Source organism: Micropterus salmoides, unplaced genomic scaffold (assembly GCF_014851395.1).
Source record: "Micropterus salmoides isolate LMB-PRFRI ecotype aquatic unplaced genomic scaffold, ASM1485139v1 Ms_hic_scaffold_1, whole genome shotgun sequence".
NCBI lineage: Eukaryota > Metazoa > Chordata > Actinopteri > Centrarchiformes > Centrarchidae > Micropterus > Micropterus salmoides.
The window spans coordinates 8,652,997-8,709,772 of record NW_024040040.1 but is presented as its reverse complement, the minus strand read 5'-3'; the positions used below and the strand labels follow the sequence as shown (position 1 = coordinate 8,709,772).

The window sequence follows — 56,776 nt, the reverse complement described above, 5'->3', positions numbered from 1 at the left end:
ATGTAAAGTAAAGGTGAATCATTTGATTCACCTTTACTGCTCTCATAGCTTAGTTTTCTCATGGTAGTAGGGAGTTGTTTTCTCAGCTGTAGATTAGCTGACAGAAAGTTGGAGACTGCTGGTGAACATAATGGAGTATTTAGCAGCTAAAGAGACAGATATTCCCCTAAGGAGTTGGTAGAAAGCAACACTAGAAGCTAAAAGACAGTCAAAATTGGACTTATATGCATCAGGTGGACACAAACACGACACCTGGATGTGTAAATAAGCAACTGTTAACTACTAACACATTTGCTTTATCAACTTAAAAAGTGATATGTCAGATTGTATTCACAGCTTCTTTCCACGCCAGCTTCTTTAACTTTTCATGTAGTGCCGTCATGAGCCAACATTTCTATTTGTCCAAAAATCTATTTTATGACCACAAACATGCAAAACTAATGACATTGCCATCAACCATACATGCACTTTGTGTTGCTAATTAGAAAATGTTGCTTAATTAAGCCTGTAAGTATTCCCACTGTAAACATCTTAGCATGCTGACATTAGCATTTAGCTCAAAGTACCGCTGTAGGTACTTTAAAGAGGCCATATTATGCTCATTTTCAGGTTCAAAATCTTATTTAGGGGTTGTATCAGAACAGGTTTACATGGTTTCATTTTCAAAAAACACCATATTTTTTGTCATACTGCACATTGCTGCAGCTCCTCTTTTCACCCTGTGTGTTGAACACTTGGTTTTAGCCATGGAGTGAAGCATCTCAACTCTACAAGATCTTGTTTGAGACTTGTAGATGCGCAGTTCCTTATTAAGGATTACTAGCCAATCAGAAGCGGAGTAGGGTGGGTCATGAGAAGCTGGTAAACACAGCTTTGGTTCAGCTGTATATCCCCTTACCAGCTGAGCAACATGGATGGGAGCAAGAGTTTCAGAGTGGTGAGGTATTAATTTGTAACAAATGTATCTTTCATCCATAAAGTTTTAACTGAGCTCTGTCTCTACATCACAGTAACAACTGTCCACTGACTGCCTGGAGGGTAGCTAGTGTTTGGAAGGGAGAGGAGCGGCAGCAGGCGGATGTCTCGTTACTGTGTGCTGCAGCAGCTGAGTATTTTTCCACCGGTGTTTTTGAGGGCGTGTCAGACTAGCCGCTTGGCGAGCATTATCACTGCGCATTTAGCTGCATAATTTTTGTCTTCTTTTGATTTACAAAAGAAACTAACCACTCAAGTTTCCTAACATAGAATTAAGACGTAAATAATAAAATTCTGTATCACACGATCTGCCTTTTACTTTAAAAGCCTTCATTTTGACACCGTATCTGCATCATGAATCTTTTAAAAGCTTGAAAGCTTAAAAAAATAAGTGACAAACTCTTGATGGCTTCCACCACTGCTATTTTTTCCAATTTGACAAAATTTTCTTCATTTTCTTGCCGGTAATTTCTCGTTCTAATTTGTCTCTCTTGTTACTTGTGCCAACACATTAAGTGAGATTAGGGAATGTTACTTCATTCATCATTTTACAGTCACTTGAACAACTGCGTTTTTTTCTGAGTTTTCAGATAGGTTAAGGCATGTGTAAGAGTGATGTCCTTTGTCTCCCAATACTGCCAAAATTGGGGGACAAAAATATATTGTGTTCTTTTTAAAACAACTGTACATTTCCATGAATGTGATTAAAACACTTTTTTAACATCCATCTCAGTTTAAAGGAGGTTCATCAGTTGCGTTGGTGGAGCGGGGTAATTTGAGCCTGTGGGGAAGTTCAGCCACCCCTTGTTTCTTGGCAACCATAGACCAAATTGGTTATATGAATACACAGTTTTGAAGGGTTAATCATTTTACTCACCCTGTGGTGGAGAGAGGCCCATGGAATAAGTGATAAGCACATTTAAGATAAAAAAAACTGTTTTTTGCCATTCAAATTGATGAAAGGATTTTTTTATGTTCAAGAAGTCTTGATTCTTGTGTCTGAACAATTACAGACAGGTGTCTGAACAATTACAGACAGGTTTGAAATCTTACGCATGTGTTAGTGCTTTAGGAAGTTACAATATGAGGCTATACTGTTCACACGACATTACTCTTAAACTGCTGGATGACACAATTTTGTTAAAATGGATGGGGTAATTTGAGCAAAAAGACCTGGGGAAAGTTGAGCCAGGTATTTTACTGTTATTTTACAATACATTCTTATGCATCACCAAAATTATATGACATTATGCATTTTAGACCAGAAACCATCATGTCATGTTTCTATAAATGGAAGACAGACAGGCTTGAACTCCCCTTGTGGATTTGTACAGAGCAGTGGGAGGGGTACAAAAAGGGAAGTCAGTTCATCAGGTGGCACTCGACATGATGATTAACAGGATGGCTTTAAAGCAATACATTGATATGAAACAATTAGGAGACATAGCTGCAAGGTTTCACTACTAAATGCAATTAAACTTCCCCCTCATATGGGGCAAGTTGAACCAAGGGTCCACTTTTTTTTTGAAGGCCATATTTTGAAAACAGTTTATTTTAGATCCAAATTGATTATTCCAAGAAATGCACCACATGCTAAATTATATGTACATATTTTAGTTGGAGACCTTACGTCTTCACTTTAAAGACACATCAAGGAAAACTGGCTCAACTCACCACTCTCTCTCCTACTGATCTAAGGTTGAAGATACAGTTTTTACTCCTGTGAACAGACAAAATACAGTGTGAATTTCTCAGAGTATCCTATTTTTCTACCAGCAGATGGCATGAGTTGCTTAACAACTGACTTCATCTTGCTTGCAAATATGAGAGGGGTTGAATAATTTTTTTTATGACATCAGTAAATTTGTTGATTGCATGTTTTCAGCCTCAGGACGTTTTTTCTTGCTCAGAACGTCCTCTGTCAGCATGCGAACATGGTTCAAATCAGTTGTTCCTCAATGAAAACAATCTGTCTTACTCCTTTCACAGTTAGAGGAGCAGTTAGAGGAGCATCTGCCTAAATGCTTTGACACCCTGCTTTTCCATTCTCGTCAACGGTTTGAATTTGCAGCACGTTGCAGCCTCTAGAGAGCACTGCTGAGATAACAACGTTTGGGTGAGGCAGAGAGATCAGTCAGGGGCAAGAGGAAGCTTTGTGTTCCCACCTCATTGGCCAGGCTATTCATGTATAGACATATTTTCACGGCTCATTGCATAACCACACAACAGACACTGCAGCAGGTGCTGGGCACAATACAAAGTAAATGTACATTTATTTGTCCCTTATGATCCTCCAGCAATGACACACACGTACAGTATAGGCTGTACATTGAATTTCATTAAGAACACAAGGTCATCACTTGACCCCTGCCATTTCTTATGTAATCAGACCGGCAAGGTATGTATACATTCTGTTGGGTGTGGGAGTTGCTTTCAGCCTGCAAGGTATTGTGGGTAAGCAAGCTCAGAGACACTGCTAATCAATCACAGGCAGAATGTTATGTTGCCAGGCAACAGGAAGGGCAAAGCAGCAGAGCGTTTGGAGGGGGTTGCTGGGTGGGGGTAGCCTTCGCTTTTCACCTCCGTCTCCCACGCCTGTCTATCCCAACACCACCTTCTCCTTCTCCTGTAGTGGTCGCCTGGCTGTTGTGGTCGATGGTACTTGACCCTGCATAATGTGGAGATGGCACTGATACTAAACACTGTGACTGTGTAGTGTTGTCTCGAGCAAACGCTAAATAATAATGAAAATGACCCCTGTGAAATGACCCTTTTCTCTGCACACCAAGAATCATCAACAAAAATGTTTTTTCTCAAGGTCCACTTACTATTTTTCTTTTCATCTTGCGATCTTTATCAGCAAATGAAGATCAGTTGTCACGGAGGTTATTTGGTTTGGTCACCTGATAATAGATTATATTATAGATCATATATGGGATGATGAAGGCCAGGAGATGTGGCTGCAAGCTGAGGAAGAAATCCTATAAGAATATCTGTTTTTCTTGGACAAATCTGTAAAATCTGTCAAACAAATGCAGTGAAAATGTTTTTGGTATTTGTAGTCACTTTTGATCACATACTAGAAATATTAGACTTTAATATTTTACTGAATGGTTTATAACACACTATAAAGTTGTTGTAGCCATCCATAAGGACACTTTGTCAACTTATTGTTTCCAAGGTCAACAGTAAATGTTGAAGCTCAACCTGTGTTTGAGTTAGTGAATGATTATTTATTTTTAAACATAACGTCTTAAACAACAATCTTCCCATCCAATCTCCAGCCATTTCACCCTCTGGCAGGGTATGCTGGCCCACTTTACCCTTGGATCTCAGCTGTCTATATTAAATACATCATCCTCAGATAGAAAACAGACCATCGTGTTGGTAGTATCTGTATAGCCTCAGTGAACACGCAGAGCCTCTCACCTCCTTCCATCAGGTGTCCAGTAACATGAGCTCTCACCTTACAATGAATGCATCCTGCGTGCAAAATATGCTTTCCAAAATTAGGTTTTATTTTGGAAATCTAGATTTTGTGTTTTGTTGCCACATCTTTGGTTATAACAAAAAAATAAAATGCCACTTGTCACATTTTGCAAACATGATACATAGTTAAGTGTAACATGTACTTGAACCACATGAATGATCCTGTTCAACCAAAGCTCCCGCCATGTCTCATACTTCAGGTTCAGATTACAGACCAAAGAGCGGATGTCACTCACAGAACAAAAACGTTTTGATCCATCGAACAAAGACAAGGATGGAAAAGGAATTGGAGGAAATAAACAAGCATTTACAAAAAATATCTCCTTTATTCTTTTGGCTTTAAAATGATATTACCATATGAGCGGACAGTAGTCACTTCTTGCATGCAGTTCACTAAAACACTACAAGCGCAATGAGAGATGGCTACTGATTGCTTCATGGTTTGTATCTACAGAGATGGGGACCATACATGTGTTTCATCATGTGTTACAGTGCAGAAAGGAAACAACGAGGTCTAGAAAAAATGTAAATCAAATCTGAAGACTGGAAAATTGCACTCATATCTACAGTAAAAATGTTATTTATAATCGGTAGAACATAAGCAACCTGCCGACCCCAGTTGCACACAAACACGCACTCGCTCACACAGAGATAGATGCTTACATTCTCCATTTCTTCCAAATATACACATAGACATACAAATACAGACACACTCGACCTCTCCCTCACACACACACACTTACATGTACGACTGCCACACGTGGTATTACATAGCAGTGGGGATAAAAAGTGCTCTTACATCAAATGTAAGTGTGATGCATACTGTGGGCCCAAATAGCTATATTATTTACAAACCAAACCACTACATTAAAACCACTCGCTTCTTAATTTAAACAACATGAACGTCATACAAACATTGGTGATATTAGAACCTCTAAATGTGATATATAGTCATGTTCTAGCTTGAGAGCAGTTTGAAAGGTTGACATATTCTTTTCAGTATATTTCATTATTTAAGATATTTTCTTTACAAGAGCCCAGGGAGATGAGGGGAAGAGGTGGGATGAGGGACAAACGTGGGGACAACAAATGCATTGGAGGAGACAGTGCAATGCAACAGCGGATGAATGAGTAGATATGAGTGTCACCGTAAAGGAAAAGTTTCGACATTTAGGGAAATACGCTCAATGCTGTTTGTCAGGTCTGTATCCGGACACAACATTAGCAATCCTGCAGCACAACCTGTATTCGACAAAAATGTAATGGTGTGTCTGTAATTATGAGGTTAATGCATTTTAATGATGCAATTTTACAAACCTTCTGAGCAATAAAGGTGGTGGTGTTTGAATGTCTCCACTTAGTATTTAAAAGTGTTTCAGCCTCACGTTAGCTCACATAGAGGTTAACACATTTTTAGGTTTAGGTTCCGATAGCCAGTTTAATTTTTAAAGTCAGCAAAGTACCTGGATTTGTTAAGGTAACAAGTTCAACCTTTCATCTCTCCTCGTTATTTTTTTCAAGCAAAGATAATTTTTCAAAACCTGCAGGTAACATTAGCTGGTTTCTCAGTAAAAGCTGCTCTGAGAGATGTTTATTATGTTACACTGAAACTTTTGTTTGTTGGTATGTCCTCTGACAACAACTATGAGTAAAATTCAATACAATCACGATCATTCAACAATCTACATTTTATATCTTCTGACGCTCATTTTCAAATCGTAGCTACAGCTAGTTTAGTAGGCTAGTTATCACTAAAAACGTGAGTATTTCTGGCTTCTCGTCCAACAACAGTTGAACGATTTACACTGAATCTTTAGGTTGCAGTTATTTTTAACTTCAAACCCTAACCCTACAGATTTCAGTAAATAGGAGCACTGGTATCACATCTTTACTTGGTATCAGCCAGTACCCTGATTTTGAGTATTGGTACATTTCATTTTTTGTACGGATTAAAGAAACCAGATGCAATGTTTTAATTAGATAGCTTTACAGGTGCAGGACAGTGGAGCTGTCTTTTAAATTAAGCTAATGGTCTCCTGCCTCTAGCTTCATATTTGAAGAACAGACATGAAAGTGGCATCAATCTCCACATCTAACTCCAGGGAAATAGCAACTACTATTTCCCAAAATGTCAAACAATTTCTTTAAATGTGTCTCATTCCTTGCATACATTCAGCTTCTCTGTGTTCAGAGACTTGTATTTTCTACTGAAATGGCGAGATTGCAGTCCAGATTAAAGCACAATACAGATTTCAACAATCACTGATTGCACACACTAGTGAATACAATGTATCTGTCCATTGCGATTCAGCAGGATGCTATTTGATGCTATCTTCGTATACTGTATGAACCAAAAGCATTCTGGCACTGACCCTGCATGGTTTCACATGGTTGTTTCCAGCATCGACTTTGTCTGCCCTTGGTGATTTGACGACAGTGAAAGCAGTGGACACATTCTCACAATAAAGACACAAAAAAGTAGAAAACATTCTTTCTCATTAAAAAGGAAACCTTGTAACCAAAAATAAATAAATAATGCAGAGTACTTGTTAAGTGATACAGCGATTGTTAAATTCAAGACACTGGATTTATAGTAGTAGCAGCAGCACTAGCTACAGACAACTTAACAGTACACTCAAGTGTGTCAGATAGTAACAACAACCAATAGGAAAATCACAAGCGTTTTGCAGAGAGGCTTTTCCACATTTCAGTAAATCTCTGGCAGTGTCTGCTGGATCATTTGTTTCCATATTTCCCCTCTGAGAAGACCCCATGTATTCATTTGTGACATAACCGTTCTCCCACTTTAGACCTACCGGGCATTCATTATCTCTAACAATCGGCACACAAACGTACCTATCTACCCCCTTTAGAAGCTGTAAACAAATTTCCCTCATGTCTCTAATGCATTTATTTGTTGTTCCTTTTCAAAAAGTCTATTTCTTTCGGTCTTTCGAGTCTTTCCCTTTGTTTTCTTTTTCCCTATTTTCTTTCTCGTATTTGTCCTTGTCCGATTTTGTCACACTGTTGTAGGAGGGCGGGGAGGCAGTGGAGGGCGTCATGTCCGTTTTTTCCGATGTGGAGTTCTCATTGAACTTGCTGATGACCATCACGTCCTTGTCAGGGTCGCGGAGGCCCTCCTTCAGCCGCTCCTTGTACAGGGCGGAGGCCTTCTTCATGGCCAGGCGGATCATGTAGCGGCGGAAGGCTCTCTGGATGATTACGGCCGACATGTCCTCCTGTTTGCGGCGGAGGGTGGTGGTGATGGGCTCGTAAGACACCTTAGAGGGGTTAGAGGCCATGAAGCGCTCCTCCATCTGCCCGCGTAACACATCCATCTCGCCGCCCTCACCCAACACTCGCTTGGTGAAGGCGAACAGGATGTCGAGGCAGTGGATGCGCTCGCCACTCACCATTGGCAGGTCCATGGAGATGAGCTGGGTCATATTAGGCTTGGGCATGCGCAACGGCGGATCTAGAGCATCTGCAAAGTCAGAGAGCTTGCTGTACTCCATGAACTGAGTGGCGTCGGGATCAAAGCGCTCCCACACTTCATAGAACATCTCAAAGTCATCTTCGCTCAGAGGCTCGGCGCTCTCCTCTGTGGCCACGCTGAAGTTCTCCAGGATGACGGCGATGTACATGTTGACCACAATGAGGAAGCAGATGATGATGTAGCTGACAAAGAAAAAGATGCCCACTGATGGGTTGCCACAGTTACCTTTGTAGTAGTTGCCCGGGTGCTCCATTTGGCTGTCACAGTCGGGCTCCCTCTTGTTCAGTATGGGTGCCAGCAGGCCGTCCCACCCGGCTGAGGTGGTAATCTGAAACAAACAGATCATACTGTTCCCGAAGGTCTCGAAATTGAACATGTCATCGATTCCTGACTCTCGCTTGACGTAGGCAAAGTTGGACATGCCAAAGATGGCGTAGATGAACATGACCAGGAAGAGGAGGAGGCCGATGTTGAACAGAGCAGGGAGTGACATCATCAAGGCAAAGAGAAGCGTCCGGATGCCTTTGGCACCTTTGATAAGGCGGAGGATGCGGCCGATCCTGGCCAGACGGATCACTCGGAACAGCGTCGGGGACACAAAGTACTTCTCGATAACCTCCGATAAAAACATACCTGCAAAAGCAAAAAACATCTCATTCAGCACACAATTTTCCTCAAAATCTACTGAGAAGCTGAGGCACCTTAAACATCTCCTTACCTACAATGGACAGGATTACCACCACAAAGTCAAATATATTCCAGCCAATGGTGAAGTAATAGTGACGCAGAGAGATCATCTTAAGCGCACACTCCCCGGTGAAGAGCACGATGAAGACCAGGTTGATCCAGTAGAGGATTTTGTCCATCTCCGGCGTCTGGTCGTCCGTCTCCACCATCATGGTCACCATGTTAAGGCAGATGAGGATCATGATCACGATGTCGAAGGCCTGCTTTGTGATGCAGTCAAACACGAAGCCTTGAAATGCATTCTGAGGACAGCGGAGGACAAGAAACATGAGAGCATTAGACATTTTACACCTCTGCCTGTAGTCCATTAGCGAGAACAGACAGAGTGGAACCCACAGTCTGAGCACTTAAGAGTCTTACTGTTGGCCGAGGTATAGGTTTCTGCGGTTTCTTGGAACCCAGCTTCTTCATGGCATTGTAATATTTCTTCTGTTCTTCTGTCATGAAGATGTCCTGACCTCCAAAGTAAAGGGAACGCAACAAAATTTGGTTACAATCGTGTACTTTAAAGAATCTATTTCTCTTTCATTTTTGAAATAATGAATCAGCGTTTGGATCAGTGCCTTTGAAGCACACAAGGTCTTACAACAGATCTTGCTTTTGTTTTTAATGACATTATGAGCAGCAATCAGCGGGAAAACTGTTAGGTTACGTGATGAAAAGAAGGAAATTACGTCCCTTAGTCGAAGTAGACAGAAAATGTATGTACACAAGCTGTGTAGTGCTGTACTCTAGATGCAGCAAATATAACTGTATCAATGTAAGTAGGCCTACATTTTGATAGGCGGATGCAGGGGGGGCTAGTCAGATATTTATTTAGCATAGACCTATACCTGACACCTGCTGTTTGTTGATGGCAGTGCATGTCAACTTGTTGAGAGCAGGTCACATTTTTGACTTCTTCATTCATGCATAATGTCAGGGGCAATTCTGTAATACTGCTGCCTTTGAATGACCTGGCCGTTTTATCCTTGTAATTACTCTGTGTGAAATAAAGTCCTATTAAGAGGGTCAACCTCTCACTCTCTCTCTCTCTCTCTGCCATGTGCGACATTTGTCCTGTGTGCAAGCTGTACCACTGGCAGTCTATGGGCCACGCTCCTCTCTCTTTGTGCCCTTTTTGGATAATGCAAATCTGAGATTCCAGCACTCATACTGTCAACAACAGAGATGTTGATTGGCATGACATGACCTATCCTTTGAGCAGGGGGGGGGGGGGGGGGCTGTTCTTGGTCAGAGACATTGATTGGCTTTATGTCTTCCAGCCACTTTCTTTATTAAAAAAAAGGACTATGTGTGGCTCATAAGACAGAAAACACTGCATCCTTAATGTATATGATGATATGTCACATCACCGTTTTGGTTAATGTTGTTGTCTAGTGTCTTGTAATCCAATATGCTCTAGGCACCAAAACACTGAAACCAATGTCAGCAGTAAGCTCTCTTTTTTTAAAGGACACATCATGTGGTCATCAGTCAACAGAAAACAATTACACCTGCACACCTGCAGGAAGATCCTCCACTCCCCTTTGTTTAAATGTCATGTTAAAGTTTTTTTTCTAAATTGTTACTTCTGGGCTTGCATCTTGATTTATTTAGTTTCATTTTATTTTAAATTCTTTTGGGGTTTGCAGGTGTACAGGTGAAATGATTTTCTATTGACTGGAGAGCTGGTTCACTATAACCAATCTTCATTGGGGAAACTGTTGTATTTTTATTTGATCTAAGGTCAAATATATTTAGATATCTAAAGTAGACTTTCTCTGTCAATGTTTAATCACATTTCAGCAGCAGAAAAAGAATGACAAATGTCAAGAAACACATTTCTAAATTATTTACAAAAATGCCAAAAGTCAGCCCACACAGTCACACGTTAATTTAAAGAAATGAATCCCCATCCCGACTTTATACACGCGTCACACATCACAGTCTCAGTGTATGATGCATGTCTGGAGGGTGGACTGGTGTCAACACTGAACAACCATCTGTGTGACGCTGTGGCTGTGGGGCTTCTGAACCACACCGACTGATACAGTGTCTCAGTCAGTCAAGTCGGACCTGCCAGTACGCAGCAAACACAGTCCACACAGTGGAGCCCCCTTCCCCCTTCTCCGTCTCTTGGGCGTTGCCAGTCCTACATGTTAGCGCTTGGTTCAGCGGAGGGCACATTTGCAGACTACATTCACTGTGACACTGCATGTGTATATACGGTGTGTGTGTGTGTGTGCAGGCAGGGTGTTTCTCAGTGACTCATGCACCCTCAGTAATCCTCAGTAAGTCGGCACCGTGCTGGAGATAATCATTATTCTGTTGCTCAGTTCTTTCTTTAATGCAGCCGAGGGTCTGCTTTATCTAATCCTGTGCTTCAGCCACTTTGTACCCAGGCTGTGCATGAAGCTGGCACGCCGTGGCACAGGTCTAGTACCTGTTGGGGTTCCATTACAACAACTCAGTGCAAAACCAAAGCTGTGAGTGTACACATTAATAACAGCTGGCAGGACATTTCATCTTCACTTTGAAATATTATTGCATCTCCAAAAGCTAGGGCTACAGATTTTTGTCCTTGTACAATGTGTAAAATACATTGTGAGAATCTAGTTAGTACAACGTGCAAAACAACGGTTGTTTCAGTCAAAAAGAAATGTAGAAGACAATTGGCTACAATACGTAGTTGTCCTTACTCACAACAGACGTGACTGGTGTGTTTCAGTTCCATACTGTATACTATTAGTATGCAGTATGGATACTGATCTTTATAGTGTACTGTTTTTGCAGGTAGTATACGAGAAATCAACACATTACAGAATTTGTCCTCAGATGTCAATCAATCTGAAACTTTAAATGCCTGACATGCCACAGCATTCAAAAATGTGTTTGCGATGATGGCTGGAATGTGTATTGCGTCACCCACGTGCATGTGCATGTGCATCCTTGCTAACAAAACAGTGTGTTAATAGAGGTCAAATACTCCACAGGGAACCTTTAAATGCTCAACAAGTAAAATGACTTTCAGCTGTGAGCAGCGCCTCCATTTCCTTTGTGCAATGTATTGTTGGAGAATAATTTGGATCAACAGCACACTCAAAAATCAAGCGTTTTTTAACAGGTATAGAGAGAGTGTTTTGAGTATACCTAATTGAGTCATGTTTCCAGTATGAACACACTTAATCTGGCTCCCTGTCTCTCTCATCTAACGTAATCTAAGTTTGCATTATCTGCTAGAGACTGTTACTAAATGCAACTTATCTTCTTCTTCTGCTGGTTGAAGTTGTCGATGATGACACCAATGAACAGGTTGAGGGTGAAGAAGGAGCCGAAGATGATGAAGATGACAAAGTAGAGGTACATGTACAGGTTCACTTCATATTTAGGCTGGTCTTCCAACTAGAACAAGCAAGACATTACATTTTAAAAATGTTACTGGCTTTCATAAGTTGTGTATGTCAATCCCCAGACACAGAAAATGAATTAGCTGAACTCGTTATGCAACCAGATAATGGAAGCTAAGACAATGGGCATTCTCACTGTGTGAAAGCTAACTTACAAATCCCTCTGTTAAACACCAAGACACTTACACCTCGAGAGTCCACAGCTGCATACATGATGTCCATCCAACCCTTAAATGTTGCCTAAGAGCAGATGAGAGAACAATCAGTGTTTCAGTCTGGATGGTGGGGGTGGGGTCAAACAACCTTCTTCACAACCTTGATCATCTGATTCTCCCAACAGTCAAGCTCTGCTGCTTGGCTGTCATTTAGATTTCTTTTTGCTTGGGGGAACACAATAACCTCACATATCACACAACCAATTGTCTTTAATAATGGTGGGTATCATTATAGCTGGAAGAATTATTTCACGCCACTGGATAAATCCCAAGTGACATATATTTAGTACCTTAAATAGGATTAGGAGTAAAATAAGTTTATCAACCATCTTAACGTTTGAAATTACTCCTATCTGGGATGCCATGGGTGATGACCCGTTTTCCACATGCTTCATTACAGGTAACATCTCACATTAGGTGTTATTTTTATTCATTTGCAGGGCTACAACACTGAGATATATTTTTAATAATAGTCATAATAAGATGGGTGACATTACACACATGATAATATACATAATATACATATATATAACAGTAGGTGTGGTTGAAAGTGGATTTGGAGAGGTGAAGAAAAGATTCCATATTCTCTGTGGAGAGGTGTGCCACAGCCCACAGAGGGTTTGCAAAATTACACTGTGTGCCTGTGCAAGATGCTGCAACATGCTTAGTCACACAATTTAAAAAAGATTTGATTAAGTACAGCTGACTTGGACAATTTTATGCAGGCAAGTTAAAGTATCTACTATTTTTTTATTTTTACAACCTAATTGGTAAAGATTATGAAGCTGTGTGTATTCAATTTGGCATCATATTTTTTCCATACATGTCAGTTCCCTATTCATTGTGCTATACACATAAATCCTACAGTGCGTTTTTCTTTTTCATTTTGAATGGTCAAAAAAAACTACAACATGTCATCATAATTAGCAACGTCACAATTCTACTGATTTGAAGTCAGTGTAGGAAGCTTCTTAAATAACTGCTCTGAGTGTTTTTACTCCTGTTTCAGTGTGAAAGGGATCCTGAGATCAATACAGGCCCTGGTACCATTTTTTGGATAATATTAATTGTCTTTGATTTAATGTGACCAAAGTCATTCAACGTGTATTAGAGCTGCAAGCATTAGCAGATCAATTAATTAGTAACTCGACATAATATCAGTGGACAAGTATTTTGATAACCGATTAATCATTTCAGTTTCTAAATGTTTCTTGTCCTACATGACAATAAATTCATTAATCTCAAGGTTTTTAGTTGACAAAACAGGCTAACTGAAGACATCCCTGTGGCCTTTAAAATGAATGAATATTTCACAGACTAATCGAGAAATCGAGAAAATAATCTCTGGATTTATTTATAAAGAAAATAATTGTTAGTTGCCATTTAATACGTATATCTTTTTGGTTTGGCTTTTTATTTGACAACTGATTTTAGATTGACCATCTGATGTTTTCAACTCTCTCTCTGATATCAAATTGTAAATGTAAACGAAACCATTCAGAAAATGATAATCAGTGATGAAGTCAACTGCATGACAAAATTAGAAGCTATTACTTCAAAACACATTGGCATACTTTGACATTTTTTATTTTGTCTTCATAAGTCCACCTGTGTTGCCAAGTCTAAACTCACCACTTGCAGTAGAGCCAGATAGCCGGCCCCAACATTGTCAAAGTTGATTTTGACATTCTTCCAGCGGGCGCTGTCGTTGACTAAATTCAGGCAGTCAGTCTTGTTGTTGACTACTTCTATGGGGAAGATCTCGTCTGTGGTGGTGTTGATGCAGTGATAGTACTTCCCAGCAAACAGGTTGACGCCCATGATGCTGAAGATCAACCAGAAGATGAGGCAGACCAACAGCACGTTCATGATGGAGGGGATGGCCCCGAGCAGCGCGTTCACCACAACCTGGAGAGGTTGAAGCACACAGACAGACTCAGCCGTCTCCTGCTGGCCAAACGGAGGTCTCCGCTTGCCAAAATAGAGAGGCTATTTGATTTTAGGTAAGTGGCCATTACAGTCATCTCTTAACTGCTCTGTAATAAGACATGTGGACATCGGATTTGATTGGTCTGTAAAGCTGGTGCTACAGTTTTCAGAAGAGCTAAGTCTTATTTAAAAAATCTATGTGCTTCTATACCATTGAAAGCTGTATTTGATATGTAATGTCTGCACACATTGCAAGCTCTTAACACCATACAAATCTACAGAGAGACTTTAACAACATGACAGTTGGAAAGAAGGTGGATAGGTGAAAAAGTTAACATTTCATAGGTAAAAAAGCAAAACAGAAAAAAACCTTAGAGAAGCGGGATGAAGTCACAACATTTTGTTTGACTGTAAATGAAAAAAGACACACAACAAAGAAAAAAATTACAGGTCAAAGGCACCACACAAGCAACATCAGAAAACAATGCCTGAGAACAGCTATATACAGTAATTCATTGACACAATGTGAAGAAGGTCATGCAGATAGAAGTACAGTGTTGAATTGCAAGGAAAAGATAACTCTACAGAATATGCAATAAGCATGCAGTCTGACAGTCAGGCCGATTACTAACCGATTACTAACCTCTAACCATTTAACTGACATCACACATTAACACAGAAACATTTCAGATTCCAAAACAAAACAATCGAGTTTGACGAGAAGATTAATACCACTGCCGTAATATATTTATTTATGCCAGCACACAGTTAGCTTAGCTTAGCCTAGCATGGCTTTTTTTAATCTGCCTACCAGCACCTCTAAAGCTCATTAATTAACATGTTTTAGCTTGTTTATAGAGAGCATGGCTGGCTGGCTCCATCTGCTGCCAATTTTATGGCTAAACTAAGCTAAGCATCTCTTGGCTACAGCTGCATAACATAGCGTACAGGAATGAGCGTGGTATCTAGCTTCTAATCTAACTCTAGGCAAGAAAGTTTAATACCTAAGGGTAAAAAGTATATTTTACATTTTACAATTTTACTTGAACATTTTACACCTGAAACATTATAAATGTTAGTGGTTTAACTTTCAGCTTGCGCACAAAAAAGTAAGGATTTTCAGGCAGGTTATTCCAGATGTCCTTACCCTCATGCCCTCAAACCGAGATAGGGCCCTAAGGGGCCGAAGGGCTCGGAGTGTCCTCAGAGATTTGATGGCGGTAAGCTCAGAGTAGCCCAGAGCATTGGCTACAAGGCTGACCAGGGACACCTGAGAGAAGATAATAACAAAGACAAGCAGGGTGAAAGGTGAGAAATGAAAAAGGTCCCTTTGCACAGGTTCCAGCCAGAGTGTTTAAACAAGAAGGTTAATTAGGCATTAATTATTCGCCTGCACACATTTAAAGAGATAATAAATAATTTTAAGAGATTAAAAATTAGTAACAGAAGTATCTCAAAAACTGTGATTTTCAAATAAAGAGATGTGACAACAATAACTTAAGAGGACACATTTTCTTTCTTGCAACAAGTTAGACGAGAGGATGGACGCCACTCTTATGCCTGTATGTTTAATAGGAAGCTACAGCCAGACAAGAGACTGTACACATATGAAGGTGCGTTATCGAACTTCTAAATCCAACTCTCAGCAAGAAATCATGTATTTCCTAAAATGCTGAACTATTCTTAAAAGTCAAATTGTCTTTGATTTAATGCCTGATTGGAAGCTTTACATACGTCTACAATGAGGAAGTCGAGCCAGCACCAGGCGTTGGTGAAGTACTTGACAAAGCCGTATGCCACCCACTTCAACAGCATTTCCAGGATGAATATGTAAGTGAAGACCTTGTCTGCGTACTCCAGCATTGTTTTGATGGTCCTTCGCTGCTCGATGTAAACATCCTCAAATGCCTATACAGAATGGAATAAATAATAAAGACTGCAGGTGGAAACAGTTACATGATGGTTGATTCTGCAAAGGCACAAGTTAAAGGTCAGTTCAGAGGGGGATTTTAGGAGTGACCATGACGTAATGCTGCTAAATCCCGTAGACATGAAATGTAACTACGGAGCCTTAGATGAAGGCAACACTGCAAAGTATTTTTCCTATATATATATATATATATATATATATATATATATATATATATGTGTGTATATATATATATATATATATATATATATATATATATATATATATATGCTTTGGGGAAGATACGATAGGGAAATCCGCCATAGCACCCGGGCACGACGGACCCCCTTATAGCCCTATGGAGAGGAAGAAGGAGATCAGGAGGCAGGACAGAGAAAGGGGTTGGGGGGGAGGAATGCAGGATACGAGAGCGAAGAAGAGGAGTCAGGACGTGTGGGTATTTAGTTCGAAGAGAGCGCGATTGACTTCGGTTAAAGACGTCTGTTAGCTTGACCTAAGGTCGAAACAACGTTACCTCGATGCGAGCTTGAAGCGAGCGAGTTCGAAGCGACTGAGCTGGAAACAACTTTGGTTTACAAACGACTGTATGCTCAATGTGAGCTCAAAGGTCGAAGCGACTGGGAGCTCAAGTGACTGATAGCTTGAAGCTACTTTAATGCAAAGGCTGCAACCCGAAACAACTGACTTGACGTGGGATCGAAGCGGCTGAGCTCGTAGTGACTTTAACGAAAGGTGACTTTGTTTAAAACGACTGTTCGCTCGAAACGACTGTTAGCTCGAAACGACTGTGAGCAGGATGTTAGCTCGAAGTGGCCGTGACCGGATGTTGGGTCGAAACATCTGTTAGCCGGATGTTAGTTTGAAAGGAATGTGAGCTCGAAACGACTGTGAGCCAGATGTTAGCTGAAACGATTGTTGGCTCAAAACTATTTTGGTTTAACGACAGTTGGGTTGAAGGACTGTTATCTCGACGTTTGCTCGAGTCGACTGTTGGCTCGACGTTTTCTCAAAACGACTCACCCTGAAGATGACTTAACTAGAAACTACTGTTTGCTTGAAGTGATTATACCGGTTTAGGTAAAGACAACTCAGAACGCCTTAGCTAGAAAATGCTGTTGGCTAGAAATGACTGAGTTCAAAATGACTGTTAGCTGAATGTTAGTTAGAGCCGACTGTGAGCTCGAACGACTGTTTGCCGGATGATGGCACGAAATGATTGTGAGCCGAACGTTAGTTCGAAACAACGGAGCTTGGACCGACTGTAAGCTTGAGATGACTGTTAGCAGGATATTAGCTTAAGACGGCTGTTAACCGATATTAGCTTGAGACGGCTGTTATCTTGAAAGGACAGGCATTAGCGTAGCATGTTCAACAAGCTGTTGCTTGGTCTGAGTTCGAGTGGGGAATACGAGAGCTGTGCAGGATACGAGAGCGAAGAAGAGGAGTCAGGACGTGTGGGTATTTATGGAAATGCTGACGATGACGTGGTTGATGTGTGGTCCCACTTCTGAAACTCTGCTAATTAGCACCACTATATATCTGTATGCGATTTTTGCTGTGATGTGCCAGAGCTAACCACTTACCCAACATGCTGTTAATTATACAAGAAATGTTTATCAAAACATTTGCTGGAAATCATCATTGATTTTGGGTCACAAAGGGAGCACATACATACGAAAACACCCACTTACCAGTGCTCCACTGCTGAGCAGGATCATGAATATGATGAAGGATTCAAACCAGTTGTGCTCCACTATGATAAAGCAGGTTTTCCTGAGTGTCCACCAGCTCTTATACTTGCCTCCCTCTTCGTTGATCTGGCAGCACTGGAACCTGCTCACACAGCCTGCAGGCATGGGGAAAATGTGGGGAGAGAGGCTTAAGAAATTGCTATAGAATTGAACATGAGGTCCATGTTGACTGAAGCTAATTGTATGACTCAACAACCCTCTCTATCTTTTCTCCGTCAATCAGTTTTCATTACTTGACTCTTCTACAGCCAAGTTTCCATCCAAATCTAGCACAGACTTTAACAAATTCCAGAAAAATAGCAAAAGACGTGCACGCGACCACTGCAGAAGAAGGTAGCAAAGAGATGACGTAATTAAAATGCCAGTCACACCCAAAACGACAGAAAACCAATATGGTATTTATCTCGGTTTTGTGTATTCATTTGAGGTTACAGTCTCATCATCTTGCATTTCTGTATTCCGCACTCATGAAAGACTTAAGAGGTTTTTGAAGATTCAGAGTTGTAGTGGAGGTGTGTCAGACTAAATGTCAGGTTACATTACAAACCAAGACAATCCCACAGACTACTTTTCTTTCTGTGCTGCTGAGCATTTGCCTTTACTGTCACTCAGCGGTGAGTATAACACAGTGATGCAACGCACAAGCAGTTAATGCAATTTACTCTACGTCTTCAAATGTGCTGTAGAAGCATTTCATCTCCCACCTTTCTCACTCTGTCCCACTTTCCCATTACCTATCTTCCTCCCTGCCTATCACGCTACATCCCTCTCACCCTCTGTGAAGCAGGCCTCTGGGTCCAGTGACTCCTCCGGCTCCAGCTCCACTGAATCCACCCCATCTACTGGGGGGCGAATATCAACTGTGCTCCCCTCCGATGAGCTCAGAGGGTGGGGCTGTGCATCGAGCTTCTGCATGGACGAGGAAGAAGATGAGAGTGCAAAGTTACACTGCAGTGCCTGAAACGACAGAGGTTCAGTGGTTATAGGAGCCAACCTTCTGAGCTGGTTATCATTGTAATTCTCCATTCACATGTACTCCAGTGCCACAACTGTATACCTTAGTGTGGAGACAAGGCACTGCGATAGCTCACAGAGTTGGGCTCTTTAAATTTATCATCATTGTATTATCATCATCACATGCAGCATCGATCAAATGTACCTACAGGCTGTGATATTAGTTTTATCTGATGGCTCAAATCCGATTATGTGGCAACACATGGCATGGGGAGGTTGGCTTTACGGAAATGCTCTGTGGGTACGTTTGATGTTACCTCAGTTCGAGGAAGAGTGCATGCAGTATTCCAGTGCATTATCAATCCAAGCCTGAAATAGTACCAAGCAGAACGTGTGCTGGAGTATTTTCATGTCCACTGAAAAATGACCCCTAATCAAGTCTATAATTTATCCCATTTTGAATATTATTTCTATGAATAATAATTTCCCAACCCAAAGCTAGAATCCACCCACGGAAGGACTGCTGAACATATTCCTCAGTGACATGAAAACACATTATTTCCATTCCTTGAAAGCAGTGTACAAGCTTCTTCTGTTTGTGTTGAAGTAGACGGATAACCACATTAGCTTACCAGCAAAAACCAGTACTGTGCACTGTTTATAAGACAGCATGAGGTCTGGCATCCCCCCCCCATTTGTAAAGCGTATTGAATTAGCACCCATGCATACCCAGAAAACATACAGGACTAAGGTGTGGTACTCAACGATTTTCCTCCTTCTCAGAAATATGCAAAACACATGTAAGACGTGTTGCTGCCGTTGTCAAGGTTATTTTACTCTGTCTTCCTGGCTAACTCTTCCTGGCAACACTCTTCTGGAACCCTAAAATGCAGTGATCTTTGTTTTTGCTGTAATGCACATTACAACATCATTTGCATATAGTGGTGTTATGAGGCTTCCTGTCTGTTTTTCTTTGGGCAAACATGGTGTTATATGGCCTCATGTTTAACCTGTCTAGCGTGTGAAGTATAGGAACATGTCATCCTAGACAGTGCAGCAGCTCTGATTGCCGTGGGACCCAGCTAATACGGCATGGGAATGATGGAAGCATGCTGCTCACAAGTGCATAGTTTCCTGAAGGGGTGTTTCCCTCCAGTTTCTCTTTCTCTCCTTCAGCAAGAGACCCATTTTACCTCTTCTGGACGTGGGTGATATGAGGCTTTTACTCTTAACCTAAAATGCTTTTATTGGCAAATTTTGTTGGCAAGTTTTACTATATTTGAATAAGTTGGGTGACGAGATAGTTGCAGTGGAACTAAAGAAGATAACACGGGCGTAGAAGTACATAGAACAGAACGACTAATTCATAGTGGTTGTGTATATGTACCACATCTGAATCTGGATTCAATGTAGTCTGGGATAGGGTTTCTTAAATTTTATATTTAAGGAGGATAGAAAATGAAGAATCTCTGATTTAATTAATTGCCGTGTGTTATCCGTTTTGCCACCCTGCAAAAATCAGCGTTTATTTGATTGTGTTTGAAAATGATCTCCTTGGAAAGAATTCTGTAAAGAATCTTTCATCATTCCACTATTATTTGAGTATCACAGAAAAAAAGTACGTACAAGTATTTCATGTGTATACATGGGTTATGAACCAGACAAATGAATTTTGTCAAACTACAGCAAAATTCATTCCATCTCTCTTTTTTTCCTCATTCTCCTCCACCTCCTCTCTTCCTTCAATCCCAAGCTCGGAGTGTTGGATGCCAATCAAGTCCAGAAACCAAGTCAAAACCAAGCAATGAAATCGAAAGCAAAGATCATGTTAGATGAGTTGGTCTATCAATGGAAAAAGGTGGTGGTGCTCATTCCTAATGGTTTGTAACTGCAATACAGCCTGATGCTTGGAGATAAATTATGAAAGGGGGGGAGGGGGTTAAGGGAAAACTTAAAGATTACAGCATTGAGAGTGCTGCTGTATGGGGAAGAGGGGGGGTATAAAGCAAAGAGGGTGGGGTTGGGGACGGAGGGCAGACCAGGCAAAGAACAAAATGGGCAATCCATTGAAAGTATGAGAAAAAATATGCTGTTTGTCTGTAAATGGTAGGCAGTCCTCATGGTTAGTGCTATGGTACAATAAAGTGGTCTTACAATTCTTCTCTCACTGAAAACCTTGAGAGCTTCTGTGACACAGCTGCAATAACAAACGGGGGGTTAAACAAAGTAAGTCAAACACACCAAAAGCTAGCATTCAACCTCAAGTCTGCTTTCACTGGTCAGACGCAAAGCACACGTTAGCCACTGCGAACAACAATTTAGATTTCCATGAAAGCATATTCCTTAACAAATGCAATGCAAAAGAGTGGGATGCTGTTTTTATACTGGCAATGATGTTTTTAAACGGGCAAGGACGCTTTTTATCAAACTCTATGCACAGTGGGTATGAAATGTCCGAATATATTTTTACTGTTCCTGCGTTATCACAATTCACCAACCGCTGGCTACAAGGTATTAAGATCAGCAGTGACAAGAGAGAGCATTGCCTCATCCATATATGGAGCATGTGGTGCCATAGCTAGAAATAGTCTCCTGGGTTATTTTGACTCACAGGGAATTGGCACCACACCCACAGTGGCAGGTTGACATCACCAGGGAGCACAGTCCCAATGCTCTGTCAGCCTGGCAACACTTAACAGCAAACCTAGCATTTGCTCTCTTGGAATAGGCAATGAATTACAAAGAAAAGTAAGACTTCAATGCAAAAAATGTGCCAATGGTGGTTAAAATTGTAGAATATTAGATTTAGATTTTAACATACACTGATAATCCGTTTCGGTACACTATTTCGCAGCAACATATGAACCAGGCTTAGTTCACCTCTTTAAATTTGGACAAAACATTTTGCTGCTTAATTAATTTCATCTTAACACATGCACACATCTATGTTGCTTCCGCTGAAGCATGGAACGATGTATTAAGCTGTCTCTTTAGCAGGTGTGTGTGTAATAGTGAACTTCAATTGCTGGCAAGTCACCCATGTAGCACTGTACACAAACACACTCACATGTACACTCTAATGAGCGCATCATGAACCTGCTTCATAGGTCAAAGGCAAATTTGAGTCATTTTTTGTCATGGCTCTTTGTTCTGCTGCCAAGGGCTTTAGAGCTGAATAAAAACTCCAGAAGATTCACTCAGTAGCACAGCATGATGCATGTACAAATGAGTCAGCAGGTGTGTTATTTTCAAACTGCTTGACTGTTGGGAAATTTTCTGAAAAGGCTCTCTATGCAAATCTTGACATATTCATACACTGATTGATTTGTGTTGGGTGTTACAAATATAAAGGAGCTACTCAAATACAAAAGCTGTATGACGCAAGAGATTTCCTTCAACCTGACAGAGATGTCAATCAAAGTCTTTCATCGTACCTCTTTGCTGCCCTCCACATCTGACGAGTCACTGCTGAAATCTTCTGTGTTTAGGTTCTCAAAGTCTGACTCGCCCACAGCGATGGGCACCGTGACTGTCAGGCTGGGGTTATGAATAAATGACATGTAGTCGCATTCCTCCATTGGGTACTTCTCTGTGGTGTTCCCACCAACCCCGACCACCAGCCCTCCTCCTGGCCGTCCATTGCCCTCCTTCATGTACACCCCACTGGGTTCTTTGGTTATCTCCACTGAAGTGTGGTTGGAGATGCAGTTGCCCTTGCCATTGCTATGCAGTTCATCCAGAGGTTTGCTCTCTTCAGCCAGTCCAGAGCCCTTACCACTCCCTCCAAAGCAGAGGCTCTGGAAGAACTGCCGCACTGTAGCTTTGACAAATGCGATGCCCCGCTGGATCCGGCCCACAGCAATCTGCAAGTTGTTCATCTCACTGTCGTCGTCGGTTGCCGCAAGGTTGTCAGCGCTGAATGAGCTCAGGAGGAGAGCCAGGAACAGGTTGAGAACCTAGGAAGAAGTGGACATTAGGTAGGAAAAGTGAATTCCACTTCACCATTATTACTTGTAAACAAAGCGTCTGCTCCAACCAACAAAATATTTAAAAAAAAATAAAATTCTAGCAAACTACAGTATAATCTTAACCTTAATCTAATAAAAAGGAAAAATGTCATACCACAAGGTTTCCAATGACCATGACCATCATGAAGACGATCAGGCACATGGTCTGTCCAGCCACCTCCATGCAGTCCCACATGGTCTCTATCCATTCTCCACACAGCACCCGAAACACAATGAGGAAGGAGTGGAAGAAATCGTGCATGTGCCAGCGGGGCAGCTGGCAGTCATCAGAAATCTTACACACGCACTCCTTGTAGCTCTTGCCAAACAGCTGCATGCCCACCACGGCAAAGATGAAGACGATGATGGCCAGCACCAGAGTCAAGTTCCCTAGAGCACCCACGGAGTTACCAATGATCTTGATCAGCATGTTCAAAGTGGGCCATGACTTAGCCAGTTTGAAAACCCTCAGCTGTTCAAAAGGAAATCAAGAGTTAGATTAGAAGATCAGTACCACTTCCATACATGTATGCTAAATATGCAGCTAGAGCAGGAGAAGGTTGGCTTAGTTTAGAATAAAGACTGGAAGCAGGGGGACAACAGCTAGCTCTATCCAATGGTACAAAAAATCTGCCTAACAAAAATCATTAATTAATAGATTACATCTCATTTTCTGGTTGTCTGGCAAGCTCACAAGGCAAGCTCTACAATACATAACTCCCCATAACATCACACGTTGTTGTATTTTTTCATTTGTGTATAGACTAAAGAAACAAGGTAACATTTGTGAGCATGAGAGGTGCACTTTGGAGTGGTTAGCTTTGATATTTCAAGCTAACCTAAGCTAACAGTCTGCTAGCTCTATTTTTTAAATGGAAAGATGTGACAGTGCTATCAATCTTATCTAACTCTCACCAAAATGTCAATAAGCGCATTACCCAAAATGTCAAACAAAAACGCCTCAGAGAGTCTAGCAGCACAGCAACAGTCACAGAAAGCTAATCAGGGGAACAGCAAAAACACACTGTGCCCCAAAGGCCAAAACAACTCTCAGTGGGACCTCTCATGTACTGCACAAAAGCTCTCATTGCATCATTAATAACATGACTGACCCTAGAAGTACAGGTGCATCCTAAGCCTTAACCTTTCTCATCTAAATAGCAGATGATCCTCTGCAATAATTCAGCCAGTGCTCTTACCAATCTAAAGGACCTGAGAACAGACAGGCCTTCTACGTTGGCCAAGCCAAGCTCCATCAGACTCAGACTAACAATGATGCCGTCAAAGATGTTCCAACCCTCCTGGAAGTAGTAATAGGGATCCAGGGCGATGATCTTGAAGCACATCTCTGCTGTAAAGATGCCTGTGAACACCTAACGACAAAAGGGGAAACATTCTAGTTTAACACCTAAATCTGCTTCATTCTATGTATTTATGTTTTTTTCTAGTTTTGTCCAGTCGGCGTATGTAAGCATATCAGACGATACTTGCCAGGTTTCCAACAGAGAGGACGTTATCAAATTCTGTAGTCATGGGATAATGCTCCATGGCCATAAAAAGGGTGTTGAGGACAATGCAAATTGTGATGGCCAGATCCACAAATGGGTCCATGACCACTGTGCTGACAACTGCCTTGATTTTCAGCCATGCTGGGCAACAATCCCATATCAGAGCAGTGTTGGCAAATCTGTACCAGCAGGGGGGGCATTTCTGTCGTGACTCTTCAAGCTCTGGGAAAGGAGACATGATCACATTTCATCATACTGAAATACAGATAATATCTTTATACTGTATATGCTATAGTGGCATGGAGGTAAGACAGAAAGAAAATAAAACAAAAAAGACTAAAGCCAAAATAATAATAAATGGCCGGATCCTTACCTTCCATGGTGTTGGTGAGGATGCTGGCCACACTCATGGCTCTCTGCCTGCCCCCTGGTTCAGCTAAATAATCCACAGATGGCTGGTGAAAACCTGACCGCCGTTTCTTAAGATCAGTATCTGTTGTTGTCCCCTGGAAAACAAAAAATGCCAGATAAACAGATTAATGGCAAGATTTTTAGGCAATATTTCGCAGAACAGGACAGGTTATCATATGAACAAACATCACACGTGTTTTATCATTTTAATATCATCTTGTCTTAGTCTATGCCCTCCTGGTTTAGTGTGTGGTTATTTCATAACTTGTATTTTAAAAGGTGTTTTCACTTATTTGCCTGATTAGACCTGGTCTGAGCTCTGCGTGATCATGCACAGACTGTACTTCATTGACATCCGTCTGACCCTCTAATTAGTGTAAGTTAGTGTTGCACCTTTTAGGGTGGGAAAGGTTAGACCTTTATCATTCTTGTTTGGTTTATTAAGTTTGTTGACGTGATTCCAGCATAACTCCAACCAACTTCAACCTGTGAGGTTGTGCAGGGCCTTTAAATGATCAGTCTGGTGATATTCAAAATTTTTCTTATGGCCACTTAATCTCATGTGCGGAGCCAAATCAACAATTAATGTATCCTACTAACAAGTAGTGTGTGTGCGTGCATATGCATAAGCCTGATATATCTTATTTCTCTGTGCCAGAGAGCTCCATTGTCAGGAGTCTCAGCCTCAGGTGATGAGAATGGGAATTACATTAGTTTTGAAGGTATTTGCTCATAAACCAAAGTATTAGACAAATTAAAATGTTGACCTTTACCACATGAAAAATGAAGTGAATGTCTGTACCAAATTCCATTGCAAACCATCCAATAGTTGTCAAGATATTTCCCTCTAAAACAAAAGATTCAACTTCATAGACAGTCAGGGGATCACCAAAGTCATCAGGATTCATCCCCTGGAGACCATGAATGTCAAATTTTCATTGCAGTCCATCCAACAGCCAATAAACAAGTGAACTTGTGAGCTGTTTTACATATTTTCAGACAATTTATGTCCCCAGTAGGAACCACTAGGCGTGGGGAAGAGAACCTCAGCTCAAACTTCTTCCCACCTGGGAAAAATGGATTTCCTCTTAATCGCTTGATGATGGACTACATACCCAAATAACTCTAACTTGTCAAAAACGTGTATCAAAAACATAAGAACAAAGCGATGGGTATAAACGTTAAGCAAGTCTGTAGGTAATTAAAGCATTAAAACAAAGAGTTAAGTCACCTCAGGCAGCAGGAGACCTACAGGGGAGGTTGTTACAGAAGTTCCACCGACCAGTGACACCACACCATTGCAGTCTACTGCGCAGTGCATCTTGCCGTTGGCGGGCAGTATGACCCGTGGCGCCCCGAGGCTGGTCTGGCTGACGGTGCTGCAACGGCGCTCGATGCGGCGCGGCAAGAACAGGGAGCCCCGGCGGCTGTCACTTTCCTCAAAGGTGCTGTGCTCGTCATCAGCGAAATCATTCTCGGAGCCCATGTCACGAGCCCGGCCGCGGAAGCTGAACAGGCTGGCACGGCTGTTCCTCCGAGGTGAGAAGATGGATCCACGAATACTGAGGAGAGACTGAGAAAGAGAGAGGGAGAGGCAGAAAGAGAAAGAGGGGGAAAATGGGGTTAGAGAGTAGGCTAGAGGGAGGTAGAGCCCTGGCATACTTGGGGAAGACTGAAATACTACTTTTAGTGCTGGGTGGTCCTGTGAAACGAGTGAATGACAGGTTAGGAAGGAATGAGACAGAAGCTGAGGAAAGAATAGGGTGATGGAAAAAAGAGGGAAAAAATGACAAATATGCCACATGAATGTAAATCAATGAGCATCATTTTTAGCCAGTTCGCCAGTAGCGAATAATACTCAACATGTAAAGGCCCATTTATACTCCTGCGTAGGGTCTATGCATGCATTTACACATGTACTTAGGTGAAGGATAAGGGTGAATGTACCCTGCGTTTTTAAAGGAATTGTTTTGGGAGACATTTTGGGAGAAGAGTGGCCAGTTTAGTTTAGCTTAGCGCAGAGACTGGAAGCAAGCTGGAAACAGCTAGCCTGGATCAGTCTGAAGGCATCAAATTCTGCCTTCCAGCACCTCGACAGCTGACTAATGAACACAGTATTCTTTTGTTTGTTCAATCTGTACAAAAACCTTTCTGCTAAGCTGAGCTAACCGGCTGCTGGGTCCAGCACAATTATGAAAGTGGTATCCATCTTCTCATTCAGCTCTCAGCACGGAAACAATTTAACGTGTTTCCTAAAATGCTGAACCTTTCCATGTAATTTACAAAATTTTAATTAATATGTACTGTAATAGGGCAACTACTGTAACAGGTGCAATTAAATTTCAACCCTGGTTTTGCATATCTGTGGCTTTAATTATCACTGGTATGAAGGGACATTTTGTTAATGGCCAATGCCAGTCTAATTTAAGCCCCTGAAAAGCTCCATTTATCAGGTATTAATCACTGACAAATCTTATTTGTCAGGAAGTGTTTACCTGATTGGGTGAGGAGCATCTCTTCTCATAAGACAGTCTGTTGGCATCAATGGAGAAACGGAAGCTGGATCTCTTGATGCTGTCCTCGGACTCAGACTTGTGGAACTTGTCATGGGCCCCCCTCTCCTCCTCTTCCTCCCTCTGCTTCCTCTTCTTCCGCCTGTTGCGTCGCTCCTTGGCACTTTTCGAGCTGAGCTTAGACGTCCCTGAGGAGGACTCAGAGGTGAGCCCCCCTCTCCCGCTGTACTCTCCGCTCTCCGTGGCTGCTGCCGCGGCAACCTGCCGGCCAATCACAGCACACAAATACAGTTGTCATGGCGACCCAGTGCCTGTCTCAAAGGCTCTCACAGACTGGAGCGGAGGAGAGAGCCTGGCAGCTGAGAGCAGAACCATGAAGAGCCAAATAAGCCTCAGACACCTTCTAAAAATGGAAGCCTGTTTTTATGCAAACCAAAACATTTCTGTATTCTTGTATTTATAATACTTATTGAGTAAGAGGAAAATTGTGTGGATGCTGGATTAGGTTATGGCCTTTTTGATTAGGAGAGGAAATTCTACTCTTTGAAGCCAGGCAACATTGATCAAATCACTGTATACAACATCAGAAGCACAGAATTCCTTGCATCTTACCTTAAGGAACATGATTTACTAGCACATGCACGGACAGACATACAGAATCAAATTAAGCTTTTTTCACAGAAATGTGTCGTCATCACAAAATGCTTTTGGAAAGCTAGGTTGGGGAATGTTAATGGGAAAAAATTGGTGCTTTAGAAGGAAAAGATTTTCCGTTAAGTTAAAGCATTGCCAAAAATATGAGATCAAATATCAATAAATAATCAAAGAATATAATACACCACTTTTGGATTTGTACACTACCCCTTTTATTATTTATCCTTGTTCTAATGGTGAGAAATGCTTGTGTCCCACAAAACGTATAGCACTATTGAGGTTGTACTACACGGGTCTGTCATGGCAACTACAGCACAACTAATAACAACAATCTGAATGTGCACAAGCCTGATAAGACAGTATTGAGCTTTACAGAATAGCCACTGAAGCTAGCAGAGGTGGAAACAATATAGAAGCATAGACCTTCCACGAGGATGAGATAAGGAGGATACCAGGTGGAATTGTACAAAATGAAATGCAGAGAGAGTGAAAGGGAAAGAAAGCTTTTGGATGTTACCAATCTCTTGTGGGTCACGTATCCCATGATCAGATGAGCTCAAGTCCCCCTTCATTAAACCTACCCTTTATGTTCCACATGTATTCTTTTTTCAATTGATTTTAAGGGGATTTTAACTAACACTGGATATAAGTGAATATTGTTACAGTCATTTTCTGATACACTTAAATTGTCAGAGTTTTGGTCTGTTTGGTACAAGGTACAAGGGAGATTATTATTTTACAACACAAGGGTTGAAGCGTTGTAGTTCCCTTTATGCTTCTCACAAAAACAAACGTTCTACAAAAATATATACAATAGATGGGTGGTAAGTAACAAGTCTCACAGCCACAGTTTCAAGGAATCGAAAACTGTTCACCTGCTCCACCTCAGCCCCACTGACGTAGACTGGAGTGTGTGTCTTTCCCTCTTTTTTCCTAAAATCAATGACCAGCTGGTTTTGCTGACGTCGAGGAGTAGGTTGTTCTCTGTGCACCACCCTCCAAGATTGTTGATTTCCTCCCGACATGAAGCCTGATGGCGGTGTCATTCACAAACTTCACAACAGAGTTCTCTCCATGTCGGGGGATGCAGTCGTGGGAGTACAGCGTGAACAGGAGTGGGCTGAGCACACAGCCCTGGAGGGCTCTGGTGTTGACTAGAGTGGAGGAGGTGGGACCACCAATGCGAAGTGCCTGGGGTCTGTTTGTTATGAAGTCCAATATCCAGTTACAAAGTGTGGTACTCAAGTCCAGCATGCTAAGTTTGCCGATCAGTTTTATGGGGGAGATTGTGTTGAATGCTGAGCTGAAATCAACAAACAGCATTGTGATGTAGGTGTTGTTTTTCTCAAGGTGTGTGAAGACTAAGTGGGGGGCAGTGGAGTTTATTCTGAAAGCAAACTGGTGAGGGGGCAGGGTAATTTGGATGTTGTTCTTTATGTGCTGCAGAACCGGTTTGTCAAAGCACTTCATCAGAAAGGGGTGAGAGCCACAGGGCGGTAGTCGTCTAGACTAGACACTGCAGACTTCTAGGTACAGGGGTGATGGTGGCTGTCTGTAAGCAGGTGGGGGCCCTCTCCTGAGCCCATGTTAAAAATATCAGTAATAACATCAACTAGCTGATTGGCACATTTTTTTAGTACACGACCATGAATGTCATCAGGCCCAGCAGCTTTACTTATATTCACTCTCAGCAGGACTCTTCTGCTGTGGATACTGATAAAATCCAAAAAGCATAATATGACCTCTTTAAACCTTTGACCTTGAATTTTATCTTATGGTATGCAGGATTTGCTTTTATTTGCACACATTTGTAATGTGCTATTTTGAGTACCTTTATATTGCTTGTAACTTCTTATTATGTTATTGTACTGTCTCTTTGGTTTGACCTGCCAAGGCACTAAAGATGCGAATTAGCTTAAAGCTATATTCTCTTATGGTGCATCAAATTGTGACATTTATGTGTTAACTGTACATGGTCCCTTTTAAATTAAATACTTCAAAAATTATATAGAACCTTTTGGCTCTTCTGTTTATCCACTATATTTAGGAAATTCATCTATTTTGACATCTCTGCTTGCTTTTGAATTAGTTTTTATACATTTTCAAAGGCCACATGTGGCTGTATTGGTGTTGCTACTTAGAGTACTCAGGTTGGTGAGAAATGTGTACTGTCAGCTTATTGTCGCTGGTTATTGTTAAATTTGCTAAATCAGCATCACACCAGTTTCCTACTTGGATGTTTGGTTTGATCTTTAACATACGTATATGGATATATTTTAAAACAAATCACAATATAAATTATTTTAATAACTACTCCACAATGTTTTAATGTACCCCCTGGGATGCAAGTAGCCCTGGTTGGGAATCATTGCTGTATATTCCCAATCTGTGACATTAAAAGCCTTATGGGACTGATTTAATCTCCTATTTATATTTACATACATATACACTGGTAAGTATAAATTTCGAAAATCCTGCTGTAGATTTCCCAGATGCAGTCTGAGATGGTGAACATTATCTTGTTACATGCAGCTGTGTGTTACACAAAAATAGGTCTGGCTTTGTCGTCACAAGCTTCAAAATAACTAGTTGGCTGCCCAGGAACACAAGGTAGGTTCTCCTTTCATAATGGGCCTCTCATACAGATGACCTTCAGATTATTGAAAGAACAGGCAGAGCTACAATAAGTAGATTTCCATTATCTAGCATTTCACTTCTGTATGAAGCTCTAACAGAAGTCAGGAAGACTATTCTTTTGCATCCTTAGGCCTGTAGTTTATTTCTCATATCATCCTGCGATTCAGTTCTCTCACGCATGCTCACTCATTATTTCCTTCTGTCATTATCTATGGCTCTCAGTTGTGATATCAGCTGTCTCATCAGCTGGTCACATCTATCCAATACCACAGCGACACACCCACATTGTTAGCTTACCATCATGCCGCTGTCTTTTCAAATATGATTCTCTCTCTGCTTTTAGTACATAGTCCATTACCACCCAGTCTTTGCAGATTCATCAGCCTCATCAGCCTCATCAGCCTCATCAGCCTCATCATTTAATCAACGTCATCAGCCTACTAGCCTCAGCAGAGCCATCAGCAACCACCACATCCAGTGTCTGGACTCTGTTGGCGGATTCATCTTACCCTTACCATCAATTAGCCTACATAAAATCTTCCTGTAGAGTAAGTCCCAAAGACTTTCTGCCAAGACTTAATTATTACTTATCGTTTGTTATGTGAATCTCTACTTCAGTCATTTGTCTTTCCTGATTGAACTGTAGGTCGACCAAGGACTCCTTAAGCCCAGAGGGAGCAGCAGAGGGGTGTTAGTCATCCAGGACAGTGACTCCCTCAGTCCCCTGGGGCTATGCTGCTTTTGGCAGCTTGCTAAAGACTTTAAGCCCAAGAATTATATCAATATCCTCAGTTACATACAAGGAGGTTCTCCCAGCCACTCATCTCTGTTAATAAATACTCTGGCTTTCCTACGTGCTCAACAAGAAATTCAAAGATCCTAAAATGTCCCTTAACAAATTTAAAACATCACTTTCTTTCTTTCCATCACAGCTCAATTAACCTTTTTTTCCCCAATTTATTTTCAAATAAAACGTCTGAGATGAAATGAACATATTTCATTAGACAGACTGGTAGCCTGTAGCTCTATTCTAACATGAATTTGAGAAGACAAAGATGAATATCCTACCTGTGCCTCCTCCTGCTGTCTCTTGAGCTGCTCCAGCATGGCCTGGAACTCCTCCTCCTTCTGCTGAGCCTCCTCGATGGTCGCCTGGTTCTGCTCGTCATAAGCCATGGCAACCACGGCCAAGATCAGGTTGACCAGGTAAAAGGAGCCCAGGAAGATCACCAGCACGAAGAAGACCATGTAAGGTTTTCCCGCCGCGCGTAATGTCTGATGGATCCAAGACCGAGAAGAGAAAAAGTTGTTGTTAGGAATTTATTAGAAAATCAACCTATGTGTGAGAGTAAAAGAAGGGTGCCTGGGATGGATTTTTGCCTTTTCTTTTGTTTGTTGTTGAAATAAATAGCACAATATTTAACAGCTAGTGTCATCCCATTGTTTAATGACTTTTCAAATGTCAAGTTGCTAAATGGTGCTGCCGCAGTACAAAACAGAAGACAAAACAGAAGACAAAACACAAAAAACTTACATAACAGGCCTAGTCTATATTTGCAGAATGGCAGTCCCTTTTGAATTAACTCAATATGTTTGCTTAAATATTTACTTTTGTTATGAACCGAGCCGCTTTCATTTCAGGTTTTTCTTGTTTTGCATTTTTAACACTACAACAAGCAGGCATATTTTGAGATGTGATGTGTTAACCACGCTCTGCCAACCTGCTGGTAGAGGTTTTCCCAGTAGTCCTGGGTCATGAGTCGGAACAGGGAGAGGAATGCCCAGCTGAAGGTGTCGAAGCTGGTGTAGCCATAGTTTGGATTACGGCCGGCTTTGACACATATAAAACCCTCTGGACAGAGCCTGTTAGGACACACAGGTGTTATGAACAATACTTTGCATTAAAGGTACCATGTGTAGTATTTTAAAACAGAGCTTGGGAATTCAGTATAATAACCATAAAATTCAGATTTCTGTATGGCACAAAAATATATAGAAAAAAATATTATTGCAGGTAAGTAAGCCTTTTTTTTTAACACAGGTTAAGTGTTGTACATAATAAGAAGCATATACATAAAATTGCAAGGTTCATACAAAAGAAAAACCTTTAGGTCCACATACAAATGCAACACGACCAGAGAAAGCTTTCAGCAACCAGACACCCCCGAAAAATGTGAAAATGAATGAAGTTTAGCCTAAATTAATAGAGTTATTGTAAGTAGGATTTTAAATGTTTTCAAACAGTCAACAGACTCAGCTGATGTAATGGCAGGAGGAAGTATGTTTCACAGTCTGAGTGCTAGGAGAGCAAAATAATCTGTTTGGCACATGGTACAGCCAACAGGTTTTGGTTCGGTGGTGTAAGGGTTTAGTAGCTCGGAAATGTGATGAACTAGGAGTGATGTGTGATCTACGGTAAAAGCCTAGCTGCTGCATTCTGTAAACGCTGTAGATGTGCCAGGGCAGTTTGACTTCTAAGGCAAGTGAAAAGGGCATTGTTGATGTTAAGACGGAATAAAATGGAGCTATGAATGACGCGTTCAAAGTCAGAAGTCGATAGTAGCCTAATGGTGTGGTTTCTGCAAAGTTTCTGAATTGAAAAAAAAAAGATGATTGAACCAGTTTGTCGACATGGTTTTTGAATTTCAAATGAGGGTCAAATACAGTATACACCAAGATTTCTAGTATGGTTTGACATAGGAGGCAAGTGGGCCAATATACTGGAAAATGCCCTTAGTAACATTTTAAGGGCCAATGATGAGATGCTCAGTTTTGTCAGTTTTGAATAAAGTTTAGTGACATTCAGTCCTTTATAGCAGCTAAACAGTTATGGAGAGTGTCTAGGTTTCTGACATCATCTGGTTCACAAGTTGAGTGTCGCCGGTGTAACAATAGGTGATAGGATATACAGTACAACCAAAGCAACGATTATGAGATGAGAAGCATACACAAAGAGAAAAGAAGGCTGACCCCTAAAGCCCATCTAACGTGTGGATAAAGACACAAATTTCCCCATCGAGGCCGAGAAGCTTCTGTTTGACAAATATGAACCAAACCACTCAGGCGCTTTCCCAACCCATTATGTAGTCTATGGATTAGAATGGAAAATCAATGGGTTAAAATGCTGCACGTCTAGTAGAACTGAGATGGAGTGTTTCCCCTGTCAGCCTGCATGAGGATTTCATGTGCTTTTTGGCAAAAGCCAGGTTGAAATTTGTCAAAAATGTAATTCCTTTCAACAACTTGAAGGAGCTGCTTATCAAACAGTTTTTCCAATATTCTGGAATTAAGAGGTCATTTTGATATAGGTCTAAATGAATGGATCGAGGCCAGGTTTTCTTAAATTGATCAGGGACACAGATATAATATTAAATACAGCAGAGCTGATGACTAGAAAGAGCTCTTTAAAGAATTTGGAGGCTACGATATCAACTTGTCAGGGTGGGCTATTGTGTCTCCACAAATTAGGGGAAACCATTACTCCATCTATTTCCATTCACTTACAATGTGTTCAAATTGTCTACAGACCATCACACAGGAGAGTAATACACACTCATTATTGCCAGATGTCAGTAAAAAATCATGTTTTTAGTTTACAGCCACCCAATCTGAGTCTAAGAAGATTCCTTTCCATCCATTGCTTTTGTTTTTGTTATTATTCTTCCTGTATCAAATTTTATGAGCTAATCTTGTCCAAGTACTTGGAGATAGCCATGTCAGACCGTGATGTGTAGTAAACAGTCCTGGATCACGGCTAAAGCAAGTCCAGTTGCCTGTGTCTTAGCACATCTGATATGTGTTGATGTTGTATCTTATGCTGCATTCCAGGCAACTGGGAATTTCTGGCCTCCAACTACAAAAAGTACCATGGAACGCCACTTGAAGTCGCATTTCCTACTAGAAAATTGTATCCCGACTTCACGAGTAGCAGCCGAATGGCGTCACACAACAATGCCAGCTCCCATGGAAGCACACATACAACATAAACTAAAAGGCAACATAAAGTACATTTCCATGTATTTAAATAATTCATGCTATCTTATAGTAAAACCTGTTCTGCATGTAAATTGATGTAGAAATGTTTTGCCAATGTTATTAGGTAGCTGATTGCAGTAAAGAATCTCTGAAAGTCATCTTCTCTTCACAAGAGTTATTCACTAAAACGTTAAAAATGCCCAGAAATGTGAAAGCATTTGGAAATATAGCCTACAACTTCTGCTGAATTTTGAGGATTACCAACTGATGTAGCTAGAAGGATACACAGTTAACAAGTAACGTATATTTATCACTTGTTTTTAATACAATGGCCATCCTTTAAATTAGCCTAACATCAGTGCAATGCTGGGGGTTTAACTGTGCATAAACTTGCCAAAGAAACATCAGTTGGTCAGCCATGTTGATTGTTTACATTTGGTGTCATGCATCACCATGCAACTGAAACGCTTTGAGGTTGGAAGTCGGAAGTTTAAACTGGGAAATATCCCAGTTCCAGTAGGTCTCGTAGGCGGCATTACACACAATTTGGGCCTGTGACATCATCAGCCTCATTGATGCAACTAACCTATCGGCCTCTAGCTGACAAAACTAAAGGAAAACTGAAAGCTTGAAACTGTCACAATGTCTGTGTACCTTTTAGGATGGAATACGCAGCTTTAATAAATGGCTTACATATCAACTGAAATCAATCCAATAACAACAAAAATAGTTTCAACCCTTGCCAAAACACATGAAATTAAATGCACCTACGGTTTAACCAGTATTTTAGATGCCTGTGATGCTTTGGCACAGTGGCGAGTGTCGACACTAATTGTGTGTGCTCAGCTTTGTAGCGCATCTAACTGGCCATATAAATAAAACATGTCATGCCTTACCCAGCACCACTGCCATTTCCACAGAGCAGAGCATCCCTGCTGCCAGGGAGGAAATAGTGATTACCTAGAGGAGAGGAGAGACAGAGGGGACGGTCAGTCAGAGCCACATCAAGGGGGTTAAACAGGGGATATGAAGAAACAGAAAGATCGATGAGGGAACAGGAAGACAATATGCACCCTGTGGATTTCAGTTTTTGAGTGGCATACAGTGGCTGGGAGAAAGTGGTGATTTTGTTGTTTAAACACCCAACCACATTAGTCATCCCGTGTGTGTGCGTGAGACATGAGCACATGTGACTGTTGAAGCTGTCACGGTCACTCTGTCCACTCTGTATCTACCACTTAACTGTCACTAAATAACAATCAAATCAGATCATTTTAGGGGCAAACGTAGTCTATGATGCAATTAAGATGCCAGACTTTAAAACAATTTTAATCATCTCTGTCTCTCTCTTCTTCTTCTCATCTTGCTCTGGCATCAGCTTGTCATGTAGCTGGTGCACGTCTCCTCGATATCCTGCTGGCGGTCAGTGACTCACCCTCCTCTAGCACTAAGCTGCTCATGCCACACAGATGGGCTATGGGAGAATGATGAAGGGTAGCGAGGGGGTGAAAGTAGAGGGTTTTATTGTTGTGGCGATTATCCACAACATTTGCTGCATTCTCCCACCAGCCCTTGTTAGAGAGCGCAGCCACTGCTCCCAGCCATTGCTGTCACTCCTTATCACGGCAGCAGGCTAGCATGCCTGACCTCCCCCACACAACCACCACCACCACCACCCCCCTGACCCATCTCTGCATATGAAGTAACCGGTATCTGACTCAGGCCGTCTGGGATGGATGCTAACTTGACCCTGGTTAACCCCTATGTGCGCCTGGCAGACATGTAACAGCACTTTCACACCGCCTCACTGGGCTTACTCTCGTCACTGATGTACTCTGTCCAGTTGAAGGAGTTCTCTTCGGTGTTCTGCAGAAACGTGGTGTTGATTTCCAGCGGGGTGTTGTTGAAAAACATTGCGTCGTCAGTCGTGATGTTGCTGCTGTTGCTGACGATTCGCACGCACTTTTGCCTCAGGTTGCCCATGAAGAGCTGCAAGCCGATGAGGGCGAATACGCTGAGGCAGAACACAGTGAGGATCATGACGTCCGACAGCTTTTTTACCGACTGGATCAGTGCGCCAACAATGGTCTTCAAGCCTAAACAGGAGAGAGGGCAAGGGGGCGGGAGGGGTGCATTGCAGAATGATTACTGCCTACTAATTAAAGCCACACGCTTGTATAGAGAAGAAGCTGCTACTAAGAGCTTACAGTAGCAAAGCAGCTAGGGGGATCTGCAGTGGAGGTTCCTGTATGAACTGTTGTCATAAAGGAACCAGGCTGACACAGATCACTACTGAGAAAGGATGAATCACTAGAGAAAGCTACGATATTGGTCTCTGGACTGCTATGCTCTCCAGCCAGTTACTTTACTGGTCTCATACCTTTCTCATGCAGCTGGTGGTGGAGCATGAGGAAAATGGGTGATCAAACATAGACAAAAGTCCACATCAGCTTCTTCAAGTCAGAAAATAATGTTGTTTGGAAGGTTCAGGGGGGCAATATGTGAACATGTGATGTGTAATTTGTGTTCATATTTTTTGTGTGTAATGTTGCATTTAGCTGTTTTCACTGTTTTGAAACTGCTGCAGAATTTCATCAAGTATTTAGTTTGTTCTTGCTGATGGAACCAACAACTTAATAAAGGATTAGTTCAACATTTTGGGAAATGCTTTCATGCTGAGAATTTGACGCCACTTACATGGCTGTACAAGCAAGCAAATGTTTATCTTAGATTAGCTTAGCATTAAGGCTGGAAGCCTTACCGCTGATGTACTGCGTCATCAGTCAATAATACAGTGTATTTTGTTTGTTTAATTTGTACATAAGCCGAAATGTCAAAATGGTCAAAAAAGCTTATGGTTTGGTATCTTGAAATTGTGGTTTTTGTCCAGATTAAACAAATTGGATACAACATGTAAATTGTCAGCTTTAGAGGTGCTGGAAAGTGCATTTTTAAACTTCTGACAGAGCCAGGCTAGCTGTTTCATCTGCTTCCAGTCTCTATGCTATGCTAAGCTAATCACTTTAGTTTGCAGACATGATAGTCTCTCCACAAGGCAGTAAGCCTATTTCAAAAAATGCCGAACTATTTCTTTCACACAGTGTTGCAGTGTGGAAAACAAATCAGGTCTTCAGATGTCAATGCTCAACATTAAAGACCCAATTTTAACCAAAACATAACTCTTGTTTCACCATTTCCCCCACCTTTGTGCCATGTACACTATGCTCTACACATAAATATCATGAAGTGAACGGCAAAAGGCATTTCAAGGTCAGGAAAATACCAACATGTGCTAGCACTGCTTGTACTAGGCTTATAATAGAGCTCAAAATGTTTAAAGTGGGTCCAAATGTAGATGTGACAGCTAGAATAAGTAATGCATATTGTGACCTTTGTGTTAGTTTGAGATGTGAATAGTTTTAGTGTTTGGAATACCGTCACCCAACCACCATTCACCATATCACAATTTCTCCAAAAACACACAACATTGAACAAGACATGCACAGGAAAACAAGGTAAGGAGGAACCCTACACACACAAGTGCTTGCCACCAGAAAATCGGCTTTTGCAATGTCTCATGCAAAAAGGAAAAACAAATAAGTAAGTCTCCCAAGGCAAGAATAGATTTCAACCAAAAAGAATTCTGCCTTAAAGGATGTATCTAAAAGCTATGAATCCTGTCAATCTGTGCAGATTGGAGCCAGATTCCAGCTTTTACTAGCCTTGGGACGAAGGCAGCATGAGGGACGGCGATGAGCGTCATTACGCTTAGCTAGAGTGAGATGAGCTGAGAGGGGGCGGGAAGGGTGCTTGAATGTTAGCTGTTAGCATTTCATTAACCCTATGGGCCTTGATGGCTCTCTCACCTGGGATGACTGATATAGTTTTCAGGGCTCGCAGAACCCTGAAGGTTCGCAGTGCTGAGACATTGCCCAGGTCCACAAACTCTGTGACATATCTGTAAGGGAAGGGAACGGAGGGGGAGGAGGAAGGAGGGAGGGTGGGAGTCGGGTAGAGGGGCATTTCGGAAAAAGGGGACACACACACACGTACACGCGCACACACAAATCAGGCAATCACGCACATGGCATGACAAGACAAAAGGAGGGTCGTGGGGAGGGCAGGGGAGAGGAGGGAACGGCAAACTGTCACACACAGAGGACAAATGGCAGGAGTGCTGGCAGCAGACGCGGGCAGCCTTACCTGGTATTACTGAGATAGTTTTCAAAGCTCGCAATACTCTGAACGTGCGCAGAGCTGAAACATTGCCTAGGTTTACAAACTCTGTTATATACCTGCAGGATCAAATGCACAGTTACTACACAGCATTACACAGTCAGAAACCCAATACACGTGCACAGACATCTGAGAAATAAAAAACACCTCTCATAACAGCATCATGAATTCATCTCTCAGGCAAAAAAGGGTCGCAGTGTTATTATATTATGTGATCAGTGAGTAATCCTTCGGAGCAACAAATACTATGAACACAAAAAAATCAGCCAACATTCACTACGTAACCTAATGCTGACGGCTTTATTTTGTAGTTTCAAGACTAGTAGCTGGAGTTATTGAAGCGTGGGACAAATATGGGCCAAGATACTCCATGCTTTGGGGGCTCACATCCATTATGACCAAAGCTGATATTTCTGGCCATGCTCACAAGACGTAGACGAATTAGCTGCAGATTATCATGCCCCTCTTCATTTTCTGTTCTTCTCCTCACATTCAGTGGGACTTAATAGGCTGCTGGGCTGATTTGCATTTAAAGCATTTGGCCTCTTAATTTATGCCAGATCATGTTAAGCTGATCCTAACTATGCTTGTCAGGATACTTACGCCATGAGGATAACACTGAAATCCAGCCAGTTCCACGGGTCCCGCAGGAAAGTGAACTTCCCCACACAGAAGCCCCTGGCCAGGATCTTTATAAGGGACTCGAAGGTGTAAATCCCTGTGAATGTGTACCTGGTGAACAAGGTGAGGAAGAGGGGAAGTGCAAGGAGAGAGGAGGACAAGGCACGCAGAGAGAGATAATGATGTTGGTTAGCGGCTCCATTGCTCAGAGGCAAGGTGACAGACCCATGCAGCGCAGCACTAGATTTTCACATGACCCATTACGAAAATGGATGACTAATGAGAGGACACAGTCTGTATGACTGTGTCCTCTCATTAGTCATCCATTTTCGTAATGGGATTCTTGATTATCACATTATCTCCAAATGTTGCTGTAGTGTGTACTGATCCACTTTGTCAGACAGTTCAGTTTGCTTTACTGCATTTGCGAGTTCACAATTACATTTCTTCTAAAATAAAGTTTAATGCTATCTAATGTTTTTGTCACTCTTTTTGTTTTTCCCTTTTGTATTTGGGATAAACATGCTGAGTTTTGGAACTACAGTTCCCATCATGCTCTGGTGGATTAAGGCAGTTAGTGTTATGTTGCCAAAGAGTCATTGGCTTATGCCGCTCATGTTGTACCGGAGTTATCATTATCACAAATGTCCAACTTGTAAATAGCTTTTTCATCAACATTCAAGTCGAAAATTCGACTGGGAATTTCTCTGAAAGCTCCAAAACATCCGACTTGGCACTTAATAATACAAAAGAGGCTGAAAACCGAACAAACATGGACGCCTCACATCAGTCAAAGTCTGTGGTTCATAGTAATTAAACACAAATTGAATGGATATGGTGACATTTGGTCACTGCACAGTTTCTTAAGCCTCACAGGACCATCTCTGGGAATCTTTCCTATCTGACACATCCTGTATGACATGAACACTGCATATGCATGAAATTACTCCCTACCCCCTACCTAGAACTATACTTACACTCTGCACTTTTCTTATTTGAGTGTCCAAAATCTGAGTCTAAAATGTATGCACTACATAGAGCCCTCCACACAGCCTTCCACAATGGAGCAATATAAAGCAGTCTCAGTGACTAAGAATTCCATAATGCAATGCGGAACATTTTATAGAGACAAAAATGACAAGTCGACAGACCGACACTATACCTGATGACTCCAAATAATGATCATTCATAAGTGTCTCAAATCTCACTTTACTGCTCATTAAAGAGTCAACTGATGTCTGTACAGGGAGTAGTGAATGAATAAACAACGGAGTGATCTCTGACACACTGACTCATTTAGATTTTTACAATTTTACATCATGGAAAGACATATTGCATTAGCTATTAGCAGATCTTGTTTTCACTTTAACAGTGGATGCACAGACAGCAACCAGTTGATTACTTCTGATACTGAAGATAACGTCTAAACAAGAGAATTATTAGGCAAGGTGTGTCTTCTCTAAGCTGATTTGAGTATGCTTATCCACGACCGGACATCAGACATGCTGTTATCTCTATATGTGTAGGTTGTGTGTGATTTCAGTGTGTGTGTAACATGTATTTGTGTGAAGAAGAAGAACAGTTGTGGTTTTTGATGAAAATTGGAATCAGGTTCAATACGGGTAAATCAATATGTCAATGTAAAACCAAAAGATAACCTGTTTTACAGACGTAAATGAGAAAAAATGGTTACTTACTCTACATTCTTGGCCCATTCTGGGGGATTACTCAGGGTCATGAAAGCACAGTTGGTCAGGATGGTGAACATGATCAACATGCTGAACATCGTAGAGACGAAGTCAAGGAACACAATGGAACATTTGTGTTTTTGAGCATAATTTTCTGTACTCATACATGCATGATGTATGACACACTAGCACATTTCCCCATGCATAAATGCGACAGTATGTATACGTGTTTCCATTCACTCAGCAGCAGTAAAGCCTGATGCATGCCTACAAAGAAAGTCTAAACCAATCATGACATTTAGTCTTCAACATCAGCACATTAAAATCCCTCTTTTCTCTGATAAACTCTTTAATCCAAATCAAGCCGTGTCCGTAGCAAACTCTGAAAAGGATATGAATGTACTAAAACTCTAATAGCTATCCTCCTTACAGGGTTGAAGGAGCTTATCATGTACAAGGCAGGATTGGCGTTGAAACGGAAGATTGTCTTCCCACGATTCAATACTATGAAGGTCTGAAAGAGAGACAGAACAAAATTCATTAAAAACTGTATCACACAAAGCCTTGTTTCATCCCTGCTCATCTTCTCTGTGTTATATTTGAGAGATGCGGCACACAGAGGAGATATAAAACAGCACTGAACAGACATTTCATGAATCCACATGTGTTATTTTGTGTCTTATAGTGTCTGCTCATCGTGCCTGCTTGATTAGTCATAACAGCAAAGAGGATTAGTATTATTAGTCATAACAGCAGAGAGGAGTAGGCTGCCCTCTCTGTTCAGCTTCTGCTCAGGGTCTGGGTTATTATAATGAAGCAGGATGAGTCTTCAGGCAGGACATGTTGGCAAAGCAGTTCAACTGGCACAACAGCTCAGATTAGCATTTAGCACCTCTGTTGGCACATGCTTTAAGGGTTCTGACTTGGCTGAGCACATGTTGTAGCTGTTGCCAGTGGTGGAAGAAATATTCAGATCCTTTAGTTAAGTAAAAGTAAAACAATGTAAGCATACTCTGTTCCAAGGTCTTAATTCAAGCTTAGAGGGATAGTTTAACATTTTGCAAAATACACTTATTCGCTTTGTTGCCGAATGTTAGATAAGAGGATCGATGCGAGCAGCCAGTTAGCTTAGCTTAGCATAACAAATGGAGCTAGGGGAAACAGTTTAGTCCAACTTTAATAAAGAGAAAAAGTGTAAAGAAGCATAAAAAAAATACTCAAGTACATTAACTCAAAAGTACAGAAGTTGAGTAATTACGTCCATGAAACACATGAATGGTAGTGACCATGATTACAAAAGACTTCGCTGCACTCTAACCTTTGATTTAAATGAATCTGCCTACACTGAAAGATAGGAAGTTAATTTATTCAGTTATCTTTCTTCAGCAAGTTGTCTTACGTGGGAGGAAATTGCTACATCTGCCCATGTGTTTCCTTAAAATAGTTTGCTAAGAGCATCTGGCAATTAACTTCAAGCTTTTGAAAAGCTTCGACTAAAAAGTACAAACCTGTAATGTATCACAATTCAGTGCTTGAGTCATACCGTAATTGAAAGCTAAATTAGTACACATAATTATGCTTTAAGGCCAGCACAGAAAAGAGCATGTCTTAAAAGAATCCATTCACATTAGTGTTAATATTTTCCTTTGATAAGTTGGACTATTGAACTGATAACCTTTAAACGGACCTTCTGATTGCTGTAGTAGGGGTCAATGTCCTCCAGAGGGGTGGACACCAAATGGGGAGGGATGTCCCCGTAGATGAAGGGGAGAGACTTCCCCGCCTCCAGGTCACTGTTGGGCTTGGGCCCATTTTCATCGTCGCTGTCGTTGCGGCGCTCCGACCGCGGTCTCCGGGCCTCCTCCTCGGCGATTCGCCTCTCGATGGCGGCCAACGACTCGGGGACGAAGGGGCAGAAGCTGTCAGGTCCGGGCGGTACAAGCAGCTGTGCCATCTTGTCATCCTGCTCCTTCAGAGGGCAGCGAGGGGCTCAGCTGGGGCAGGGAGCTGCAACGAGAAGGGAATAAGGGAGGGAAACGGGTCAGGAGTCATGGCTAGAAAATCATTGCTACATTCACTTCCTGCTGTAAGAAATCTGGAAACCCTACCTGGATAATTTAGAGAGCACATTTCTGTAAATGTGCTGTTGTGTCTGAATAAAGCCGTAAGAAACATTTACTTAAAGTGGTGGATTTTAAAACTTATTTTGTTTTAGTTGAGCATTAGAGAGATTAGAGTGATCTTCATCAGGCAAACACAACTTACATTTAATAATAATAATTTTAAAAACTATTTATATAGCACCTTTCATACAGATGGACCTTAAGTACATTAAAAATCAAAACAACAAATCAAATGTTTTCACAATTAATCATCTTTCAATGTCTCTTTGTTTATGTAACCTTGTGCTGCTGCTCTTTACTTAAATCTGTTTACATGAGACCAACATGTTAAATTGCCATCACATTCATTAAGGAGGCAAATATAATAATGCTCCAAGGTCACTTATGAGACAAGCATACAGCCACTAAGGAAATTATATAGAGGAGTAAAACATAAAGAGAGCACATATCACATTAAAATGTTTCTGAGTGACTACTACCAATTTGATCTCCTTAATGTATATCACAAGCGTGTGACTTTTCTAGTTGTATAACCGATGACTGATCACAAGAATTTAAATCAGAGCCATCATGTGGACAAATCACAAGACTAATTTATGAATCTGCTTTTATGTTGCTTTGAGTTTGGAGGCAAACCACCTGTCTGCTTAAAGGCACACTGCTTCTACACTTTGGAGGAGAACAAACATCGTGTCGTGTGTCACGCTGATGTCTGGGTAGAGTGTTTTAATGACCGAGGGGCAGGGTCACAGGTAGGGTGGAGGCTTTAGAGAGGGAATAAACAGCGGCTCTGACGTTGGTGGCAAGCCCTCAGCTGATTCACAGGGACACAGAAATAGCCAGCACCAACTGAGGTGGACAGCGTGAGAAAAAGACAAGCAAATGACTCTCTCAAGAGAACACAATCTTGCCACTTTCCACCGTTTAATGCTCCGTCTAAATCTATTTATTGCTGCATTTAGCTTCATGGAGAAAGTGGTTTCTGGATAGGCCGTGCTGTCGTTTATCGCATAATTAACTGGTGGATGGCCTCAAATTAGTAAAAAATTAACTGTTTTAGCTTTCAGCAGAAAAAATGCAGTTGACAGCAATTATTAATTTTTTTCCCCCTACACCAATCAGCACCAACACCGGATTCCCCCCTGTGGAACACCCTTCACACCCAGAAGCCCATCATGTTCCCGCAGGGAATAGAGGCAAGGCACACAAACAAGATCTTCCCAAAAAACCCTTGAGCCATTATCAGTGCATCCTCGGTGCCTCCCACTCTCTGCAGTCTCACAGTCTCATTCCTTGTGGGACAAACGTATACTGGCCCAGAAAACAGGAACCTGGGCTCTGGCTGATGTCTACTTGAGCTTTTTCCAAATGGAAATGAACGAACAGAGACCTCCTCAGCCCACCACAGCCTATTTTTCTTTGTATTTTAAAAAGCAGGGGTAGAGCAAGGGACAATTTTAAGCTATTTTGACATTCAACCCTGTGTCTCAGAAGCAAGCAACCAAGGGAAAGTCTGGAACACAGTGTCATCCGTTATCTAAATATGAGTTTTACCGGTTTTAGACTGTATGTGTCACACCTAACAATGTCACACCATACCTAAACTAATTCACAAACTCTCTTTTTACACATCTCTGCCACCAGACTTCCTTTCCTGACCACGTGGAAGTGGGAAGTCAATAAATGTGACCTCACCATCGATAACAGTGGGTGAAGTTCATTCTTGATTTCATTTAAAAAATAATCTTCTCTGAATGAAATAATGAAACATCAAGTGATATAAAAGCAGGTTGTTATCCATAGAATCCTCCAGTAAAATGTTCCCACGTATACAGCAATATTTCGCAGAGCAAAATTGACAAGAGGCCTTTTGGAAAATCCAATTTTTTGCTTTCTTACTGTCAGTTAAGAGGAAATCAATACCACTCTCATGTCTGCAGAATAAATATGAAGTCAAAGCCAGCTGCCGGTTTGCCTAGATGAGCATAAAAACTGGGAAAAGGGGGAAACAGCTAGCATGGCTCCGAACGTAAGAAAACAAAAACTCTAAAGCTCACTAATTTAAACGTTACATCTTGTTTGTTTCACTTACATAGCCAGGCTAGTTTTCATGCCCCTGCTTCCAGTATTAATGCTAAGCTAAGCTAACCACCTGCTGGCTGTAGCTTCATAACAAAGTGACAAATATGAGAGTGATATCGATCTTTTCATCTAACACTCGGAGAGATACTAAATATTCTAAAAATTCACTTTAAAGCCTAGTAACCCATTAGACGCCTGTCCCTTTTACTAGTCTGGTGTAGCTATAGTTTTGACAAATAAACATAGTTTTGACAAACGCATTAAACTCAATTAGAAGACTTGTCTGGGTTTTGTAGAAGTTCTCTGGATGTTTAAAACCTCTTAAGGGCAGCGGGTCACCTGCTTGAGCTGGTTCTTAGCTGCTTAGATCGTGCATACCAATTTAAATGTTTAAACTTTTGTCAAAATGGACATGCTATAAACCTTTTGATTGTTTAGATTCTAAAACATTCAACTGTTTAGTTCATTTTATGGAAACAATGAGCACCAGCCTAATTTATTCAGATTCACTGGCATGGTAATGAAATCAAAGGTCTTTCCTAAATATAGGCAGGATGTTGAAGTGAAGCAAATAAAAGCCCAGGCTATTCATTTAAGTTTTACGGTAAGCATATTCCAATTGATCCAAAATGTCAAACTATCCCTTGAAATTCCCCTGTGTTAGAGTTAATTTTTGATTTTAACATTTGCAACAAAAAAGATTACATACTTGTTACTACTTTTAAGCTAACACGGACGAGAAGTTTAAACATCTGTCCATGATGAGGACTGTGTCTTACGGTCCAAAGCTAGCAAAGAAGCTGGTATGAAAAAAGCGAGTATGGGGAGCTAAAATGGCTTTGTCAAAATTTGCATTACAGTTTTGCAACATAATCAAGTCTTTGAGGGGACAAATAACTAAAATTTAAAACACTATCACAAACCTTTTGTCCTAAAAACAACCATGTATTTTTATGCAATAACACGCATGACAAAACATTACATTTTAACCCTTTCTTGATGATAATCTTGGTGATATGGCTCATAAATTACGGTCATCAAAGCGAAACATCCATAATTACTGGACTGGAGACTTATTAAAAAGCCACAGTAGCCATCAAATGTGTTTCTAAGAATGCATCAGGCATAAACTGGGAATTAACTGTAGCTTCTCCCATAGGGGCATCTCATACCACAGCACATCTGCTTGTTTCCAAAAGACTGCCCCGGGACCCAGTGTTGTGATGTGTGGCCTGACAACCTGTCTAGCATGAGCTGCTGGGTGGTGGTGCTGGTGGGGTGGGGGGAAGGTTGTGAGGCCAGATCGACCACATAGGCCCAATATCCACACCCACCTCTGAGCTCAGCTATCACCGTGGTCATCCCTGGGTCGAATATAAGATGACAGACTGAAAACATGTAGGGACGGCAGACATTTCTGCACTTATGTATCCTGGCACTGAAAGGGATCACGGCATCTATGAAATCAGAAGCAATCTGGTTCACACGTAGGCAGCCTTAAGCGTTCCACATGGATACCGCGCTTTTTAAAAAATCATTCGCTATTTCAAGGGTTATCTGTGAATTTCAAGCGTTTTTTGCACACTTACATCGATGCTAAGAGATGAAAAGCCTTTGGAAAATGGAGAATAATTGATCTCAGTCTTTTTCTCTAATGGCCACAACATAAGATAACATTCACAACCTTCTAAATTATGACATGAAACCATGATGGAAGGCCTCTATCATGCTCTTGTTAGCAGTTTCCATTGTAATACAACACTCACATGTCCAAATGTGCTATTAAACTTCCTGATGCAATGTCGACAGTACTACTGTTAAAAAAAAAAGCCACCACCAGGCTTCAGAAATCTGAATTAAACAAATAAAGTGTGTATCTTTCAAAGTTACTGCCTTACTAGTACATGATGTTTCACTGTCCATGATGCTAAATGAGACAAGAAGCAACACACCAGTGACGACCTACACCCAGTGTATCAGACATTTTGTTAAACAACAAAAACAATATCTCTAGAGTGTTCTTTGGCTAGACATTTGCCCTCTGCTGGCTAAATCTACCTGAGTTACCCACATTTCATCTGAATGACTTCAATTTCAGCTGGCACGGTGTCAAAAGGGCGCTGCTGTCCATGGTGCTTAAAGAGAGAAGCGCACAGAAAACAGACAACAAATGGAAACCTACATGATACCTGAGAGGTATGTGAATGTGTTTAACTACAGTTACACAAATGTGCCTGTAATATTCATACACAGAGGCGTCTCTACAGCGAGATTATCGTCACCTTAAAGCACTTTGAGGACGTTTTTTTCATCTCCTGTGGCAGCTGGCCTAACGTTACCTCTAACAGGCTGAAGGTAACAGACATATTTCTATGGTATTTTTTTTAGGACTGCTGTATTGATTTCCTTACCAACTCAGAGCTACAGAGGCTGACATGAAAGTATGTGGATGGACGTAGCTTGCAAGGCTAATTAGAAATCAGAGAAAAAGACACAGGCTGGTGTCTGACTGTACCTTAATTGTCGCGGTTTCAAAACGAGCCGAAGGGGCCGCGGCAGCTGTCGCCATGTTGATGATGCCTCCGCGTTATCTCCATCACTTCAAAAACTGACACTTCTCGCCACATTTGCCACAGACGAGAGCTTCCCGAATCAGCCGCGACCGTCACGTCCATCCCCTCCCTGCCCCCCCCACCTCCCACCTCGCCCCAGATACACCAGCACCAGCACGACGACAAGGAACAACAAGAGAGCGACCGACCGAGGTTGAGGTTTTCAGTCGCTTCAGCGGTCATGGAAACCAGTGGTGACCAAACTGGAGTCCAGGAGGGGGGGGGGGGGCATCTGTGGCCCCTAAACTGTGGTTGAAATGGCTTCAAGCAAAACCAGGGCACCAGAGAGCTTTAAATGAACTAATTTATCCTTCTTGAACTACTTGTTTTCTCCACACTTCCATATGGCATATATTAACACACAATTAAACCCTGAAATGGGGTTAAAATCTTGGGACGTAAAGAAATGGGACCTAAAGACTATAAGCGTAGCCTCACTGATGTGCAAAGGCTCACAAGTCCTACCATGAATGGGTCTGAATGAGTCTGGGCGTGTCCTTGCCAGATGTGTCTGTTGCTTGCAATCAATCCCCTATACAGAGAGCAACTGGTTTACCAAAAATAGCAATAGACCTTTGTTGTTGTTTTTTTCTGCTTACATATGAAACATCTTTAAATGTCGGTCCTTCTCGCGTCACATGTTACGAATAGGGAGCATTTTCACACCAAATAGGCCCGAAGATATGTGGACTATAGGCTATTGCCCTCCCAGCACGTCTGGACTTGCTTATTTGAAGCCTATTTTGTTTGTCACGACAACGAGGCTATATGCTACATTTTATTTGAATTAATGTGCACCTCATGCTCAGACAGTCCATAACTGGGCTATAATAAGGCAATTAAAAAACACCCTCTGTCAAATGGTAGACTACGTGAACTGAAGACTAAATTTCTGCATAATTAAATAAATCTTTTGCATGGAAAAATAGACTATATAAGGATGCGGTTCTATAGGCTTATTAAAGATAAAGATAAAGATAAAACATAGGCCTATTTCAAAATCCTCATAGCTGAGGTTGTTGCAAATGACATCATATTGATTAAGTTCTATTGTCTCGGCAAAGAAATAACATCCGAATAACCTTGTGAAAGTAAACTGTCACGGCTAAAGAGGCTGAGAGACCCTTCTACAAAGATATGGATACTCACCACCATTACGGTGCCCAGCAGGTGGGGACCCTGAAGGTAGATCCCATATCCGAAAGAATAATCCTCTATTTAAGCGGATAGCTTGTCAACTTGAGGTTTAAACGCTTGTCTCCTTTTGTGAATTCCCGTTCGAGGGTTGATGGATTATCATTTAATAAGCGCTCCTTTGATTTTTTTTTTTTTTTTTTTTTTAGCCGTCCTTGCTTGCCACAGAGAAATCAATCCGCGCTTCCGGTTGGTTAGGCTTCGCAGACTGGGAATGAATGTCCTTAAAGCTGTGACTGTCACAAGATGGCCTGAAAATATCAAAGTCACAAGTGAAGGAGAGCAACCTGTTGTTAGAAGACAACGTAAAATGACATGAATTTGTTTTTTTAAGGAGGCTACAAGGCAAAGGATAAAGTAATACTTTATTTTTCTTTGTTTTATTTTGGTAGCTGTCTATTTATGACAGCCTTAAGGTTATCATTCTTCTTATTTGCCATGAAACATTGTTTTTAATTCATTGTTAAGTAAAAGTTGCCTCATTTCTAATAAATCAATATTACACAACACACACACAAAACACTTTTCAATTGTTTTCAGCAAATATGAAATACTGGCAACAAAACTTGAGGTAGGTGCGCAGCACAACAATCCTGATAATAGGCTACTGTCTATTTTAGAAGATGAATGTAATATATTTGTCTTTACTGATTCCAAGACCACATAGTTTATTAAGATGTTGCATATTTGTTCCACGCCACATCTATCGTCATTGATCTGATATTGGTGGGGTCAGAGGGTTGGAGGCTGCAGTTACAGATTCTTTTTTTAACGCGAAAGGTGAAATGTATAAACTTATAATGATTTTGCAGACAGAGGTGGAGACCAACGTGTCAGGAAGCTGGCACGTGCGTGCTAACGTGGAGACCTCACTGGGTGACAGACATCAGTGTACTGGACTCCCTCTGCATGTTTCTTGAAAATGCATGCCATCTGCTGGACACTTGGTAAAATTACATCCAAACACGGTTACATAACGCCTATATTACAAAATAAAGTTGTTTCTCTTTTGTAGCCTAGTTAGTAGTTAAATGGAGCTCCTTTGAAACTATCATAGTCACAGTAGTTTGTTGGAAGCACCAAGGTGTACAAACTATAACCTGTGATATATGGGAACACATAACAACACATTAAACAACTTTAATGCTAAAACTTAAATTTCATAATATATGGTTTGCATGGAAGTATTGATTTTGGAAATACAAAACAGTGTAAACTTCATCCCATCAAAGAGTCACAATCAGTAGGTGGACACACCCAAATTAAGCTCCATGTAGCATGTCACTCTCACATGGGTGCACGCAGTTTCACTTCACCGTGTGAACATAACTGAAAACGCCTAATCTTGTTTTGCTAATGCATAGTGAATTTCTATTGTTTATCTTCTTTTTTATATATTAGAAATCCATGTCTTACGACAGCCAATGGTATAATTTCCAAAGGTGATGGGGGACTTGTCACCCTAACATTCAAATTAAAATTTGTATCCTATTTTAACAGTTTCAGGTTGATTTACTTGTTAAAATCTCTCTTAACATAGTCCTCTGACTGTCCAGCAGCCCAAATCCACATGAGAGCAGATAATAGCTGATCAAAGCCCTGGTACTCTCATCTGAGTTGTCTTCTTTGAAGTGCTCACAGCATTATTAAGCTTTGTGAGTGTGATGCGTCAGGCACTTGGTGGACTTCTCCCCTCTCTGAGTTTTGCCTCTTACATCATACCCCTCCAATCAGATTGTCTGACACTCCTCACAGAGTCACAGCCAGCAGAGGTGGACAGACCCTCCATGTGGCATGTTACTCTCACATGGGTGCACGCACTTTCACTTCACTATGTGAACATAACTGAAAACTCCTTTAAACACACTTTTACAAGCATGCCTTGTGATGTCTGACATTCTGATTGGGGGAGCTTGGGGTAAGTGGCAAGGCAAAAAAAAGTTCAACAAGCGCTTGACGCCACTCATGAATCTTTATTGCTGTGACCACATAGTAGAAGGCATGAACACAGGTTGACACAAAGACCCGTAGACGCACTCAGGACAAAAAATATATAATTTACAGCCAATGCAGAAAAAGACTACAAATATGTTTCAGTTTTTGCATTCGTTATATATTTAATAGTTATCATATTATTTTTTGGTTAAACATGCAAATACAGTATTATCAAACTTAATAATCTACTAGTAAAACTAAATATGCAGTAATTGTCACAGTTAATGCACTAATAATACAGACATTTACTAAAGTATACTACTACTATTTAGGCCACATTTCTAATTCTTGAAAACCAGATTCTATATGTTTTATAGGTTAATATAAGTGTCTTTAATCAATGTTTTTTTATTGAATTCATCTACATCTATGACAGTTATACAAAGCATTTTAGCAAATTGGTCCTTGTAATTGTATAGCAGCAAATTAAACCTTCAAACACACAGTGGTTTTGACAGTCAACACAGATCGTACACACTTGATTTAATGTGTGTATACAACACGCCTAACTCTGTGAGGACATCACTTAAACGTATAAAACAGATCAACGAATAGCAGAATTCAAAATAGTGCTAAGAGCTCATGGAGAGCTTCCATATATACAGTTTCCCTGGTGTTTCCAAAGCTGAGTTCACAGTTTTCCCTCTTTCCTTTCAGCTCCCTGTGACTTTGCTGCATGTTTCATTAGGAGCATAGTGATGAATTTGGAACCCCGTGTTCAAACATTGGGCTCTCAGAGTTAGGCTTCGATTTGGCTTTGTCGCTTTAAATAACACTCCAAATTAGCCTTCTGCTGCTAGCTGTGCCCCAGTTAGATGCCTGTGTTACAGTAAATCTGTAAAACAGAGAAAACAAAGACAGTTCATGAGTTTGTGTACTCACAGAGATGGACTTGCATACATGTGCACACATTTTAAGACTGACAAACAGAAAATACTGTAGGTCAAGTGGTACACATTCTGTACACTGCTAGATGAAAACTTCCTGTGTTTACATTTATCTATTCAAGAATAGAGTTTACATGAGCCTACACATGAATGTTAACAATGGATGCTGTGTATTGTAGGAAATCATATTGTTGCCATTAAGATTTCCTTTGAAAAGAAAAATAAAGCTTGTCAGTATCACGCCACTTATTTCAGTCACACATAGCTGCTCCACGGTGGAAATGATGCTATAGGCCTGAGCTAAATCTATCTCTGTCGTGAAGTGGATACATTTAAGATGGTAAAATGGAAACAAAATGACAGCTTAACACCTTGTACCTGTTTATCTCCCAGTAGAGTTAAAGCTCTGCAGTGCAATATATACTGTATATATGTGTGTTAGTGTGTGTCCGGGCCGTCTTCCATTTCACAACATGAAAAGTGATGAAACTGAAAGACAGACTGGGTAGTGTGACTAACAAGCTTGCTGTTCATCTGTTAGTCATCAAAAGGAGTTAATGCAGCCAGCTAATGTACAGTGGAGGCCCATTGAGACTCCACTGACAGACTTCACAATGAGATTACAAGATTACAGTCAGTGTGGACATGTGTTCCCTGTGCTTAATTTGATTAAAACTCCCACTTAACTGCTCACCTACTGTATGCAGATCAATCTAGAGATTTACATGATACCACTGCATTCTGCCTCAAAGCTAAGATTTATTTAAGTTTCTGTAATTTATTAGTGTGTAACAAAATTAAATCAAATTGTATTTTCTCTGCAAGGAAGGTTCGACTAATCACACGTTATCTAGAAATATAAATCAAAGCTGTAGCTACAGTCCCATAATTACTCTACCCTACCTACAAGTGAGTAAAAATAGACCAGAATGATACTCCACATGTCAATAAAAGGAAACCACAGACTTGAAGGTGGCGGGGGGTCACCTTTTGGAAAGACCTTTCTTTCTTTCAGAGATGCAAAGATTAGGCCACCTTCACTGCCAATTAATCTGAAGTTATGTAACGCAATAATCTAACAAGACTAAGAGCCAAATTACCGGCTGTCTGAGGCTGTTCTGTGAGGCTGGGACTGCTAGTGTAAGCAGGCTCTCGTGCTCACAGTGACAACATGCTGATGTTTAGCAGGTCAAATGTTTACCACCCCATCTTAGTTTAGCGTGTTAGCATGTTAACACTTGCTAATTGGTGCTAAACTAAAAAAAATACAACTGAGGCAAAGGGCCGATGTCCTTTGCAGGTATTTGGTCATAATTCAAACAAGTAAGATTTTAAGATGATGATGGCGCTGAATAAGGCATTAGTGTGGCTAAAAATAGAAACACCTAGAATACATGAAACTGAAATAGCTCTCACTGTGGATGCTGGAACCTTTCCTGTGCAGCATATAAACAAACAGCAACAAGCAATAGGTTTAAATGTACATGAAATGTGTTTTATAAAATATAAATTTATAGATTTCTTACTCACTGTATTAAATCGACTCTGATAACTAATATTGTTGTCTAGTGTCTACTTGTAGTTGTAATTGTTGTTGTCACCAGTAATTTTCACTGATACAAACTTCTCAGACACTTTTATTTGAATACATTATGGATATATTATCAATTCACAATTACAAGAATTTTTTTTTTGTCCAACAGTCTTGAAATCCCTTAAATTTTTATTGCGACCCATTGTGGGGGCCTTAACCCCCAGGTTGGGAACCCCTAGTATTAAAGAGTTATTTTTGGTCTCACCCGTCCTTCAACTTGCCTCGTCTATTTCTGCTCAGTTAAGTCATTTGCCACATTTCCCTGAAGACTTTAACATCCCTGAGAGGACTGTCATGAACTTGTTTCATTCAGCTGGTTTATACTGTACAAAGTGGGGTGGAGAGGGAACTAGTGACAGAGATAGCTGAGCAGGTGCAAACAGTGGGATTTTCCAGTGCAGCAAAAACAGTCTTGTGCAAAACTGAAAGCCCAATATTGTGGCTGCATTTAATTCTGGACTGCTTTCAGGGGAGATGCTGGTAGTTCTTTAATTGTTGATTTGTTGACGTAGATGTGCTGAAATTGCTTATTTTTATGTGGGCATAAGAAAAACACCACAAGACAAGATACACAAATACAGAACAACACTGCTTGAAAAAGCTCAGCGTGTCTACACGCTATAATACAATGACTATAGCTGATCAGCAGTAATTTTGCCAGACCCTATAGAGAGGATCAGTAGCTTATGTGGATTAGAGGCCTTTTTACAAATTGACTGGTATACTCCATTTTACCATTGATGTTAGGGAATATCTTTAGCACACACACAAACACAGACATGCAAAGTGATGTCACGACTGGGCAGGGCCTGTGGGTGCAGCAGGTTAGTCTGCTATACAGGGATTACAGTGGAAAGAACCCTCTCTTCCTCAACCTCTCTCCTCCTACCACTTAATAATACAGAAGATAAATTTCAAAGAAAATGGGAGGAATCTGCTGATGCAGGTGAGTGTAAAAGGCTATGGATGTTTAGAGAATTGATTAGGTGTTTCGAGATGTGGTAGCATGGAGAGACAGCCTTTTAAAGGCACTAATCCCTCTTACTGGAGAAACCGTGTAAGCTTATTTACTGCTTGAACAACATGGCTGAACACAGACAGTAGGCTATTAATCTAATAGATTTCAACCATACAGCAGGCTCTGTTTGTCAGAGAAAATAGCACTGAAGTTGATTTGGCTCATTCTGTCAATACACCAGTGATCACAGTGTTAATATAGGCTACTGTAATTTTAGAAGAAATTATTCAATTATTTAGCCTCAAACTTGTATTTAGCAGAACTGGCAGGGATAAGTACAGAAACATATTGGCTACATACATGTAAAAAGTGAGGCTATGGTTTAGTATAAATATATAAACAAGAAAGTAAATTAATACCTAAATAATGAATAATTTCTGTTTTGTAAATACAGGCCTAACAAATGTCAAATGTTTTATATTTGTTTATTATTTTTAAATGTAGCTGGGACAAAATGTTAACTATTTGTGAACATATGTAAATCAACAAGAAACTACATGATGTAATCTTAAATTTAAATTTAGCGCTGAACCCGCCCAACCACCTCTTTACACGTGTTGATGAACAGAATACACACAGCTGTTTTGTTGGCACGCTCCGGTGAACTCGTAGCTTAAAATACACGGAGGGCGTTGACTATTTAATCAAACAGTGTTAAGAGGGGTTGTTCCTCTGTAATGGTGAAGAACCACACAGGGTCAAAGGTGAAGACAGCGAGAGGTGAAATTCCTGGAGGGAGGCTGACTGTGCGTCCTTAATTAACCACCAAACGGTGTCGGTTACCAGTTTGAAGTTGCTCCGTATTTTTCAGGAAAACACAGCAAAGGTTCAAACGTTGACACTGGATATACATCAGGTTTCAGGGACAGGTTTCGTTGTTTGTGGAAATAGTTCGGTTTTGGATTTGGACGGTCATATTGGACGTTTGAGGAAGAGGCTTTTCAGGTAACCGTTGACACAATAACGTTATTTATTTACCTAATCAGTTTGACGTGTCAGAGGCTTGGAGCGTGAATAAATGTAAAAAGTAACCTCCTCTATATTGAAGATAAATTTAATACCGATACTAAAAACAAAGATGAGCATCAGTGTTGAGTAGATTTAGTGTGAACTGGAAGGATTCGTTATAATTCAGTTAGTTGGTGGACAGAAAAATAAACAACAACAATGTTGATAAACGTAAAAGTGATTTTTGTTCTTTTTTTTTTTTTTTTTTTTTTTAAAGAAAACAGCCAGCACATTCTGGACATTCACATATGCAAATGTGAATATGCTGTTTTTCTTGATCTTCTAGTAACCCGAAAATATTTGGATTTGAACTGTTTGCTGGAAGAAACAAACTCCTTGGTCTCAGGAACATTCTGCTGGGCATTTTGCCCTATTTTCTAACATTTTATAGTCCAACTGTTCATCAAGAAAACGAACTGCAGATGAATTGATAATGGTTAGTTGGAGCCCTACAGCCTTCAAATGGCATTCTTGAAATATTTTAGAGCAGCTGTAAGACATTTCACACTGACACCAACAGGCAGGCAACAGTGAAACCATGTCACTGCCTGTGTGGTGTTTCTGCAACAATGCCAACTCTCCTGGACATCAGTTTTTCTTTTTTTGAATCACTCTTAAACTCTAATTCATCCTCAGCACTGCTCCACTTATGATAGTTTATTTCTGATTACTATTTTTCATAATTGATTCTTTATTAATGTATATTGTCTGCTATGTAGCAGAAGGGAGTTCAATATTACTCTGTAACTTGTTATACTGTGACAATAAACCTACCTACCTACTTTAATAACTGAAATATTTCTTATCTCTCAGGAGGTTTACCTGACTTCGGACAGCATCAGATCTGGAGAGACTTTTGAGCATCCCTTGAGATGGATGAGCAGGTTAATCCGTTGGAGAGAGACCACTCTTTGTCCGTGATTCTGCCAGGGGGGCTGGAGAAGAAAGCCACAGTGCATGGAAGGTAGGCCATATCGCAAGCTGTTCTTCTAAGGTGTGGACAGATTTTGTGTAATTTTCAAAGCTACATTTACATGACAAAAGACAGTATGGCCTCTTAATTCTTGTTTTTTTCCCCCTGGACCTGTCTTTGTCCCATGCTAGTTTAGACTGCATTGTGGGAAATGTAGGATCCAAT

The 56,776-nt window shown here is 40.9% G+C and overlaps 2 protein-coding genes across 6 annotated transcripts in view; one reads left to right on the top strand and one right to left on the bottom strand.

The window, feature by feature from the left end:
* Window positions 1-4,486: 4,486 nt before the first annotated feature.
* scn1lab (sodium channel, voltage-gated, type I like, alpha b) lies at window positions 4,487-49,497 on the bottom strand. 5 transcript variants are annotated; one of them, XM_038716688.1, is made up of 27 exons: window positions 49,092-49,497; window positions 42,813-43,132; window positions 41,521-41,639; window positions 41,135-41,224; window positions 39,420-39,548; window positions 38,784-38,875; window positions 36,398-36,676; window positions 35,477-35,540; window positions 32,327-32,468; window positions 31,674-31,880; window positions 27,297-27,575; window positions 26,033-26,374; window positions 24,764-24,896; window positions 24,374-24,612; window positions 24,082-24,255; window positions 22,998-23,354; window positions 22,310-22,831; window positions 18,695-18,878; window positions 17,862-18,016; window positions 15,975-16,148; window positions 15,388-15,510; window positions 13,944-14,219; window positions 12,283-12,336; window positions 11,954-12,091; window positions 9,068-9,172; window positions 8,679-8,949; window positions 4,487-8,593 (listed from the first exon to the last, which is right to left on the bottom strand). In XM_038716688.1, the coding sequence occupies exons 2-27, from the start codon at window positions 43,077-43,079 to the stop codon at window positions 7,401-7,403; spliced, it is 6,108 nt and encodes a 2,035-aa protein (XP_038572616.1). In that variant the 5' UTR covers window positions 43,080-43,132; window positions 49,092-49,497; the 3' UTR covers window positions 4,487-7,400. The 5 variants fall into 5 exon arrangements, with proteins under 5 accessions (XP_038572616.1, XP_038572633.1, XP_038572598.1 ...); XM_038716705.1 differs by having other exon boundaries at window positions 18,695-18,830; XM_038716670.1 differs by lacking the exon at window positions 38,784-38,875 and adding an exon at window positions 38,447-38,538.
* A 5,804-nt stretch (window positions 49,498-55,301) lies between these two features.
* LOC119901147 (actin cytoskeleton-regulatory complex protein PAN1-like) overlaps window positions 55,302-56,776 on the top strand; it is a 10,284-nt gene continuing 8,809 nt past the window's right edge. The window contains exons 1-2 of the mRNA XM_038716659.1: window positions 55,302-55,575; window positions 56,452-56,602. Coding sequence (XP_038572587.1) covers window positions 56,511-56,602 — 92 coding nt within the window. The 5' untranslated portion in view covers window positions 55,302-55,575; window positions 56,452-56,510. The remainder of the gene's footprint in view (window positions 55,576-56,451; window positions 56,603-56,776) is intronic.

Coding starts and splice junctions, on each gene's coding strand:
- scn1lab (XM_038716688.1), bottom strand. CDS start 43,079: ATGGCACAGCTGCTTGTACCGCCCGGACCTGACAGCTTCTGCCCCTTC. Junction 18,879..22,309: donor ATGTGGAGGGCAGCAAAGAG/GTACGATGAAAG, acceptor CTGTCGTTTCAG/GCACTGCAGTGTAACTTTGC. Junction 8,594..8,678: donor GGTAATCCTGTCCATTGTAG/GTAAGGAGATGT, acceptor TTGCTTTTGCAG/GTATGTTTTTATCGGAGGTT.